The 71,219-nt window shown below is 45.2% G+C and overlaps 2 protein-coding genes and 1 long non-coding RNA gene across 3 annotated transcripts in view; 2 read left to right on the forward strand and 1 right to left on the reverse strand.

The window, feature by feature from the left end:
- The window catches only part of LOC145712986 (uncharacterized), a 4,514-nt gene extending 3,008 nt beyond the window's left edge, over positions 1 to 1,506 (reverse strand). The window contains exon 1 of the long non-coding RNA XR_014135872.1: positions 1 to 1,506. This exon is cut by the window's left edge and continues 1,152 nt beyond it. This is a non-coding gene — a long non-coding RNA (uncharacterized LOC145712986).
- A 19,371-nt stretch (positions 1,507 to 20,877) lies between these two features.
- On the forward strand, positions 20,878 to 50,296 carry LOC132675676 (piezo-type mechanosensitive ion channel component 2-like). The gene is made up of 13 exons (XM_078435425.2): positions 20,878 to 21,181; positions 23,649 to 24,053; positions 24,620 to 24,878; positions 27,932 to 28,114; positions 30,747 to 30,999; positions 32,228 to 32,360; positions 34,530 to 34,677; positions 34,776 to 34,990; positions 40,619 to 40,777; positions 42,500 to 42,647; positions 47,936 to 48,124; positions 48,459 to 48,551; positions 50,120 to 50,296. Exons 1-13 carry the CDS (start codon positions 21,126 to 21,128, stop codon positions 50,294 to 50,296), a joined length of 2,418 nt encoding a protein of 805 aa, XP_078291551.2. The 5' UTR covers positions 20,878 to 21,125.
- A 2,177-nt stretch (positions 50,297 to 52,473) lies between these two features.
- On the forward strand, positions 52,474 to 57,725 carry LOC144613822 (piezo-type mechanosensitive ion channel component 2-like). The gene is made up of 4 exons (XM_078435311.2): positions 52,474 to 52,514; positions 53,726 to 53,805; positions 55,978 to 56,161; positions 57,261 to 57,725. Exons 1-4 carry the CDS (start codon positions 52,474 to 52,476, stop codon positions 57,511 to 57,513), a joined length of 558 nt encoding a protein of 185 aa, XP_078291437.2. The 3' UTR covers positions 57,514 to 57,725.
- Positions 57,726 to 71,219: the final 13,494 nt, after the last annotated feature.

A 71,219-nucleotide genomic window follows, 5' to 3' on the forward strand; every position in this document is an offset into this window, starting at 1 on the left:
TCCCCAGGACCCAGTGCAGCGCTGGTATTAGAAGACACTCAATAAATATTTGTGGAAATGAATGAATGAACCCTCAACTCACACTATCATGTGGATGAGAGTCACAGCAGAGCCTCTTAGGCACCTCTTCAGAGCCCCGAGACCTCATGAGTCCTGGAGCCTGCTCTTCATGGGCTCTGAGGAGGATGGGCATGCATCCCAGTTTGTCCAGAGCAATCCCAGTGTATGCCTGTTGTTCTGACATAATTATTGTGTCCCCTTTCACTCTCAAAGGGGTTCCTGGTCTGACCTTTAAAGCCACGATCAGCAGTACACCAACCATCTCGATGTAGGCACAACCTGACAGTGCTGCCCACATGCCTCTTGTCCCCAACCCTGGAGAGGTCACTGTTCTATACCACCACGCGTCCACACCAACACATGAGTGGCTGGCGCCCAGAGTGTAAGGGAGCTGTCCCCCCAGTAGGAGACCCAAACCAATGCGTGGATTCTCCCCCTTTCTCATTGCCAACGGAACATCCTAGGGCTTGGCCGGTGTAGCCCCTCAAAAGCATGGTCCTGTGGACTGGGACATCAGTCATGATCAAGAACAAGTTCCCGGCTATGGACTCCCTTGCCTCATTCCTCTTTATCCCCGGCCCCTCTTCCTTCTGCGTCCAGCTTTGATCTCTAGAGAACCCAGGCTATTTCCACGGTGCCCCAAAGGGAAGAATTAAATTCAAACAGCAGGGAGAGAGCCAAGTATGAGAAGATGCATTTGGGCTGAGTAAAAGACCTGCCTAACACCAAGCTTAAGCCTGTCTTTCTTCAGAGGTAATGAGTTCTCTGTCATCAGAAGTGTTCTCAGACAGAACACCAGAAGGGAATTTCAGCACCAGGTAGGGCTGGGCAAACGTCTAGCTGCCTTCCTCCCCGAGAGCCCCGTGGTTCTACATCGAGTAAAAAATTATCTCCCACATTTATGTGGTTCGAGACAGTGTGGATAAACAGCTCTTTGGTTTGCAAACCTTATCCACAGAGCTGGATGTTTTCCACAAATATTCGTGCTTACCGCGGGCCCATGTAAAAGTATAATGGCCGAAAGATCCAGACTTTAAGATAATGAAAAACACACATAATTTCCCAAACACTCCCAACTGGCATAAACATGCACAATCCATCTAAAAAACAGGATCCTGACCACCCCATTGGCTGATGGGGTGGTAACAATTCAACTTTTTTTTTTTTTTTTTCAATGTAACAATCCTAAAGTCGCCAATTCATTTCATTTTTAAGTTCGTTTGTCTCAGGCCTCGGACCGTCAAACGATAAACTTCAAGTCAACCTCCCCTACGACTAGTAAGGCGTTTAGGATCGCTTTCAAACGTGAGGTTAATTTCCTTTCCCGGGGAAGGTTCGCCCTGAAGCACGGTGTGGATGCGAGGACAGTTGCCACGTGGCCTCAGCGCCTTGAACTTGGGGGAAGGGAAAGGAAACGAGTCCTGAGAGTGCGCTGGCGGCCACGAAGCCTACCCCCCCCACCCTCTCCCACCCCCCTCCCCCACCCCCCCACCCCCCCTCCCTCACCCCCACCCCCCCCACCCCAGCCTCCGCCGGGGCAGACAGATTCATCCACCTAAGACGTGTACAAAAGGAAGCCCAAAGGTCGTGGGCCCTCGGGGTTGCCGACGCAGAAGTGGTTGGCTGCATCTGTCAGGAAAGGACCACTGCATTGGGGGGGGGGGGGGCGCGGTGGCAGCGCTGTTGTTTACACAAACGGCACTCGTGGCCGGACCCTGACCGCAACCAGAGGGAGGGGCCCGCACGGTCCTGCCAAGGGGACCAAGAAGTTAGGCCAGGGCGTCAGGATCCGGGGCCAGCCGCGTGTGCTAGACAGGGAATGGGAGGGAGAAACCTACTTGAACAAGACGCCGTGACTTGACCTGGGGGCGGGGAGCACCCAGCACCCTGGATAGAAGGCTCAACAGGACTGTTTCAGAGCCTCCAGCTGTGACCTGAGAGCACGCTCACTAGCTGGGCCCCCGGGGAAGATTCACCAGGAATGGAAGGAAGAGGAATGAGTAGGTGGGAACCAGCAGAGGCACGGTGGGAGCAGCTGAGGAAGGCACGCTGGCACTTTTTCCAACCCCAGGCACTTTGGGCATGTGCCCGCATCTTATTTTCTATCCATGTTCACAAGGAATACGCCTTAAAGCCATCCAGAAACACACACACACACCCCCTTAGGAAGCATACGATTCGTGCTTTTGAAGGGTATCGGCTGAAGCATTCGTTCAAACAATTTCGGGAATCAGCTTTTCCTTTCCCTCCACGGAGTCTGTGTTGAAATTGTGCACCACGATGTGGCCCGGAATTAAACTTTTACTTTTGTCTTTTTTTTTTTTTTTTTTTTTTTTTTTCAGAATTAAACTTTCTTTGCAGAATTAAACTTTTGCCCATCGGTTGCCCTCCTCACCTCCATCACCAGGTTGCTTTTCAAGGTCAGTTCTCACGAATGAACGATGCGGCACGTTGAGAGCATTCACTTGAGCAACCAGCAGGGAACAGCTGGGCAGGACCCAGCTGGGCACCTCTACTCGCCAGCTACGGGGTTCTTCTCTTGCCTACACCTCCGGACCCAACTTCTCAGTGACGTATCTATGCCTCTCGCCTTTGTACCCGTTCTCTGTCCTGGAAAGAACGATGCTTCCCACAGCATAGGATTAAGCTACCAATATCAGTGAATATTCAAAAAACCAAGGGGAAGAGACCTGATGAGGGGATGTGCTGGCCTCAAAGGACGCAGGTCAGAATGTAGAGTTGGGAGGGAGCCCAGATCCTCCCTCACCTAATTCCCATATTCAGAGGTATGAGAACTGAGGGCGTCAGGCTAGGAGGCTCACTCCCTTGCAGAATACATGAAAATACTTCCTCAAGAATGCACAGCTGGCTAGCGGTAGCAATGGAACTAGAAGCCAAGTCAAAGCTTGCCCCGTGTCACATGCTCCCAATCTGTATGTGTACGAGCAACTTCACAGCACCACCGGGAAACTTGTTACCCAGATGCCTTCCTCTCCACCAACCGGTGTCCACCAAACGAGAGCCAACCACGTTCGATAACCTATGAACGAATGCATGCTCACCGGGCACTGCCTGTGTGCCAGGCACTTTGGAGAAGGAATCAAAGCAAGGGCAAGCTGTTCCAGTGCTCAAGAGCTTACAATCTAGTTGGAGAAGCAAGACATTTGTCCCATAGGGTTTACTGAGTGCTTATGTGCCAGGCGCTGATGCAGGCACCGCTGGAGAGAACTAAACCAGACCTCTCTCTGCTTGCCACCCCACAACGGGGGAGACGGGGCAAAGGCGGACAAATAAGACGGGTCAAGGCGGAGATGATGAAGGCTGATGCGGTGGAGAGCATCTGCACCACTCTCAAAAGACTGGGGTGCTGAACACCATCTCTCCTCTGAGGTGTGATGCGTGAGTTGATGGAGCTCATTACCACAAGGGGAATGGCCTGAGGGGAGAGCTTTCCCAGGGACAAGGACGCACAGGTTGGCATGGCCCACATATAGGCCAAAGGCCAAAGGAGAAGGTAACCCAGGAGAAGAAGAGTCTGAGTTGACCTCAAAGAATCAGGCACAAACCAGACCATGCAGAGCCCTTAAGTCCAGGCAGGGAATTTGGATTTTGTGTAGGGGAAAGGGCATCATCTGACCCTACAGTCACAAAGTCAACCGAATAGAAACCAGCATATGTACCGTGACAAATGCACCTGCCACGTTCAGGGGAGGGACTGCGTGGAGGTGATGGACTGGCTGGCGACGGGGCACTGATTCCAGCCACAGGGAGCAAAGCCAAAGGCGTCGGAAGTAAAGCGCACGCCTGTCTGACTTTTGCAACGTACAACACACATTTATTACCGGTTTGGCAGGGAAGGGCAGCTTTTTATGATCCCCTGTCAACTCTACATACAGGACTTACATATACAGGTCGAATAATTATTTTCACTTTTTGTTAGAGGTGGTAGCACCCGGAAGAGGTTGCATTTGGGAAGAAGAGGTAAGCGGCCTTCTAAAATGTGAGGAGAGCGTGTGCAAAGGCACACTCAGCAGAGGGGCCGTGTGCGGGGCGGGGGGCGGAGGTGGTAGTGAACCGGAGAAGCGGGTGCACTGCCCAAAGTCCACAGCCAGGTTCCCACTGAAATATCTACCTGGGCGTAAGGGGTGAGGTACGTGTGTTCGGATATCATCGTGGCCGTCGCAGAGGCGACTGGGCCACCTGAGGCAGGATGGAGTCAGGGCCTCGAGGAGGCAGAGCTGTGATTCAGGATGGAGTCAAGGAGGTCTGAGCTCAGGCAGCTCACAGGTAGTCAGTTCATCGCACCCTCAACCACCGGAATATCCCACTGCTCGCTTCGCGCGGGTCCCCCAAATAACTAGTACGCTTTGCACAGCCACTTGGGACTCTTTTTAAAGCACCACCTGGCACTTATTGTCCCCTTTGCTGTTCACAACAACCCTGTGGGGTAGAGAGAGCCTGTCCTTACTCGTGGTTTGCAGGCAGAGAAGGAGGCCGGAGCAACAGCCCCCCCTCCGCCCCCCCGGCACCCCCGCCCCGGGGAAGAGCCAGGCCCCAGGCCTGTTTGACAGCTAAAGCACATTTGGACTGTCCTCAACAAAGACGACGACTGGCAGAATCTCAGTGGGTGAGACTGACATTAAACTCTACTTTTAAACGAGGGGAGGAGAAAGCCTCTACAATATGCTGGTGTTGCCACAGGGTTTCAGACAACAGGACATGGGTAGCGTGGACCCTGGACCACCTTTGACCCCCTTCCCCGGCTTCCTCGCCGACAACCACCCTGACTTCCTTATTCTTTCAAACCCCGAAAATCAAGAGCAAATGTGACAAGCAATAGCAGAAGGCGGCTTCGTACATCTGCAACGCCCTCTCTGAGATGACAACCTCACAAGACAGACCTGGAACCACATCCCGTCCCCCGCCATCCCTTCAAACCTACCACAGGTTGGAAACCTAAGCCTCCTAACGCTCGTCTGTGGAGACTCCCAGACAAGTCCCTACTTCGCGAGTGCTCATGCTGTCTGCCCCTGTGGTCCCCACGCCCCCAGGGTCACCCCACCTTCCCCCCACACCCCGCCAACCCAAGTCATGAACCTTAACGTTTTCCCCAAGCTGCCCTGAAAGAACCAACTTACACAAAAGCCTTGGTGAGCCATATGGATTCCATAAACTATTCCTCTGTAAACATGGGAGTACGATCTTGATAGGAAACCCAAGGCCTTTGTTCTAAGCCCCTTCTCATTCCCTCAGCACCCAGTCTGGTAGGCTCCAAAGTCTTCCCTTTCCAGCCCTAATGCAGAGCCCCCCAGCCTTCCCATTCCCTCAGCCCAGGGCCACACGTGAAAACCCCACCATCCATGCAAGACGCACCAGGGTCCCCTCCACACAAGGCAGTCGTGGTCTTACGTTACAAATAAAGCTTCTAACTTTTATTATCCTATTTTTGCCTCTGTTTATATGCAGAAATACAGGGTTCGCTTTATTTCTTGCCCAAAAAACAAGTCGGCACGTGGAGGTCCATGGCTACAGAAGAACACACAAAGGCTAACAGTCAGATCATCACTTGGCAAGTCGTATTTAACTGTCACTTCTCCTAACTAGGAGGAATTAAGGCCTTCCAACTCCAAACCCAAGGGGTCTGCTGAAGGGAACAGGCCTTCGGGGTTCAGGAAATTTTTCTATTGTTTCTCCTGACCAAAGGGCAAGTTGAGATTTCGAGAAGTCAGACAGGAAAGAAAAGTGAGTGGGCTTGAAGGGCCTTTGGAGAAAACATTTGGAGAGAAGACCCAGAAGAGGCGTGACAGGGATTTAAGAAAGAGCAAGACAGAGAAAGGGGTGTTAAAAGTGAGGGAGTCCCTTCATTTCTCCTCAGAACCTAAGTAAGAGCCAGATTGTTCATCTGGCTCAGTAAATGTTTGTTCTGCAGAAGCAAGAACACGCCAGATCTGCCCTGAAGGTGGGCAGCGGGTGCAGAGTGGAGGCAAGGAGGGTGAGGCCTTGCGCTTCCCTAACAGGAACTGTCCCTGAGCAAACAGGACCGGGCTACATGTGGGGTGGCGTTCGCCTGGGATGGGCACCGGTACCCATTAATTCACCCACACAAGCACTGAGCTAGGATTCAATAGCAGTCACTAAATGTCCATCCGGGGCTAAGCCAAATCTTGACCTATAAAATTATTTCAAGGTTCTTCCTGAACCGCGAAATTAAACCGTTACACCCTGAATAAGTGAGAAGTGAATTCCCAAGCCATATTATCACTCTCTTCTCTTCTAAAAAGTTTTAAATAAGCTTGGAGTGCTCCCACCACAGCACATACACCCCTCCCCGCTATGAAAACATCTCAAAATCTTCCTAAGAATATGAAAAAAGGAACTTCTTGCCTCCGTTCATCTGAGCTTCCATTTTCCCTTCGGGTTTTCTTTCTTTTATAGCCCTCTCTGCCCCAGTCTCCACCAACCAGCTTTTCTCTCTGACAAATGTGAATAAAGGAAAACTGACCAAAAAGAGAGGCTAAGAGGACCCTCACGTCTCCAGTGGCAGGGAGCAAGGAGGTCGTGTGTGGCGCCCCCTGGCGGCTCCCTGGATCCTTTCTGAACCAAGAGCGCGGAGCCTTGCAAGGCCACAGTGAAAGGGCAACTTTACTCCTCCCCTCCAACTCAGCACTTTTGGTCTTTTTTTTTTCCCCCCCACCCTCAGCCCATCTGTAAATGCTGGTAATTTTCTAAAGGACTTTAATAATATGAATACACTTGGAAAATCAACGAAAAAAGTCAAGTTTATAAAGTTTAGGTTTCCTGCCCTGAAATACCTAATTATTGCTTCTTGCTTGGATTGTTCACCATGAAAGCTTAGCTTTCAACATCTCTAATGACTTATGCTTAGTTTACCCCTCCCTTCCTCCCTCAAAGACCCTAGCAGCAAGAGTCACAAGTTCAAATCACTACGGGGCCAGGCAAGAGATGGAAAGGGGTCCAGCCATTACCCGTGGCAGCCATCACCCAGCAAAGAGGTCCATTTTTGGCCCGTGCACATACATGCCCCAGGCTTCCTGGTCTTTTGGATTTTTCAAGGGAAGCCAGAAACACAAATGTTTGTGTGGAATGTCCCAACGTTTAAATGTCTTTAGCCAGTTCACACTTTCTTAACATACTCTGTGGATCAACCAACTCATCTCTGCTGCTCCAGTGGACAGGTGGGGTGCCAGCTTACGAATTGCTACTGAGGCCCCTCACGTTGCCTGTGGTTTAGGTTGTTGGGCACTCACACACTTTCCCACCCCAACAGGGATGATTTTCCTACGGTAGGAACTGTGGGAGTCCATTCCCACAGAATCATGCAATTGAAATAGGGATCTATTCTGTCTCTCTTTTGAGACATTGAAGGATTGTCCTGAAATTGACTACTGATCTGATTTTCATTCAGACTAATGTTTTCGTTAATGTCTTCCTTAGAAAGTTAAGAACCCCACCTCCTTTGTTTTTTAGAAGGATGGGGAGCAAGGTGGCAGCAAAGGGGTAGATAAGTTTTAGTTCTAAATTACAGCTCCCAAAATACAGGTGTTTTAGGACCACAAAATTCTTCTAATACCATTGTAAGATGAAGGACGAAAGGTTGTCCTTTTCAGTTCAGTTCAAGGAATATTGATTCTGCTCTTACTACCACGGGCCTAAGTATGTGCCCCAGGACTGCCCCAATCTCAGGTAAGCTCACAGAATCACAGATGACTTCTGACCCACCCAGCCACCACGCGACCTCATGTCATACTGGTGCCGTGGGATCCTTTAGAGCTCCTAACCAAGATGACCTGTTAATCTTTTGCTTCTAGAAAACAACTTTTTTTATTTATTTATTTTTTAACGTTTATTTATTTTTGAGACAGAGAAGGACAGAGCATGAACCGGGGAGGGTCAGAGAGAGGGAGACACAGAATCTGAAATAGGCTCTAGGCTCCGAGCTGTCAGCACAGAGCCCGACGCGGGGCTCGAGCCCACGGACCGAACTCACGGACCGCGAGAGCATGACCTGAGCCGAAGTTGGCCGCCTAGCCGACTGAGCCACCCAGGCGCCCCGAAAACAACGTTTTTAAATAGTCCCTCCAAATGGAGAAATTGACTGAGGTTTCTGGAATTCACATGTCTCTTATAGAAGTGGTGTCCTCATCTCAGCCAGACCCCAGCCATGAGTGACTCCTTGGCCTGTCACACATCTGCTTTAGATCTGGTGGGGTGCCTAGACCCAAGATGAGAAGCTTTTGAGAGCCCCCAGTCATCCCTGTGGGCTCCCTCCCCTGCATGGGCTACTCTGCGCCTTGCTCAGAATCATGATGTGCTAACTTATTTAGGCAGCAAAAATAGGGTGTTATATCTTGACTGAACAGAGATGTGGGCTTTATAAAGTGGACAAAACATTTAAACCACTTAAGATAAGTTCATTCACTCACACAAACACTTGGGGGCATACCATTTATATATTAGTTTAAATTCTTAAATTTAAATTCTTAAATATATGACCTTTATCCATGTAACTATTTGATTTTATGAAAGCATTCTCCCATGCATAATCTCATTTGATCCCCACAAAACCCTCTCAGGTAGAGGAGACTGATGGGCCCACCGCCATCTTACCAGTCGGGACAGAGAGGTGAAATGCCCAAGCAGCAGTTACCCAGATGTGAAAACAGAGGCCTAAATGTGACCCCCAGGCTTCTGACTCGAGAACTCAGGCTTTCCCTGCTTCACTGGGCAGTGACACAAAATGGCACCAAGCTTGTTCTTAAACGTTTACGAGAAAATGCACTGACCCCGCTGGCAAAGAATGTCTGTCCCACGGTTTGTTGCTTCTCAACAAACACTTTGGGAGCTGAGAGAACAAAACACCTGAAGCAACACATGAGGGACACAGGATGTTAAGCCCGTCCTGGAACCTTGGGCACCTCTGCCTTCCTCCTCAAATATCAAAGCAACTATAACCTACGGTGCAAGAGCATCTCCCATTCCTGGGGGGTTTGAGAAGAGGCATCAGATTCATTAATTCTATAACTAGGGATGTAACCACTTTGCCCAACCCCCATTTGGGGACCCGTCCCCTTCCCATTTAATAGTCCTTGTGCCTTTGGAGTGGCTGAGCCCCCAGCTCGAGTGGATGCGTGGCCCCCCGGGCCCCACTCTACCCTACCCCCATGCTACGGTTATTATAAATGGCCTTAATCCCTCCTAGAATTGTTACTAGAAATGTTGTCTTGGTAAATTAGGGGAGCATGATTACAAAAATCATGCCTCAAGCTTGGCTGTGCAAAGAAAAAACAACATCTTTCATCTCACCAAAGGAAGGAAGGAACGGAGGCAAGATCTGGAGTCAGTCCTTCCGTGGAAAGGACAGATTTTATATGAGGACGCTTTTGGTTGTGCACGAAAGGGGGATTGGTGGCCAAGCAAGCTTGGGAACCTGTGGGGCATCATATCTGCCAGTATGTTCTATCAGTAACAGACAAGTACTCTGGATGCACAAAGATTTCTCTCCGAACTATCACCAATAAAGGAGGCCCTAGGCTGAGAGATGAGCCTTTCTGCCCAATAGCATTCATGCAACCATTAGCTCTGCAGCGCGGTGGCCCTCCACCCTCCGCTGAGCCTGCCACCAACAAAGAGTATCAAGTCGCCATCCCAAAGAGGGTAAGATCAGGTCAAAATGCATCTGCTACCTAGGATTTCAGGGATGCAAAATTAAATCACAGATCAGTAGAGCTGAAAGGGAGGTTGAGGACCAGCTATTCCAACTCCCTTACTCTATAGGAAACTAGGTCGAGAAGTGTCATGTCTGAGTGAATTGCACCAGTAATGACTCTAATTGCCATACACATAATCGTGAAACTGGGGCGCGGCCTGTCACAGGGTAAAGAATTAAATTTAAAACACTATATTCCTCTTTTTCCCTGCTGCCTTTCTTTTGTAGATTGTTTTAATTAACTATGTGCCATTCTGCACATGGCTCATCTCCCCGAAATCTTTGGAGGCCTCATCGTCGCTACCTCCTGGTGGAACCTCAAGGCCTAAGGTCTGGTCATCAGCTATATAGGCCCAGAAACTCAATTTTAAGGTTAGCAAGGGCTAACTTCATGTCTTATCTGTGCATTATGGACTTCTGTACTTCTAAGTCCCTGAGGTTAAGCTTAAGGTCCCGGTATGTCTTACTGTCACCCCATGGTCTCAAGGGTCCTGGATCTCAGTCCAGATATTTTTCCACTACCACAGGGTCACCTTCAGAAGCAGCTGATATGATCCAGAAATAAACCCCCCAATGTTAAAACTAGACAGAATCTAATATAACCCCCTCATCTTCATGAGGCAGGAGAGTGCCAGAGAAATTAAGTTCTTGGTCCAAAGTCACACAGCTGGTTCACCACAGAACTCAGTCTGGGACAGGTCTCCTGACTCAGACCACAGGGCTTTCTCACGAATCCCACTCCCCCTCTCCACCAGACTGTCTTGGCTATACACTACTTGCCCATCGGCTTAAAATGTTGGACTGTAATGCAAATTTCTATAACCAAAATGCTACTTTTTCATTGTCCTTTTTGACAGAAATGGCAAAGCAACGCTGTTAGCCGATTTGACATGATCGAGATGAGCTGGTACATTGAAGGGACATTCAAAATAACTCAAAACTGTGGAATGTTACTTCCATATTAATTTCTTATTATTACAAAATATGAACATTTTATGGGATAAAGATATTTTCCCCACCACATTTTAAAAGATTAATTCATTCAACCGATACTTATTAGTGTACCAGGCACGACTCAAGGTTCCAAAGATACAAGAGCGATCAAAACAGTTTTGAAAATCATTTTTTTTATGCAACCGCATGCTCTTATAGTCCAGTAGGAATCACATTTTTTTTTGTTTTCCTAAATTCAAGGTTTTATTGAGGTTTGATTTGCTTGCAAGGCACTGTGAAAAGTACAAAATTCATAGCCTTTGCCCTTTAAAAACTTAAAAGTACTGGAGGGAAGATAGACAAAGCACACAGTCACAGAAATAGTTATCAATGAGTGATATGTGACTGGGCCACCAAAGTTAATGGTGTCAAAACGAATCCTTAAAATAATTCAGAGGAGAGGACATCAGAGAGCAAATTTTAGAAGCAACTGGCTTGTCAAGGGAAGACAGAGAGGAGTTCAATATGGAAAAGGCACCGCCAGAAGACATGGTCTAGAAGAGCTAGCTCGTTCAGAGAGGGATGGGAAGATGTCACCCCTCTCCCCAGCCCAGCGGGCCAGAGTGAGAAGAAACGCCCCGACCCCTTGCAAGCCTGACTGAGACGCTGCAGATTCAGTCTGTAAAAATCAAGGCTGCCAACGCTTGTAAGCACTCGGCTAACACAGGAGTGGAGCCTTCCTCCTGGCAGAATGCATAGGTTGTAACGTCAACAGGAGACCCAAGAGTCCGGGTGCCCCCTCATCAGACACACACCGTGCACGCTGCGTGCCGAGTGCTGGCTGGGAAATCCCGTGTGACGGCCACCGCCTCTAGGGACACAGACTGAGCAAATACACGGCACACCTGGTGAGGGCTGAGAGCAAATTAACGGGACACCGAGACAGAGCCTCTCGGGGAGACGCTGCCAGCTCGGTCACAAAGCCTCTAAGGGAGTGGTGGTTTTGCCGCGACCCAGACGAAGGGTGAGGAGCCCCAGACAGAGGTAAGGAAGGTTTCCGGGACAAAGCAGCAGACTTGGAGGTCTGAGGCAGGAGCAGCAGGGTGGCTCCATCAGTGGCGGACAGCCCCAGACCATCGGGCAACGTACCAGAGCTGGGGCCAGGGGGCCATGTCAGACCTGGCCTACAGGCCCCATGGGCCTAAGAGGACATTACGGAGGTTTGATAGGAAATGCCAGGACTGCTTCTTGCGTTTTTTGGTTTGCTTTTTGATGTTTAATTTTTTTTTAAGTTTTGAAACTATTTTGTAGAGAGTAGATTGGAGTCAGGAAAAAAAAAACAAAACAAAACAAGAAAGAAAGGCAGTAGGTATATCCCCATAGAGAAGCGCGTAGAGCCCAGGGATGGCTGGGAGAATCAGGGAACGGTGGGTTTGAATCACCCCCGTGGCTCTGGCTCCCTTTCGGCCAGCCTCATGGGGAATAGAGGCCAATGCTAGAGTCCAACACACCCAACAGGTGCTGTTGTCCAAGCCGAGAATCTCTCTAGAAACGGCTCGTCTGCCTCTTCACTCCACTGGCCAGCGGCGCTGGGGGTGCAGAGAGCCGGCCTGATGGTGAGAGGTGAGAGAAGAGGGGAAACTTGTCTTCTGAGGCCTTCACCCCACCCGAGCCCTGCCGGCTGCGTGGCCAGGAGGAACTGCCTCCCAAGCCTGTGACAGTGGCAGGAGCGCTCTGCTCCCGGTTCCCCGCCGCCCCCGCCCCGGCCCCCAGCCCTGCTCTTTCTCAGGTCCTTGCAACACCAAACTGTGAGTCAAAGACTGTAAAGCGCAAAGAAGGAAGAGTCAACACTCTGCCCTCCGCCTCTGCCCAGCCCAGCTCCCCGCAGGCTGCTTCTGGCCTTGGAACCGCCTCTCTTAACTGCCTTGGGGTTCCAACGGCTGCCCCGCCCATCAACCGCTTGCAGGCAACTGCCACTGATTCAGAACCGCCTCCGCATCCTCGCGGCCCCACCCCGGACCAGCCCCGCCCTGGACTAGCTCACTTCCTGAGACGCTGTCAACCGTGCCCCGCGCTAGTGATTGTCTCCATCTGAGCCTCAAGCCTTTTTTTTCTTTTTTTAAATATATGAAATTTACTGACAAATTGTTTTCTGTACAACACCCAGTGCTCATCCCAACAGGTGTCCTCCTCAGTACCCATCACCCACCCTCCCCTCCATCCCACCCCCCTAACCCTCAGTTTGTTCTCAGTTCTTAAGAATCTCATATGCTTTGGCTCTCGCCCGATCTAACCTCTTTTTTTTTTTCCTTCCCCTCCCCCATGGGTTTCTGTTAAGTTTCTCAGGATCCACATAAGAGTGAAAACATATGGTATCTGTCTTTCTCTGTGTGGCTTATTTCACTTAGCATCACACTCTCCAGTTCCATCCACGTTGCTACAAAGGGCCATATTTCATTCTTTCTCATTGCCACGTAGTATTCCATTGTGTATATAAACCGTAATTTCTTTATCCATTCATCAGTTGATGGACATTTAGGCTCTTTCCATAATTTGGCTATTGTTGAGAGTGCTGCTATAAACATTGGGGTACAAGTGCCCCTATGCATCAGTACTCCTGTATCCCTTGGGTAAATTCCTGGCAGTGCTATTGCTGGGTCATAGGGTAGATCTATTTTCAATTATTTGAGGAAACTCCACACTGTTTTCCAGAGTGGCTGCACCAGTTTGCCTTCCCACCAACAGTGCAAGAGGGTTCCTGTTTCTCTAGCCTGGCTAGAGGATTATCAATTTTGTTTACTTTTTCAAAACACCAACTCTTGGTTTCATTGATCTGCTCTGCAGTGTTTTTAGATTCTATATTGTTTATTTCTGCTCTCATCTTTATTATTTCTCTTCTTCTGCTGGGTTTAGGCTGTCTTTGCTGTTCTGCTTCTATTTCCTTTAGGTGTGCTGTTAGATTTTGTATTTGGGATTTTTCTAGTTTCTTGAGATAGGCCTGGATTGCAATGTATTTTCCTCTCAGGACTGCCTTCGCTGCATCCCAAAGCATTTGGATTGTTGTATTTTCATTTTCGTTTGTTTCCATAGTATTTTTAATTTCTTCTCTAATTGCCTGGTTGACTCATTCATTCTTTAGTAGGATGTTCTTTAACCTCCATGCTTTTGGAGGTTTTCCAGACTTTTTCCTGTGGTTGGTTTCAAGCTTCATAGCATTGTGGTCCGAATGTATGCATGGTATGGTCTCAATTCTTGTATACTTATGAAGGGCTGTTTTGTGACCCAGTATGTGATCTATCTTGGATAATGTTCCATGTGCATTCGAGAAGAAAGTATATTCTGTTGCTTTGGGATGCAGAGTTCTAAATATATCTGTCAAGTCCATCTGGTCCGATGTATCATTCAGGGCCCTTGTTTCTTTATTGACCGTGTGTCTAGATGATCTATCCATTTCTGTAAGTGGAGTGTTAAAGTCCCCTGCAATTACCACATTCTTATCAATAAGGTTGCTTATGTTTGTGAGTAATTGTTTTATATATTTGGGGGCTTCTGTATTCGGCACATAGACATTTATAATTGTTAGCTCTTCCTGATGGATAGACCCTGTGATTATTATATAATGCCCTTCTTCATCTCTTGTTACAGCCTTTCATTTAAAGTCTAGTTTGTCTGATAGAAGTATGGCTACTCCAGCTCTCTTTTGACTTCCAGTAGTATGATAAATAGTTCTCCATCCCCTCAGTTTCAATCTGAAGGTGTCCTCAGGTCTAAAATGAGTCTCTTGTAGACAGCAAATAGATGGGTCTTGTTTTTTTATCCATTCTGATACCCTATGTCTTTTGGTTGGAGCATTTAGTCCATTTACATTCAGTGTTATTATAGAAAGATATGGGTTTAGAGTAATTTTGATGTCTGTAGGTTTCATGCTTGTAGTGATATCTCTGGTACTTTGTCTCACAAGATCCCCTTTAGGATCTCTTGTAGGGGTGGTTTAGTGGTGACGAATTCCTTCAGTTTTTGTTGGGAAGACCTTTATCTCTACTTCTATTCTAAATGACAGACTTGCTGGACAAAGGATTCTCGGCTGCATAATTTTTCCGTTTATCACATTGAAGATCTCCTGCCATTCCTTTCTGGCCTGCCAAGTTTCAGTAGAGAGATCCGTCACGAGTCTTATTGGTCTCCCTTTATATGTTAGAGCATGTTTATCCCTAGCTGCTTTCAGAATTTTCTCTTTATCCTTGTATTTTGCCAGTTTCACTATATGTCATGCAGAAGATCGATTCAAGTTCCATCTAAAGGGAGTTCTCTGTGCCTCTTGGATTTCAGTGCCTTTTTCCTTCCCCAGATCAGGGAAGTTCTCAGCTATGATTTCTTCAAGTACACCTTCAGCACCTTTCCCTCTCTCTTCCTCCTCTGGAAAACCAATTATATGTATATTACTTCTCTTTAGTGCATCACTTAGTTCTCTAATTTTCCCCTCATACTCCTGATTTTTTTTATCTCTCTTTTTCTCAGCTTCCTCTTTTTCCATAGTTTTATCTTCTAGTTCACCTAGTCTCTCCTCTGCCTCTTCAATCCGAGCTGTGGTCGTCTCCATTTTATTTTGCAGCTCATTTATAGCATTTTTTAGCTCCTCCTGTTGTTCATTAGTCCCTTGATCTCTGTACCAATAGGTTCTCTGCTGTCGTCTATACTGTTTTCAAGCCCAGTGATTAATTTTATGACTGTTATTCTAAATTCACTTTCTGTTATATTGTTTAAATCATTTTTGATTAGTTTGTTAGCTGTTGTTATTTCCTGGATGTTTTTCTGAGAGGAATTCTTCTGTTTCGTCATTTTGGATAGTCCCTGGAGTGGTGCGGGACTGTGGGGCACTTCCCCTGTGCTGCCTTGAATAACTTGCGTTGGTGGGCGGGGCTGCAGTCAGACCTGATTTCTGCCCCCAGCCCACCGCTGGGGCCACAGTCAGACTGGTGTGTGCCTTCTCTTCCCCTCTCCTAGGGGAGGGATTCACTGTGGGGTGGTGTGGCCTGTCTGGGCTACTTGCACACTCCAGGCTTCTGGTGCTGGGGATCTGGTGTATTAGCTGGGGTGGATTGGCAAGGTGCACAGGGGTGGGAGGGGCAGGCTCAGCTCGCTTTTCCTTCAGAGATCCGCTTCAGGAGGGGCCCTGCGGCACTGGGAGGGAGGCAGACCCGCCGGAGGGATGGATCCACAGAAGCACAGCGTTGGGTGTTTGCGCAGTGCAAGCAAGTTCCCTGGCAGGAACTGGTTTCTTTTGGGATTTTGGATTGCTTTGGATTCTGTGTCCCTCTCTTCCTCTGCCCCTCCCCCACTCATGCTCAGTCTCTCTCTCTCTCTCTCTGTCTCTCAAAAATAAATAAACATTAATTTTTAATTAAAAAAAAGTTTCAAGGTCAAAGCATTTATTTGCTAATTGAGATGCTGTTCAAGATGCTTTTAATTTCTAGAATAAAATATTTAATTGTTCGAAGAGTGGGTATGCTAATAAAATTTTCTCATTCTTTTTCCACCCAGGTGTACACACATTTCTCAATCAGTAGTTTTCGAAACCATTAGTAATAGCAAAGTTACAACGTGAAAATTTAGTTTTCATGTCCTTTGATTGGCAAGTGCTGACAGCGCCCCCTTGTGTGCCTTCACTTTCAGAAAAATAGCATTTTTGAAAGGGGAACTTCATTCTCTTTGGACAGACTCCACTGAGACAAAAAATCATTATGGTTTATATTTTATTTTCATTTTCTGAAAATCATAATAACTCGTCTATTTGGAAGCTTCCAACTTTCTTAAATTTGTTCTTGTTGCAACAGTTTTCTATCTACAAATCAGTCATTTAAACAGAATTATTTTCTCTCGATTCATTTTGATGTGAAAACTGAAAATCCATTTCTGTCTACCTTCTACCCAGGCTCTTACATATCCCACGTTTCTTCGTGGTAGCTATTCCCATAATAATAAATAAAGCCTGCATGAGCGTGGGTACAAAAGTATACAATGTGTCAACAGGGAGGCAGAGGGAGGCAAGATTTGTTTGAAGGTAGTGAATATTCAAGATGCTGACAGATGCTACGTTCTAGTGAGAGGGGTCAACGAAGGCCCCCGGGGGATCACACAGTTTCCAGATCCACACACTCTGTAACCTATTCATGACCAAACAACTGGTTTAAAAAAAAAAAAAAAAAAGGAGAATGGTAAGATGTATACTTCTCAAGATACAGCTTCCGACAGCACTGCTGTGTGTTGCACACTGGGTCTGACCCAAACCGTTTTCCCTTATCTGCATTCCAGAATAAAAGGCTTCAGTCAGCTCTGGTTAACTTAACAGAAAGTCATGTTCATATTCAACTGGGATGATTTCCTCCCACACAGCGAAGAATACACTTAACATCCACCCAGGGTATATAATGTGGTTATTGCATATTTATTTGCATCTGTTCTTAAAAAATAATGATAATAATAATAATAATGGCCATAATAAGACTTATTTTTTTCTAATGAACGTTTTTTTAACCTCTTCCCTTGCCTAGTTTCATAATACAGAGGGTGTTGTTGTTGCTGTTGTTACCTGGGTCCCTAAGCTTGGTAAATAAAAAGGAGAATGGATGGAATAACTTTCCCTCAATAATTTGCAATGACACTGCTAGTAATTGGCAACATTATTTTTCATAAACTGCTTTTCTTTTGAAGTTTCATGAAGTTATGTCCTATCTCCCAAAGGGGAAAACTACCCAGAAATATAATTTTTTTTTTCCATAAATTTTCGAGGGTTTTACAGGCTTTCTGGCCTGGCTGGAAAATAGCTGCTCAGGAACCAAACTGAATCAAATAAATCAAAGAGAATTAGAGAGTAGACTGACAACGAGTTGTCCATAAAATAAACATGTGATGCCTATATTAGTGACTTGTAACTGCATAATAATTGACAACAAGCCCAGTTAAGAAATCAACTTAATATTATAAATCACAACAGAAGAGGGATTTAAAAAAGGAAGAAGAAGATTGATCAAAATGAAATCAAGTAAACTACCTTTAAGTTGGACCCAAGATTACAAGTGTAAAACCTTTCCCGTGATTAAAAACCGTGAGGTAGGAATTATTTAAATCCATTGATTGCTTTTTAACAAAGACTGGCAAAATATCCTCCAAACTTAAAACCAGTCAATCAGTCAATAAATTTATTAGTAGCAAACGAGTACCTTTGAAATTAGTTCCTGGGGTGCCAGGGTGGCTCAGTTGCTTAAGCGTCCGACTCTTGACTTTGGTTCAGGTCGTGATGCCAGGATCGTGGGATTGAGCCCCGTGTTGGGCTCCGCACTGAGTGTGCAGCCTGCCTAAGATTCTCTCTCTCTCTCTCTCTTTCTCGCTGTCCCTCTGTCCCTCTCCCCACTCGCTCTCTCTCTAAAATAAAAACATAAAAAAAAAGAATTACAATTCGTTCCTAATGTATTTTTTACTTTTTATTTCAACCTAAAGAAAGGGGAGGTGCAGTAGAGGTCATTATGTTGTTAATAAATGAGTTAACATACCTGCCCTTTTCTTAGAGGCTGACCTCCCCTTCTGGTTTTTTTGCTTTAGGAAACTATCCAATCTGCAGACAAAATTTGTCTACACTGAAGTCTGCTGGAAGCCATGCTGATTACTAGAAAGGCAGGAATCTTGCCTAGAAGGGATTCCGAATGGAAGGTCACTCTGAGACACCTGTGTCATTAGACAGGGTCTAGCATCGTCCCCCAGTGGGGCTGTGCATGGCCCCCCCTCCCCGTGCAGAGGACCCAGCCTGGATGGGGCTGTCACACCTGCCACACATGCTCTGGCTTCCACGTCACCCGTTTTCACCTTTGGGCGTACTGCAGATGGAATGGGGATAAAAGCCTAACAAATGACTTTTTATTCCCTTGACTTACTGCAAAAGTCATGATTTCCTTCAAATCCGGCTGTAAAACGGCACTTATGTTAATGGTTGTTTCCTGAAATCAGATATCGTCTACATTCCTCGAAAATAAAGTATTGTAAATAGCTGCAAGAAGCATTAGATGGCATTCCAAAGAGCTTTCCTAGATACCAAAGGAGTGGTCATCACTTGAAATGTGTCACCAAAAAGGCGTGGGCTGATCAGGGAGGTGACAGCAACTGTCCCTTTCACCTTTCTCATCCGGGCCTCTTATCAGAAAGCACCTAATCTTCCCTTTCACTTTTAAAATGCCCTGGATTGGACAACAGATTGGTCACACTCCAAATAACCAAACTGGGTGGGATGGTGTGGGCTCTGAGGGTCAGCCAGTGTGACAGCGGACCCAGGAATTAACAAAATGAAGCCAACGTTGGGATTAGAACAGTGGTTCCCACGCAGAAAATCTGAGCAGGGCCACAGGAGAGGGCACACGGTGTCTTTTTGCCTGCATGCTAACCCCTAAATGGCGGTAAGGGTGCACCCCTAAAACTAGAAAATTAAATACAGAAGTCCAAAGATCCATTTCCCTCATCTTATAAATGAGAGAGAACAGGTTATATGTTATCAATTCTATAAACTTAAAGTCAAAAATTTCTACTGAACAACTTTATCAAATAAGCAATATCTGTAGTTATTTTCATCACAATGAAACCCCTTCTGATTCTTAGAGAGAGAGAGAGGGAGACCTCAGAGAGGAGAATGAATTTCTCTAAACCCCCAGAGCCAGTTCATGTCAGCGTGGGGACTTGAGCCCAGCCCTCACTGCACTTGACCAGTGCGTTTCTACTCGATCTTGTCCTCCTCTCCTCATTGTATAAAGGATTTGGTGATATCTAGAGGAGTTGGGGCCTTTTTTAAAAAAAAAAAAAAAAAAAAAAACAGTCGCTATGGCCTTATTAGAGACCATCTGGTTGTTCCCCAACTCTCCTCTGTCACTGCCCTGCATCTTGACCACACGCACAGCATGTTACCTGCACTGCAGGGGGGCCCCACCGAGCACTCATGGGCTTGGTGCCACAGCTCTCGGAACCTGAAAAGCCCGTTAACTGGTCCCGCGAGTGAGTGACTCAGATATCCCTACACTCCCTGAGCCCTGGACGTTGTCACTTCCTGAATGGTTTCCATTGCTGCCTCACAATGTCTGACTGTGCACATCTGGCTGTGTGGGCTGGGCACACAGTAGGCCTCAGTCACTCACATGATAATGGTGTTCGGCCAGGGGATCAGCCATCCTGTGTCACAAAGTCCTGTCCCGCTGGGTCAGCCAGGTCATTAGTGCTCAGGTTAGAAGATTCTTCATTCCAGTAGTCTCCTGCAGAGGTTCTTCGGGTGCCTGTACCCCTTTGGGTTAAACTATATGTCAGCACTGAAATTCTGCCCACGTCATAACTCTGTCTGCTTCTTCCTCAGTTGCTCATGCAGTCCCCAGTCCTGAATCAGCCAGCCTTCTCTCCCCCAGTGTCGCTCCGTGGGGTAACAAGAAGTGAGGATTTTAGCCCATGGGTTCTCGCCCTAAATAACATCTGCCAAGACCTAAAACGTGATCCAGAAGAAAAAATTCATTAGGCAAAATGAGAAGTTAACAGACAAAATGACCCTGCCATTGCTAGACTTCCTCTGTTGTTTTCTTTGTACCATTTTCTTTCTTTCTTTCTTTTTCTTTTTCTTTTTTTCCGATGTTGGTTTATATCTGGTTGCAGATCAAACCAGCATCTCTTTCACACGCAAGGCATCTAGTTTGGCTTCACTGAATACCACTCAGAAAATGGGGTGGATAATTCAGTTTGTCATGGTCATTTCTGAGCCTCGCTCCCTCTCTCGTCTTGGAGACTGTTACGTTTTTTCTAAAAATGAAATGTTCTATATAAATATTACCCAAGCAGGTATTTCTGCTTAAGCCATTTGGTTACCAAATGGTTTCAATGAACTCAGGATTGGGAGCTCCAAATAAAACATATCGTCTCTAATTTAAAACAAAACAAAACCAAACTCAGCTACAAAGTCATGAAGTACGAATTCTGCTCTGCGAAAGAAATATTGGGACTTGTAATTCTTCTATTTCCCTGTCCCACCCAGAGAGTGACGTTTCCTGATTTATTGCCAGCCGGGATACTTTTATAAAAAGTACTGCTGTGTTTTCTCGTCCGGCCAAACAGGTCCTTCCCCATCCTTGAGCCCCGCTGTGGCGCTCGTTGTCCGTAGTATTGGTGTCGTGTGTGATTGGCTGCATGACCGTGTGTTGGTCAGTTGAGCCGTGCGTAAACTGATGTACCGCTGGTGTTTTAACACCGTGTCTCTGTAACTGTTTGCGCTGCTAGCTGCTACACTGAAGCAACCGTGCTGTTCTCAAGGCAGTCTACCCTTGACGATTTAGATGGGCCAGAAACTGTTCCTAAAACAAGTGAGCGTGCTCGACCTAGGCTTCGTAAAATGTTCAGCATGGATATGTCCTCCTCATCAGCTGACAGTGGCAGTTTAGCATCAAGGTGCTTAACTCGTGCATGCTTTGTTTTTTCCCTCACGTTACCACTTTTCCCCCTTCGTGTCATTGCAAACATAACCTCTCGTGATGTGCATTTGGTTTTGGTTTTGGTTTCTTAATTTTCATTTTAAGAGTTTGCATGACTAACCAAAAGCATAACCGCCGCTCATTCTGGGACATGACTTGTCACTCCCAGGACAGCGTTCTCTTACACTAACCGCTCTTTGGTTTTTGTCTGTTAGGAGTTTCTTAAAAATCCTTATTACAAACGTTGTCCTCCATTTTGTAAGTATCTTCCACTCCCTAGACGTAAAGAGATAAGCATGCTCCCTCCTTGATGGAGAGCTCGTGTAGGCAGTCCTCACAGAGGAAAAGGGGCCAGGAAATATAGAAGACTTTTTCTCATGATTTCATAAAAAGAGACATGCAATAGAAGAAAAAAAAAATTAAAATCTGCCACATGGAGTCATTTTTAGTGGATAAGACCAAATCTACAGAACTTAGAATATACTTTACCATTGGCTTTTGTAAAGAATATTATCGTGCGGTAGAATATAGAGCCTTTGCCGACTGGAACTTATTGCTTTGGGCTTGAGTTTTCTCATTAAGTCCTACCGTAAGACAATACTCATTTAGAAATGAAACGATTTACATACAGTCCCAAAGCTCTTTGTGGAATTGCCTTTTTGAATGGTCCACGGGGGCACAGAAACATCAGCTGCATTGCGCTTCTCGTGACACCAGAAAAATCACCCGAACCAAGACAAATTTCAGTTTTGACCGTGCACAGTGGTAAATCAGAGGGGTGTTAACTTATTCTCTTCCATTGCACTCGGTTGAGTCCTGAAGGTACCAGGACTTGTTGACTCCCTTCAGGGCCAGACCTGACCCAAAACCATAAAGAACGTGCTTATAATTGGTTAGAGTCCAGCTGGAAGTTAGACTTGATGTGGGGTTGGCTCCACTGTTCTGAAAATTGCCTGGGGTGATCAATTTCATGGCCTTCCTAGGAGGTAAGTCCTAGAAAAATACCCAGTTTGCCTTGGCATTCCAAGAGCTTTCTATGCGATGTCCCGTACTGAAGTCCAAGGTCCTGGGAACATAAACACATGAGTGGGCACCAAGGGTTCACATAAATGTTCTTCGGTCTCAGGATGCCATGAAGGGCTCTGCCAAGGCCTGTTCATCTGTCCTTCCATCCATCCATCCATCCACTTACTTATTGACATGTCTACTGTCGTCCATGACAAGAAAAGTGGGTACGACCTGTATATTTAAGAATCTCTGTGTTTATGGGCCCAAGCTGCTCACCGTATGCCATTCAGATAACAGTACAATTTTAGAGTCTAACATAGTATGGTCCTCTATCTACCAGATTCCACATCTCCAAAACATTTTTGCCTTTCTGCCCTTCATGGGCAGGCAATAAAGACAGGCAGGCCATGAATTTCACTGTTACAGCTGCTGTATTTTCATTTCCAAAGTCGCCTACACAGACATGGCAGGGAAAGTTAGGAGATAAAGGACAGAGAAGGAGAGGTACAAGAGAGATGGTCAGGTTGCCAAAACTAGAGGGTGGAGATAAGTAGGGAAGCTTAGGGAGAATGAATACTCCATGGGGAACAAGTAGAAAAGATAAGGTGCAGTCACTGGGGACAGAGATAGCAGGGGTACACCCTGAGGGTGCAGCCTGCAGGATCCATAGCCCTGGGGAGAGTCCATAGCACTGGGGAGGACAAAATGGCAGGCCTTCCCATGTGCAACACAAAGAACCCAGCGGGGGATGGTTGGGAGCCAGAGAGATGGTGAAAATTCAGTCATATGTAATAAGCACCAGTAAGAAAGAGGTAAAGGATGGAAAAATAGGGAGGAGGAACAGATATCCAAGAAATGAGGCATTTTTTCCATAAAGCATGCAGGTTGTTTAATTCAGCCAATATTTTCTCATTCCTATCCTCCCCTTATGGGTAGGAGTGGGTCCATTATGTAGAATTGGGAGTAGAGTACCTCCTGGCCAACACCCACAGACCCAAACTGGCAAAGTTTCGTCTCCATAGGCACCATCCTTTAATATAGTGGTAGGTATGCTATGCTGTCTCCACTTGAAAAGAAACACTGGAAACCATGGCTGCAAATCTTGATACGATTTAGACAACCTCTGTGCATAGGTGGCTTTAGCAACGTCTGAGCCATGTCGTGTGACTTGTTCAGGGTCTCAACCGTGCGCGTGCACTGTGGGCTTTTGCATTTGGAGGCTGCTGTTTGCAGTCTCTGCAGACCAGACATGAATACTCTGAAGGAACAAAGCAGGTGGATGGAATGTCGGGGGCGGGGTGGTGGGGGCAGGGGAGGGAACGGGGTGGTAATTTTCTCGCCCGCCTTGACGTTTGTATTGGGGAGTGTCGGGAAGGTGTCTCGAGAATCGGGAGGATGCTAAGTGCGGGGTGTGTGCCCTCCCTCTCTCCCGACAGCGAGCCCACGCAGTGCACCATGCTGTACTCGCGCCAGGGGACCACGGAAACCATAGCGGAGGTGGAGGCCGAGCAGGATGACGAGGCGGTGGCCAAAGACGCCGACCAGGGAGGGGAGGAGGCCGCGGACTTGGGGCCGGAGGAGGCCTCGGAGGCCTCGGAGGCCGGCCTCACCCCAGATGCCGAGCTGCCGCACTACTCCACCGAGGATGGGGACGTGGAGGCGCCTCCCTCCTACAGCAAGGCGGTCAGCTTCGAGCGCCTGTCCTTCGGCTCGCGGGACGACTCTGCAGGCCAGAGCCACATGGCCGTGAGCCCTGACGAGAGCCGCTCAGACAGGCTCGAGTCCAGCATCTTACCGCCCCTGACTCACGAGCTGACGGCCAGTGAGCTGCTGCTGAACAAGTAAGAGTGCTGGGCGGGTGGGGGGGGGGGGGGGGGGGTGTTCCGCAGGTTGTGGGTAGACAAACTCCCATGGACAACCGTCCACCTGGACATTCAGAGCAAACATACCCAATGTTCAGTGCTCCCATCGTGAAGAACTAGCCAAAGCCGTCCGTGATAGACACTTGTGCACACGTTTCTTCCTCCAGTAGGCTATTAGGTTGACTCCGCCAGAACTCTGGCCACATGGGAAGGAGGGGAGGGACAAGAGGGATCATGCAAAGCAGAAATCAGTGATTTGGAGAAATGAAGACGAGTTTATTCTCATGTTGTTTATTTGGGTTTTTTTTTATTTTTTTTTTTAACGTTTATTTATTTTTGAGACAGAGAGAGACTGAGCATGAACGGGGGAGGGTCAGAGAAAGGGAGACACAGAATCTGAAACAGGCTCCAGGCTCTGAGCTGTCAGCACAGAGCCCAACGCGGGGCTCGAACTCACGGACCGTGAGATCGTGACCTGAGCCGAAGTCGGCCGCTTAACCGACTGAGCCACCCAGGCGCCCCTCTCATGTTGTTTATTTGAACAGGATGTTCCATGATGACGAGCTGGAAGAGTCCGAAAAATTCTACGTTGGCCAACCCCGGTTCTTGCTGTTGTTCTATGCCATGTACAACACTCTGGTGGCCCGCTCAGAAATGGTGTGTTATTTTGTGATCATCCTCAACCACATGGTCTCTGCCTCCATGATCACCCTTGTGCTTCCCATTCTGATCTTCCTCTGGGCCATGCTGTCTGTGCCCAGGCCCAGTAGACGATTCTGGATGATGGCCATTGTCTACACAGAGGTAAGCCTTGAGTGGGAATTGCTAATAAATCGCTTCCGGCATTCACTCGAGGCAGGCCAGCCCTGTCTCCCAGACAGTTTCGCGCAGGACATTCAAGTAAATGGATGTTCTTAGATAGGCAAATGACTATTAACTAACAGTTATTTAGTGCTGGCGATTGTACATGTCTTTTCACAGGTCACACCACACCAAGATAGGCACCAACATCGTTTGGTTTAACATATAAGGAAACAGCTTTAGCCAGATGAAATAACTGACCCAGGCTGCCCAACTGGCAAGTGATGGGGGAGGCTTTTGAAATCTGGTCATCTGTCCTATGATAGGAACTACTGAAATAATGTGTTATTTATGCAGAAATTAGTGTCTCGTGCCAGTGGATGTCCAGTGAATGGAGGCTGAATTAAACAACACAGTAAGCAATTTGAATGTAGTTTGATACAACATGCATATTTCCCATTTTTAAGCTTAAAGCCAGTTTCAACACACAAAAACACAAAGTCACATAAGCACCTACCTAAAAATCTGAAGAGCACGAGGGTAAATTACCATTTCATTTTCATCACGTGTGAGGGGACAGGAGACACTCTTCCCAATTATATGAACCTGTTTTTCTATCCTTCCCCATCAAATATATGCAATGTCACAAACTCCCATGACAACCATAAAATTGGGAATTAAAAGGGAGGCTCAATAGCCTTTTTTTCCTTGGGTTATTGTAGTTCTTTGTGTTCTGAGGTCTTTGAAGAAGGCGAATTTTCTTATCTGGCTCATAAAGGAAAGTTTTCACTAACATTGGTACTGTAGTTGCTTCTTAAAGGATAGAATTCATGATGGATGTACATTGAGATTCCAGGAATTTTGTAGGTTTATAGGTAATTCGCCAGTAAAATAAAGCAAAGCTTTTATCAAAGCATCTCGAAAGTATCAGTGTAAAGTATGTATCTTATTTCCATAGTAATTATTTAAATACTTATAAAAGGTGGAAAGCCAACTACCTAGCTATCACTTTAAGTAGACTGTCACGATCTTGCCAAAATAATCATTTTTAAGTCTTACTTCCATCACATAAACTTTGTGATCCGGGACATAAATGACCCCCTATTTGGGGAATGGGTCCATTCTCTGTACCACCTCTGTACAGAGGTGAGGGAGTTTCTAACCTAGAAGTGAAGGAAGGGAGTTTCTAATGTAGAAGTGAAGGAAGAAGGAAATTATCTAAAAATTTAGAGAAGGGAACAAGAGCTACTTACGTTATTTCATCATAAAATGAAATCTTCCTAGTTAAGTTAAATTGGGGTTCCCCATTTTCTCTTTCACACCAAGAAGGGAGGAAGTAGAAGATTAAGGTGATGTTAATTCACTCTACAAGTTAGACTATGCACCAAAACCCAGGAACTATGCCAAGCATAAGAAGAGGACAATAAATTTAATAAAAAACTTTTTAAAAAAAAAAGTTGTTTCTGTTTCTCAATGGCTCACAAACCAATATGGTGGACACATAGGATGTAAACAAAGAATTGCCCTACAGTACAACACAAAACCGCATTAGAGAGCATACAAGAAATACGGATATGATCTGTGCCTCATGCAGCCTGGGTGGTGTGGAGAGAGGCCATCATAGCATCTTCTCAGTAGAAGACAAGTGAGTCTTAACGGATGAGTGTAAGGTCATCAAAGGACAAAAAGCAAAGGGTCAAACAAAGGTATAGACACTCTGACATGTGCCCAGAATGACACATGGCTTGTGATGGCTGGGAGGCAGGCCGTGAGTGGACGGCACGGTAGTAGGCTCTTGGGAATGTCAACAGGGTGTATGCTCAGGACTCTCTCCCCTTGGTATGAAAGTTTTTGAAAAGACGGTGAGAGGTCATGGGATGTGAACTGACCCAACGGCCACGAGGCTGAAGATGAATGGGGTAAGTGAGAAGTTTTAGTAAGTGACCCAAACGGGTTGGGGGTGCGAGTGAGAAGGAAAGAGGCAAAGATAGTCTTCAGGTATCTGCTCTGGCATCCATTTGTGGCAGTGCTGCTCAGCATGGTAAGAAACACAGGACTGTTCTTTGCGGAAGCTTGGCTATAAGAAGGAGAGAGACGGGAGGAGGGTAAAGTGACTCTAGGTCGAAAGAGGACTTCGAAAAATATTTTTTATGGATGAATTGCGTGAATTGCAATTGATTCCCGGTGACCCAGCTGTCAGAGGGATGTTTAGATGAGGCCTGTCAATTTTCTCATGTGTCTTTGTCACAGACCGCTTCTCCCCAACATTTGTACCCTTAACTAGTCACCACAACCGGCAAGTTTTTATTTCTTTTTATTTCTTCTTGAGGAGAACTTCCAGGGAGCAACGAAATGGTGAGAACAGGGGCACCTGGGTGGCTCAGTCGGTTAAGTATCTGACTTCGGCACAGGTCATGAGCTCGCGGTTCGTGGGTTCGAGCCCTGCATCGGACTTTGCTGACAGTGCAGAGCCTGGAGCCTGCTTCAGAATCTGCATCTCCCTCTGTCTCTGCCCCTCCCCCACTCACGCTCTACCCCCTCTGCCTCTCAAAAATAAAACATTAAAAAAAATTTGTTTTAATGGTGAGAACAAAGAGGTCAGAGGAAAATGAAAATAGGCATCAAAACTGCCTGAGATGCTCAGGAAGATTACAAATGAATATGCAATATGCAATATGCAATAAAGCAATATGTAAAATATAGAATTCTTTTTGTTCAAGTTTGTCCTCTTTACCATATCTTAATAGCTGAGTAGTTAAACCTTATTAAATCAGTATAAACTAGCCAAGTCCTGAAAAATAGAAAAAATCATAAGTAGGTGCCGTGAGTAACCTGGCCAGCACTGATGTATCTGCAGTCCTGCCCTGGCAGCAGTAAGATATTGTTCTTGGTCTAAAGTCCATGTACGAATGATAATGTTATTTTTCCACATCATTGTGTGTGATCTTATCACCAAAACTGTGAAATGATCTTTTTCTTAGCTTTTATATCACTATTTTTCATATAGAACCATTCTTAAAAGGAGTGATTTTTTTTTTTCCATCATCTGCATGTAGGTGGCAATTGTGGTCAAGTATTTCTTCCAATTTGGCTTCTTTCCCTGGAACAAGAACGTGGAATTGAACAAAGATAAACCTTTCCACCCACCGAATATCATAGGAGTGGAGAAGAAAGAAGGCTATGTCCTTTATGATCTCATTCAGCTCTTGGCTCTTTTCTTCCATCGGTCCATTTTGAAGGTACTGCACGTTAACACTTAACCGGGTCATGTTGATCATTGCAGCCCCCGTGATACTCCTGGAGAACCTGAACATTACGATTGGCGATGAGGCCAAGGCATATGGGGCTCAATAAGGGAAACTGTAATAAACTTGGAAGAGAATTCCCCCATATTTCTACTTCTATTATGAACATACCATAATTAATCCATATTTGTGGGAATTATGTTAGAGAAAATGCATAACCTTGCAGAGGTATGTTATCCAAGGAAACCACTTAGCCAAAACTGAGTTTGCCTGAATTTTCTAGTTCTTCTGATAAATTACCTGAATTCATGCAGTTTACTAATTCTTGTTATGAATATATTAACAAATGTGTTAACATTATGTTTTCAGTTCTAGAAATTGAAGTTTAAATTTCTGCATTTAAGACATGGTGGTATTATGTTGTATGTGAACTACACCTCCGTTTAAAAAAAAAAGACATGATTGTACAAATTTGGTCACTTCACAACTCTCTTGCAACTTGTATCCTTTTTCACATCATTTAAAAAATGTATATAAACCTTTAGGCATTTTTCTGCCTTCTCATTAATACTTCAGTGGTTTAGCAGCTACAGTTGAATATTTAAAGCATAGAATAAACAAAATTTTGGCATTTCCTATTGATATACTTACTCTGGTTTCTTAGAAAATTTCATATCTATGGTGAATGTATTTGAGGTACTCTTATGCTGAAATTTTGGCTAATGATATGAAAAATCATTTTTAGAATGACAAATCTTTTCATAAGGAGACAAAACTACCCTACAGCTTTGGAAATCTAGGAAACCAAACAGTTCAAACTACGTGGAAATTTCAAATGTGGTTAAAACTATCCTATTTGGTATGAATTGCTATAGATCTTATAAATAATTGGAAGAATTCACTAACAAATACACTACTATGAAAGTAGTGAAAGAATCTAAACATGTTCCAATGTTGGCCAAAGAGAAAACAACTTTTAAAACGATTTAAAAGAAAAAAAATGATTTAAAAGAAATCAATATAAGTTGGAAAATCCCATTAGGAAAATCTAGAATGTTTGTTATGTTTTCAAGAATGCATCCACTGACTTTTCTTCTTGAAATAATATACCTATTAATATTTAAGAATAGGGACGCCTGGGTGGCTCAGTCAGTTAAGTGTCAGACTCTTGATTTTGGTGCAGATCATGATCTCATGGTTTATGGGATCATGCCCCACGTCAGGTTCCACACTGGGCATGAAGCCTGCTTCAGATTTTCTCTCTCCCCTTCTCTCTGCCCCTCCCCACCTCAAAATAAATAAATAAACTTTACAAAATTAAAAATAAAAGAATAATCTGTGTATTAGGTGACATTGTCTTTTAGTGAATTGATCATGCTCCAAGTTATTTTTTGACCAACTGAATTTTGGCAAATTGGACTGGAGCTCTTATCCTCTACAGCATGTGTCAGAGGGAGGACTGGGTGAGCTCCTGGGGAATAAATGCATAGCCTGGCAGTCTGGGCACTCAGGAGGCAGTGGGCTCACTGGGGAGCTTCAAGAAATGGCAGCAAGGTCATTGTAAGGTGGGTTTGCTGTCCAGGTAACCTCTTGCACCAGCAAGACCCCTGGTTTTTCTCAGCCTCTCCTGCTATCCTTCCTCCTGCTGTCCTACCAGCCCCTTTTGCCCATTTCTTTGAAGCAAAATGCAGGCTCTACAGAGTGCATCACAATCTCTGTCTCATATGTGGGCCAACATTTTTTGAGTAGACTATTTGCAGCTCTGTTCCTGACCCAGCCGTGGGTGATGCAGGGGTTCACAGCTTACCGTGGCTGTTCAGGGAGACACAGCATTTGTATTCAAGTGTAGGTATTTGGTGAACATGGACGGTGGGGCTAAATTCACCCACTGATATTTAAAATGCTACTTGTAAGCACAGAGAAATATGTTCTAGAAAGTGCTTTCCCTCAGGAACGAGTTAAGTGATTATAACTTCGCCTTTACTCCATCTGCCAGACATGATCTGCATCCATGTCAATTAGTTAGCCAAACTCATGATCTGCACCAGCCCATCCCCGCTCTCTGGGACTATCATAAACACCTAGATAATAAGCTATTCTAGAGTCCCTTCATTTTCCAATCCTTTTTCTACTTTATTGCAGTATGAGTGACAAAAATAATTGTAATATATTTAAAGTGTATACATTGTGGTGATGTGTTTCACGTAGACACAGTGAAAGGATCACCTCCATAGGGTTCATTAGTTCCCATCGCCTCCCGTATATATCTGTTTTCTTTTTCATTATTTTTTTCTCCCTTCCTCCCATCCCGCACCCTGCTTCCTTCCTTCCTTTCCTTCTCTCCTTCCTTCTCTCCTTCCTTCCTCCCTCCCTCCCTCCCTCCCTTCCTCTTTCTTTCTTCTTTCTTTCTTTCTTCCTTTCTTTCTTTCTTCTTTCTTTCTTTCTTCTTTTTCTTTCTTTCTTTTTTGTGAGAACATTTAAATTCTAACTATCTAGCAAATGTCAGTTTTATGATGCAATATCACAGCCACAGTCACCGTATTTCACATTTGGCTTTCTAATCGTGGGGGATGCGATGCTACCTCACCGGGAATGGCCGTCTGAGTTGTCCCTTATGCTTTCTCAGTGCCACGGCTTATGGGATGAAGGTGACATCACCGACAGTGGCACAGACAAGGAAGAGTCGGATGATGAGCTGTCCCTCAGTCATGGCAGGAGAGCCTCCTCTGATTCTCTGAAATCCATCAACCTGGCCGCGTCAGCGGAGTCGGTGCACGTGTCCTTCCCGGAGCAGCCCACGGCCATCCGGAGGAAGCGATCGGGCAGTAGCTCCCAGATATCCCCCAGATCCAGCTTTTCTTCCAATAGGTCCAAAAGAGGTATCTGTCGCATGATTTCCTTAGGCTGGAAAAACTCTGAGTTTTCTGGTTGTTCCAGTGCCAGTGGGTCTGGGTCTTGGGCAGGGGCGTTTACGGGTGCTCTCAAGGAGACAGATGTGGTGATGTGAGAAGAAAGTGCTTTGACATCACAGACTCAAGTTCAGTTCGTAGCTCAACTGTGTGACCTGGGGCAGTCATATCATTCTTTAAAACATCTGATTCCTTCCCAGGACGAGGATTTGGGGTCGTTGTGAAAAGTGGCCAGCACACTGCCTCGTATAGTAAGTGCTGGGCACATGCTAGTTTTTAAATCATATCCAGAGATATGAGATATTTCAGGGTGTGTCCAGAATGCTATACATCACAATTTATTTTGAAAATATGTTTAGATTTTATCAGTGGAAACTTTTAGCAAAACCACCTATTTATTCCCTAAGCTAGTTAATTTCTAACTAAATAGTTGGGTATTATCAGCAGATAGACAAGCTCTCCAGTTTCCACTCTTGGAGAAATTGGGTTTTTGTATTTATAGTGCTCCTGCCTGAAGCTTTCCAAACACCCGTGTATTCATCTTCAGAATACACTTTTCAGGCAGGCACCAGCAGTCATCCATATTCGTTTTACAGTTAGAGAAATCTGGACATGAAAAAGGCATGGGGCATGGACCCAATCTGGAAAACCCACAACCTGGGACCCTGTTTAGCACGATAAAAACTATTCTTCCAATCTATTTCTTCCTGGAATAAAGATCATATAACAGGGGCGCCTGGGTGGCTCAGTCTGTTAAGCATCCAACTCTTGGTTTCGGCTCAGGTCTTGATCTCTGGGTTCATGGGTTTGAGCCCCATGTCAGGCTCTGCACTGGTAGAATGGAGCCTGCTCAGGATTCTCTCTTGTGCCCTTTCTCTGCCCCACCCCTGCTTGAGCTCCCTCTCTCTCTCTCTCCCTCAAAATAAATAAATAAACTTAAAAAAAAAAAAAAAGATGGCATAACAACCCCAGAAGGAGCCAGTGTTGGGTGTAGAAACCCAAATACATTTCACTGTGGAGGCAGAGTTGAAACTGAAGATTGCAAATCCCCAGTCACTATTCTTACAGTCCATAGTATATAGTCACCCTCTCAATCTGCTTCAAGCCATCCTCTGCTCTGTGGGTTCCAGGGGCTTCTGTGGTGTTTATGTCAACAAACCTGTAACTCAGCACATCTTGGTTTTTTTTCTGTCTCCAGGCAGCACAAGCACCCGAAACAGCAGTCAAAAAGGAAGCAGTGTTTTGAGTATCAAGCAGAAAAGTAAAAGGGAACTTTATATGGAAAAGCTTCAAGAACATTTAATCAAAGCAAAAGCATTTACCATAAAGAAGTGAGTCCATGAAGACACTTGGTGTGGGGTGTTTTATTTTAGGGTCAGGGAGCTGATATCAATTATTTCATATAAACCAGGGGTGCAGAGCAGAGAAGTTACCTCTCATATCACAAACATAAGGAAATGACTTGTTATTGTATTGTTCTTAATGGAGATGTAATTGACGTATAAATTAAGTTCAGGCATACAGTATAATGATTTGATAGATGTATACGTTGTGGGATGATCACAATAGTCAACATTCATCACCACCTGTAGTTACAGAGTTTTTCTTATGATGAGACCTTTTAAGATTTACTCTCCTAGCAGCTTTGCAATGTGAAGTACACGGGGCACCTGGGTGGCTCAGTTGGTTAAGCGTCTGACTCTTGGTTTTGGCTCAGGTCATGATCTCACGGCTCATGAGTTCAGGCCCCACATCGGGCTCCTCGCTGACAGCATTGAGCCTGCTTGGGTTTCTCTCTCTCCCTCTCTCTCTCTGCCCCTCCTCTGCTCTCTCTGTCTCTCAAAATAAACAAACTTAAAAAAATTTATTTAATGAAATGTAAAGTGCAGGATTATTAACTGCAGTCACCATGCTGTGCACCCAGGACTAACTTTATAACTGGAACTCTGTATGCTTTGACCCCCTTCACCCTTTTGCCCAACCCTCCCTCATGGCAATCACCTGTTTGTTCTCTGTATCTCTGAGTGTGGGTTCTTCTTTTTTTTTTCTTTAGATTCCACGTATTAGTGATATCATATGTTATTTGACTTTCTCAGACTTGTTCCATGTGTGTGTGTGTGTGTGTGTGTGTGTATGTATTCATCCCAATAATATATATACTTCATTATATACCACTGTGCAAACACACACACACACACACACACACACACTTTTTTTTTTATCCATTCATCCATTGAGGGACACTTGGGGGCCATGAGTTGGCTATGATAAATAATGCTGCACTGAACCTGGTGTGCAGAGATCTTTTTGAGTTAGTGTTTTCATTTCCTTCAGATAAATACCCAGAAGTAGAATTGCTGTATCATATTGTAGTTCTGTTTTTTAATTTTGGAGGGGAGCCTTCATACTGTTTTCCACAGCGACTGCACCAATTTGCATTCCCACCAACGGTGCACAAGGGTTCCCTTCTCTCCACTTTCTCACCAACATGTTATTTTTCTGTCTTTTTGTGTGAGGTAATGTATTGTTTTTAAAAATCACTTTTCAGTGTGATTCATTTTTATATCCATTACATTTATAAACATAGTTTTCCTATTTGAATAGAATAAATAATTTCAAGGATTCACAGTATGTATTTCCAAGCATCATCATGCTAAATCCCACCTAGACAGAGAGGTGTATGATGTCAAAGTTGGAAGGTTAGAGAAACACTCTCATCCTGGAGAGGGGAAACTGAGGTTCACTGGCACACAGCTGGTCTCCAGCAAAATGCATGAACCCCTCCTCCAGTGCCAGGGACCTTGACAGGCAGCAGACAAGCAATGGGAATGGAGGAGGTTCGGCAAGGCTGGCCTTGAATGTGGCCTCTGAGACCAGGAGGGCCATCTGACATGAACATGGCCTTGAATTGAAGGCAGAACCCAGAAAACAAGGAAGACAGAGCAGAGGCTGGACAGAACAAGTCAAAAGCCCAGGGCACTATGTAGGAATCAGAAGGGGCACAGGACCCATAAAGGGGAGGAGCAGGGGCTACCTCATGTGTTCAGCGTGCTCAGGTCAGACTCCAGGTCTAAGCACCGTTATGTAGTCCCATCTAATTCTCACCCCAGCCCTGTGGGGTTTTACAACAGAGGAAACAAAAACACAGAGAAGTAAGTAGCATGCTCAGGGGCTCACAGGCAGGGAGTAATTGAATCAGGTGACAAACCCAACACCTCATTTCTGGGGCTTTCGACCATTCTCTTGTGCTTCGAACAACAGAGGAGGCCTGTGGTCTCATCAGCACAAGGAAGCAGAGTGCCAAGGAAGGCACTTGAATGTGTCTGCACTTGCCATTAGAGCAGAAGCCTCCCCACCCCACACCGGGCTCTGCTGAGGCTGAAAAGGGAGGTGTGACCTGCTGGGAGAGAGGGATACGGAGGAATGGAATGATGGAAATACCCGGTCATCCCTCCCATCCTGCCCTCCTGAAGCAAGTGCTGGGGGTCTCTGTTTTGCAGGACTTTGCAAATATATGTGCCCATCAGACAGTTCTTCTACAACCTCATCCATCCAGACTACAGTGCTGTGACCGATGTGTATGTGCTCATGTTCCTGGCTGACACTGTTGACTTTGTCATCATCGTCTTTGGCTTCTGGGCCTTTGGGGTAGGTTGGGGGGTGAAGGCCACCACACTTCTAACGAGTAAGAGCGATGCTGTCCTGTGAAGTGCCACTCGTGCCTAAACCTGTTGTTTCCTTCCCAGAAACACTCAGCAGCAGCAGACATCACCTCTTCGCTGTCAGAGGACCAGGTCCCTGGGCCTTTTTTGGTGATGGTCCTAATTCAGTTTGGAACCATGGTCGTGGACCGAGCACTATACCTCAGGAAGACCGTCCTGGGAAAGGTCATTTTCCAGGTCATTCTTGTGTTTGGAATTCACTTCTGGATGTTCTTCATCTTGCCGGGTGTGACTGAGAGGTAAGGTGGAAGCCGGAGGCACGCTCCCACTTTAATACAAATATGTTCCAGGAGGTTATCATGCCATACGCATCACCACAACAAAATCACCAGGTACAGGCAGAGGCACGGCCGAACAGCACCATGGGTTGGAAAAGTCAGAGATCTTCATCACTATCAAATTCAGTGTGGCTCAAAACGTGAACTGATTCCTCAAACACATTTTCATTGTGTGTTCATACGCATTCATAGAAATGGGGTTTTTCAGGGTGGGAGAAGTGATGACCTTGGCGATCTGAGAAAACCAGAGGCCTTCCATTGTGATTGTCTCTACCCCTTAGTAGACAGAGATGAACCAGAGATGGTCTTACAGGCACTGCTAAGAGAATGAGAGGCTCTCAGACTATGTCCTATGAGAAAGTGGGACATAAAAAGAGCAGCCTAAAGTTCAATGGGGAAAGGGCCAGTGAGATCCTTGGAGGTGGCTGTCTGCTGCCTTTCCCTGTCTCCTTGAGCTCTAAGGTCCAGTCATATTGAGGGCGCCATGTCCTCCTACACCTCATGGGACCTTGTTCACTGCCCTTCTCTCCTGCCTCCAACCCATTTAGATTTCCCAGGTTGCTTCCACCAGAAACACTACTTGGGACCGAGTCGGTGCCAAACGCGTGAACAAATGGATGCGCCAATGAATGAAAGAGAAACAAGGGAGACTGCTATAAATAGGAGATTATGGGAACAAAGGGTGAACAGAAGGGGACATGGAAGCACCCATATAATGTAACAGGAATGATCTTTTTAATCAACATATCATTAAAAGTCTTCATGTTTTACAAGAAGCTGATCTTTTTATCATACCTCAAGGGTCATTCCTGGCCAAGCCTTGTGAATAACATGGCAATCTGGCTGGCCAGTGCCATTTTCCAAAGAGTGACTAGAAAGTAATGAAAACTGCTCTCACTTTTATGTGGTTCATAACTTGACTCAAATGGCATTCTTAACGAGGAAATTCAACTCTCTCCTGACAATCCTTCAGCTACCTGTCTACTCTCACCTGGATGGTTAGGCTGTGACCTTTTGATTTTGGTGGCAATGCAAATATTGTAAAAGCAAAAATGGAGTTAGGATATTTCCCATGAGTCTGAAGTAAAACTAAGTAAATAAAGAATTGTTACCCAGAAAAATACCAACAGCCAAATAAGTCCTTCACACTATACTGCGTATGAGGAGAGTAAACATATCTCAGCTGATAAAAATAATTCAGATTAAGGCAAGCTTTTTGTTAAAATACTAGTATTTTGTTAAAATACTTTGTAAGGACATTGTGGATCTTATTTGTTAGTCTTTAAAGTGAAATAAATGCGCTTTTCTCTATAAATAATTCTATATGCATATCAACTCAGAGAAGTAAACCACATTCAAAAGCCATGGTAGTTAGATGATGAATGTTATTTCTGTGACATTTAAGAGCATCAATGGGCATTCTCCACCAGCCTTCCTAGAAACTCTTAATTTCAGAGATGAAAGGGACCTTAAAAAGCTTTCTAGACCTGCTAACTTCACAGATGAAGATAGGTAAAACCCATACAGAAGAGTGGTGTCCCCAAAGTCACTCAGTTGGCTAGTGGTGAGACCAGATCCCAATCACAGACCTCTTGACCCTACTGTATGCTACACCCCACCTCCCATGGGGGGGGGGGGGGATGCTCACTACCAACCAGATTTCTTGAAATAATACAACCTACAATTCGTTGTGCAGTGGTGAAAAGGATTTGATTTTTCCATCCCCAGAACAGAGTTCCAGAGCATGGATGTTGCCGTGTCCTGATAGAAAAGTTCATAGAGACTGGTGTTTCCAGAAATAGGGCAATGGAGAAGCCATGGAGAATCCTTCAGCAGGATCAAATTACCAAAGAGTTGGGTTATTCCTGCTGGTATGAGTTTCCAATTGATGCTGTAACAAATTGCCACAAACTTAGGGCTTAAAACAGAATGAATTTATCATCTTATGCTGGACTAAAATCAAGGGGTAGGCAGGGCTGCATTCCTTTCTAAAGGCTCTAGGGGAGAATCCCTTTCCTCGCCTTTTCTAGCTTCTTGAGGTGCTAGCCTTCCTTGGCTCATGGCCCGGCCTCAGTCTTCAAAGCCAACATCAGTGAGTGGAGTCCTCTTCTCATTACTTCAGTCTTTCCCTTCCTCCACCATCATGGTTCCCTCTGACCGCAGCTGAGAAAGATTTCTTCCATTAAGAGCTCATTGATTAGATTCAGCCCACCTGGATAACCTAGGCGCTCTCCCTACTTCAAGGTCCTTAATCTAATCTCAACTATAAAGCCTTCATTTTCTTTGAAAGTTAACAGGGGCACCTGGGTGGCTCAGTTGGTTAAGTGTCCTACTTCAGCTCAGGTCATCATCTCACAGTTGGTGAGCTTGAGCCCCACATCGGGCTCTGTGCTGACAGCTCAGAGCCTGGAGCCTGCCTCAGATTCTGTGTCTCCTTGTCTCTCTGCCCCTCCCCTACTCATGTTCTGTCTCTCAAAAATGAATCAATGTTAAATAAACAAAATTTTTTTTAAAAAAATGAAAGGTAGTATATTCACAGGTTCTGGGGATTAAGCAACAATACCTTGCAAACCGAATAGAGCTGGAATGTTTGTTATAATACCTGAATTAATGAAAACTTCATCTCGGTTTCTCATTTATTGAGTACCTGCTATGTCCAGGGCAGTAGACCAGGTGAAAAGGGGCATAACACTAACGTGAATAAAGCAGAGACCTATCCCCATCTGGGAAGGACCACATGATGGGATTCCAGAGATTGAGGCACTATGATAAATACTAACACTATGCCCATAGCTGCACACCTAAGACTAATATAATGTTATATTATATTAGTATAATTAGTATAATTATATTATATATATTATGTAATGTTATATATAAAATCTCCTATGCCCTTTGTAGACAGAGGCTTACCCTCACCTCTAGCTTCTGGTACATCCATTTTCTGTCCCTACAATTTTGCCTTTCTCAGAATGTCATTTAAATGGATCACACATCCTATGGCTTTTAAGGCTGGCTTTTTTCACTTGGCATAATATATTTGACATTCATCCATGTTGTTGCATGTATCAGTACTTAATTATTTTTTGTTGGTCAGTAGTATTCTATCATGTAAATGTACCAAAGAGTGTTTAAATATACAAAAGTTGAAGGACATTGGGGTTGTTTATAGTTCTTTGGCAATTACAAATAAAGCTGCTATAAATATTACCAAAAAGAAAAAAAAAATGGCCACAGAGATCATTTCTGTCTCATTGGATCTCACTTTTGAGCCTCACCTAATGGTAATTCCTAGTGCAATGGATTACCCTATCTTTATTTTTGGACATTTGATTCAAGATATATTAGGACTGGTGAGCCTTGAGTCTACATTGTCAGCATGTCAGTGACAATATAATTTCATGTCATTTCAAGCCATGCTGCCATCACTTGTTAACATCCCAGATTCATTTTTCCTCCTCCAGATATTGTTGCTAAAAATTTTACTCATTACTGTGCAAAAGAAAGCAGTCATTAATAGTTATGTTATCTAAATCCTTTTCAAAACAGGAAAAGAATAAGAGAAGGAACAGATTAGGAGTTGAAACTATACAGAAAAAAAAAAATGATGGCTACCAGTTATAATATTCAGCATCAGGAAGCTCCAATATTTTAAATAATTCATCTGATAAGTGATGTTTTCTGTGCGTGGGCACGTGATTTATTTAGTCCACAAACTTTCAGTGGTTGCCTATAGTCTACAAAGTGCTGTGTGGCTGGTGCCATGGGGGACAGATTGGTGAGTAAGGCATAACTCCAGCTGCTAGTAATAAAGCATGGAGAGACCACCAAAAGAAAAAGTCCTTCACTGTGGGACAACCTTAATGTTCCTATTAGATTTAACAGGATTACTTACTGATTAACTTATTCCAAGTTGATTCACTTTAAGGTTGAAGGAAGGGAAATGCTCATTTATTTTTTCAAGTTTTTATTTAAATTCCAGTTAGTTAACATAACATACAGTGTAATATTAGTTTCAAATGTATGATTTAGTGATTTTGAAATTTACATACAACACCCGGTACTCATCACAACATGGGTTGGTCCTTTTATAAGGGATGGAAGACAACACAGTTTTATAACCTTTTTTTTTTTAATGTTTATTTATTTTTAAGAGAGACAGAGACAGGATGAGAGTGGGTTAGAGGCAGAGAGAGAGGGAGACACAGAATCCGAAGCAGGCTCCAGGCTCTGAGCTGTCAGCACAGAGCCCGATGTGGGGCTTGAACTCACAAGCTGTGAGATCATGACCAAAGCCGAAGTCGGACGCTCAACCAACTCAACCACCTAGGCGCCCCACAGTTTTGTAATTTTGATTATAATTTTGATAGATAACAATTTTTCCTCATGCAGTTTTCATATAAATTATTTGTAAAATCCAAGGACATTTCCCTGGAAAGCTGAAAGAATGTTCTTTCTTACTATTACACCAATAGAGACAGTCCCTAGAAAGGGAAAGGGAAGGAATAGTTGATATTGGCTCTCTGTAAAGTTCTGATATGTTTATTAATAACTTGTCAAGTGCTAGATCATGGTCAAGTGTATTTAACACATTAGGACCTGAAATACCAAAGCTGGTTTCTCTACAGGGGAAGACACTTCTAAGAACTACTTTTAAGATTTCCAGTTGTTGAGATCCACGTAGAGGTTCCTAGGTCCCTGAGATACATAGGCCAGTGCATCCCCGGCTGGTTCTTAGATCTGGTCAACTAAATAGTATTTTCAGTAAAAAAAAAAAAAATAACACATGTCTTCTTCTAATGTCAGAATTAAAAGTTAAGACGACGAATCTGAAACATAAAATAAAGAGGAATAAAGAGGAAGCTTTAAGTGTTGCTCTTAACTTGAAACCCAGGGAAGATGGTACAGAAGTCTTGGCAAAAGGGACTACCATTTCGACTGCTGAAGATGTCATTGGAGAAAAGAATGTTAGATCATGGAATCATAGATTTTCAGAGCTAGGGAAAGTCTTCAAATGAAGACAGATGTCTTGAGCATGATGGCTGGAGGAACAAACGCAATAGGTTATAAACACAATTGGAACCAAGGGTGTTGAAACTTTGTTAATCCACGACCTGCCTTTATAGATGGATAGCAAAAAAGGGGGGATTCATTCCTCAGGATACCTCCTCCTACACCTTCCAAATGACAGGTCCTTTGAAGTAAAAAAAAAAAATACATCTTTTTGATGAACTTTAATTTAGATCACGGTAGCAGCATCTTTCACATTGTGAGAAAATGCTCATTAGTAAATTCGCTTAAAAAGAAATTAGTTTATTCATGACCTAAACAACTGAATTATGCACTAACACATTGGAGGCACCATTTGTAGAATTTTTTTTAATTATTAAACTTTCTTACCCTACTGTTTGCCTTCGAAGTGATCTACTACTAGGTGCAGAGAATTCCTTACAATTGACTGAACTGGCTCTACCTACCAGAGGGGCAATTCGACTTTTTTTTTTTTTTTTTTTTTTTGAATCCTAAACTGGTATGCTCTTATACTAGAAGAATATTCCATTATTTCACTTTTATGTTTTTGCGCTTTAGGAAATTCAGCCAGAACCTGGTTTTTCAGCTTTGGTACTTTGTGAAATGTGTTTACTTTGGGTTGTCTGCCTACCGAATCCGTTGTGGCTACCCAACGCGAGTCCTTGGAAACTTCCTCACCAAGAGCTACAATTATGTCAACCTCTTCTTGTTTCAAGGGTAAGGAAGGACACTCTGTGTTGTCACAGTCACTCACAGAGGGGAGGCTGGCAATAGAAAGGCACTTGTTTCCTTGGGAAGAAACAGGAAGGTGAAAAAAGGCTGATGTGGCAATTTAGATCATCACAGAACTCTTACGACTTTTGGCAAAAGACAGATACGCCTCTTGAAATAGCCTTTCTAGGTGTAGTTGCCACACACCTGGTCAGCATAGAGTTCTAGAATTATCCACATGGGTTAATTTTCTATTACTGGATCCTGCATAATTACTGTGGTAACATTTCAGGATGAAAACCAGGGATACACGATCCTTAGGTATTAATGTATTTCTGGGCACAATGGAACAGAAATTCGGCATTTGTACTATTTGAAGATCCCCTTGGAATTTTGCGTATACAATGATTTCCTCCGTTGAAGAGGGCCATTTATTCCACCTAACGTCAACCTGAATGCCACATGACTTGCTTGTCCCTGGTAGTAAGTTAGCTACTAGACAAGGCCTATCGGCTCTTCCGTGTAAGAATTTCGTTGGTAGTATCTCCTCTCTGTTCCAATGAAGATCATACCACAGCCCGGAAGGTGAGGCTGCTCATGGCACCGCTGGCTCCTTGGTTGTACCAGACCTGGCGACAGGTGACTTAGTCACAGAAGAGGTGTTGACTGTGCTCGGTCAGTCACTTAGTGGTGTTCTCTGTGTATGGCCTGATATTTCTTCAATGGGCTGGATTAGTGTTCACTTGGCAGAGCTGAGTGGCTTAGGGGAGAATTTCCGAGTATAACCCAAGCTGCTCTGAAGAGCCTAGGGTGAACCTAGGTCTCCAGCTGGGAGAAGCTCTGTGTTAGTCAAGAAGCAGGGAATAGTTCCTAGGCCAGAGAGGAGCCCACACCAACCCATTCCCAAATATGAGAACGTAAGGCCAGAATCTTATTAACCTGAGGCAGCTACTCAGTCCACCGTCTACTAAGTCTACTGTGTGCCCCCAACCCCATGTCCTGCTCCCTCTGACATCTCTCATCTCCCCTCAGCTTTCACGTATCAGGTGTACAACTTTTCCTAGCTCATTCAACAACAAAACCCCAGTACTCAATAATCCCGCGACCGACAGATTCTCATAACATAAACACATACACGTTTTAAAATGTAAAATGATGGGTCTTTTTGCAGAAGATATTACCTTAAATGTAGAAAATCCTAAAGAATCAACCTAAACACGGTTGTAAGTAATCAATGAATTCATCGTAAAGTTGCAGGATATAAAACCCAACATGCAGAAATCAATGGTGTTTCCATACACTAAAAACAAAACATCAGAAAAAAAAATAAAGAAAACTATCCCATTCATAATAGCACCAAAAACAATGAAATACTTAGAAATAAATTTAACCGAAGAAATGAAAAGATCTGGGCAATGAAAACCACAAGACTTTGATGAGAGACATGGGAGAGGACACCTTCAAACTTATTTAAAAGGCAATCCTAATTTGTTAAGACCATCAGCAAAAAGAAAAAATAGAAAAAAGAATGGAAAATACTAATTCATACATTGACTTAAGATGAGAAGCAGTTGTATTCCAAGTTAATTTTACCATAAGGGTCACCTTGAGAATTTTTCCCAAGTCATAGGGGCTAAAACGATAAGGAACTACATGAGCTCCCGGGGTTGGGAGGATGACGGGGGCCACCCCACAACTGCCTCTCTAGCAAGATGTGGTTTCTGGCAGGTTCCGCCTCGTTCCCTTTCTGACTGAGCTGAGGGCTGTGATGGACTGGGTGTGGACAGACACGACCTTGAGCCTCTCCAGCTGGTTCTGTGTGGAGGACATCTACACTCACATATTCATCCTGAAGTGTTGGCGGGAGTCTGAAAAAGTAAGCCAATAAAAATGCCTTACCCCTTTTCGTTTCCCTTCCATCCAGGCTGGGTATAAGATTCATGCGAATCTCTGCAAGCTTTGTGGCCAAATACATGGAGGCAGGGGACAAAGATGGTGAGGACCTGTGACTGTCCCATTGGTTTCCACCCCAGTGGACTTGGGAATTTTGGACTCACTGCTGCCTTAGTCAGCAATGGCATCCAGATGTGTTCTTCTTTGGCCAGCCTATATTGTAGTTATTTTTAAAAGAAGAAATGATATATTGCTCTGTGACCCCATAATTCTTAAATGGCTCATTTGGGAGCAGAAGGGAATGTGGTAGGATGGAGAAAAGTGGGGTCAGGTGGCTTGGACTCAGGCTCACCCTCTGATTCACTCTTTGATGAGCGACGGGACAATATAACTTCGTTGTGCAAAGGAAATCGAAGTGCAAATATTTGCTTATTCTGTTAAGTTGAATATTAAAGTTTGAATACGGTTACAATTACTGTTATTTATTGGATTTTTTGCAAAAGCTTAACGTCGGAAACAGGAGTCATAACAGCAATGGAAATGCTCAACAAGCATTGGCTGAGGTGGTAGAAAGTATCCCGTTTTTTTCTCTCTTCTTGATAATACCCTCCTTGAAAAAGTTCCCTCCAGTGTATATAATTTCTAGTATGTTCTGCTGCTGCTTCTTGGAGTTCCAGTTTCATAATCATGGGTCCCACTGACCTGCGGCTCCTGTATTTGTGGGGTTTGTGAGAGTAAAGGAGACAGGGCTGGCAGTAAACTTAAAATCTGCTAGCTTGTCCTCATTTGTAAGGAGCAGAGAAGCTGATAAAATGACAGAATATGGCAGATATTCTACCAAAGGGACTTTGAAGGTAACAGTCATGGCGATAAAGCATCCAGAAATCGTGACCAATGAAGAAAAGCGGGAAGAACCAAGCATTGTTCTGTCGGAAGTAGAAAAACAAATGGAAGGAAGCAAAGATAATAGCCGCTTTTAACTACTTGAAATAGTGGGAAACAGGGGGAAAGTTTGAATTTGTCTAGAAGATGCAAGATAACAGAGTTGAGACAGGTTGGCAAAAGCTCTAGTAAGCTTCAGTGGCATCTGAAGAACTTCCTAACAGTCGAAGCTACCCCATCACAGACTGGCTGCCTCAGGAGGTGGCCGCTGCCCAGAGGTGTCCACATACACACCGTCACACAGAGGAGAACTTACATCCCGAAACCTCTGTGCTGGGAAGCGTAGGTCCTAGATCTATTCATTCAGCAGTTTATCATATCAGTTGTCTATTGTTGCTTATCAAACTACATCAAACTTAGTGGTTTAAAAATAACCACCGTTTTGGGGGCACTTGGGTGGCTCAGTTGGTTGAGCCTCTGACTTCGGCTCAGGTCATGTGGGTTCAAGCCCCACACTGGGCTCCCTGCTGTCAGCACAGAGCCCACTTCAGGTCCTCTGTCCCCTGCTCTCTCTGCTCCTCCCCTGCTCGTGCTCTGTCTCTCAAAATAAATAAACTTTAAAAAATCACAACCATTTTCTTTGCTCACAATTCTGCGGGTCGGCAGTTTGGGCTGCATGTCGCTGGACAGACTTGCCCAGGGTCATCCTGTGGCTGCTGTTCCAGAGGGAGCAGGCACAGGCCAGAGAAAGGCCCGAGAGAGAAGCGGTTCAAGAGAGAGGCAAGTGGAGAGGGTAATTTCGGAATAGAGAGGATCTGAACCTCTGTAGATGGGAAGGAAAAGAACAGTAGAGAAAAAGAAAAAGAGAAATTCTTAGCATCGAAGCCAAAGGATAAAGGTCTGGGTGGGGGCCTCGGGAAGCGTGGGACCAGAGACGTGGGTGAATAAGTTAGTAGTGGCAAAGAGGAGTGGCCATCCTACGGGAAGCTGGGGAAAGATGTGGTGAGCCGACTGCACACCACATAGCCTGGCTTCCGCATGAAGTAGACGAACTTATCTGTTGACAGCAGGAGGGAAGGACGGCATCCTAAAACCCAGAGCCTGTCCACTGAGCACTGGAAACCGTGAGATACTACTTCCTCTGGATGAATGGGAGGGGAGTCCTCAGGTGGGGGTTTCTGAATCAGAGCTCACTTACTGTCCCACATCGATACAGGGCCACCTTTCATGGGAGCAGCTGTGTCTGCCCCATTTGTTAGCTCTTACAAGCTTTTCACTGCCTTTGAGCCAACAGGTGACAACCATCTTTTTTTTTTTTTCAAGTTTTTTTTTTTTAATGTTTATTCATTTTTCAGAGAGAGAAAGAGCCAGAGCGTGAGCAGGGGAGGGGCAGAGAGAGAGAGAGAGAGAGAGAGACACAGAATCTGAAGCAGGCTCCAGGCTCCGAGCTGTCAGCACAGAGCCCGACGCAGGGCTCGAACCCACAAACCGTGAGATCGTGACCTGAGCTGAAGTCAGATGCTTAACTGACTCAGCCACCCAGGAGCCCCAACAACCTTCTTAATACTATAGTGAGGAAGTCACAGCCATTGCCCGTCGTCCTTTTGAAGGACAGGGTTTGCAGTGCCCTAGAACACGAAGCATTTCTCCCCACAAAGGGTTTACGAATATTGTTGTCATTTTATCTTCAAGAAATAAAAAGCCTCATTTCAATGTATCACCTTTGGTGATACATGCATCACCTCTACTTAAATATATACTTCTATCTTATGCTCAGTCGCTGGCTATTTCAGAATAAGAGCCTTTTATTTATTTTATTTTATTTTATTTTTTTTAAATTTTTTTTTCAACGTTTTTTATTTATTTTTTTTGGGACAGAGACAGAGCATGAACGGGGGAGGGGCAGAGAGAGAGGGAGACACAGAATCGGAAACAGGCTCCAGGCTCCGAGCCATCAGCCCAGAGCCTGACGCGGGGCTCGAACTCACGGACCGCGAGATCGTGACCTGGCTGAAGTCGGACGCTTAACCGACTGCGCCACCCAGGCGCCCCAATAAGAGCCTTTTAAATCACACGTAGTAGAATTTGCTAAGGAACTTAGGTGTGTGGGAGGTCAGTGTCAGGGGAGTCCAGGCAAATCTGGCACGCGTTTTTACTCCGTCCCATCAGAGACAGAAACGTTACCAGTGACCGTCTCTTGTCCAGTATAAAGCAGAAGAGTAAGCTGCTTTTAAAAGTAAATTTTCATGGGGCACCTGGGTGGCTCATTCGGTTAAGTGTCCGACTTCGGCTCAGGTCATGATCTGGCGGTTTGTGAGTTCGGGCCCCGTGTCGGGCTCTGTGCCGATGGCTCAGAGCCTGCAGCCTGCTTCAAATTCTGTGTCTCCCTCTCTCTCTTCCCCTCCCCTGCTCGTACTCTGTCTCTCAAAAGTAAATAAATGTTAAAAGAAAAAATTTAAGTAACTTTTCTTAGGGATTCTTCCAAGTCGAATGTGCTGTGCTCCAGGGCCTTTATGAACACACTTTATGAAGCCAGAACAATTTCCTAAAAGGCAGAGTGTTGGCACAGGAGCACACACAAATGCAGGCCACTGGGTCCCAGTCCTCGTTTCCAATGATTTCCAGGCAGCCACGTCCCAAAACACTTTAGGAAGCTGATTGGAAATGTAGCCTGGAAGGTTATGCAGACTGGGAGACCCAGAAGAACATTGACTTACCCAGGAAAAGGGTGACAGGCAGTGCAGGACAGGAAGGGGACGGTCCCTTTGAAAGGTGAAGGGGGAAGTAGCCTCAGAGTTAGAGAGAGGTCCAAAGGTCCTGGCCGTGTCCTGCCCCGGGGCTGAGCAGGAGAAGGGGGAGAACGGAGGGGGAGGTTCTGGGGATTTTAGCAGTGAGCCTCAAAGGGTGGCCTCCAGGAGAGGAACGGATATGGCACCACTACAGTCAGAAGAGACCCAGGCTGTTCTTAGCAGAGAAAAGTCTTGAACCAACAAAACACTTCACCCCCTTATGCCTGAGCGCTCCTGCGTGAGGATGAGAGGCCGCTTGTCTAAACTTGCCTCCCGGAGAAAAAGATGAAAAAGCAAGCCTGTGTGTGTGTGAATATATATCTGAAATTCTCCAATACTGCAGTTTTTCTTCCACAATAGAAAATTATAATCAGTGGCCTCAAATTCCAGCGCAAAGATACCGAAATACAGTGCTGGATCTGAACATCATGCCCTAACTCGGAGCACAGCCACTGAGAGGCACTATCTCCTGAGCACAGAATCCATAATGCTGCCCATACTGGCTCCCGTGCCCCCACCCCCGTCCAGCCCCCGCCCTATACTTCCAGGCCTGACTTCAGCAATCACGGACGGCCAGGGCCCATAGAGCCATTGTAGCAGTGCTGGCTCCCAGACCTCTGTCCTTGTTTGTCGCTTGTCACATGAGCTCAGCGCCTGCAGGCAGAATGTGGATGAGTTTTCCTTACCTCACCTCTAGTGAAATGAATGGCTGCCTCCTGAGGGATTGTGCCCCCCAGGATAAATCTCACAGCCAGGCTGGGGAGTGGGGGTAACCCCCATATTGTGTGTGCAGCCCAGCTTCAGGGGGTGACCCTGGAAGGCAAAAAGGTCACGGAGAAGCAACATTTAAGCCAGGATTACACATGCATATCTGAAGCCCTTTTGATTCCGGACAGCAAAGCTGGCTCCTTGTGCCTTGCTTAGGAGCAGTGCTTGGTGGGTCCCTAACAAAGCTGATGGAAGTGATCCCATCCCTACCAAACGCACTGCTTTTGTAGGAGAGAGCAGGTCCCTCACGTGACGCACACTTCTGCCACCACCCCCAGTTCCTGCTGTTCAGCACAGCCCCCGCTGAGGACCCGCGTGGAGTCCTGGCGGCCGAGAGAGAGGGCTCTTCTGATCGTACAGATCTTATTGCAGGGCTTGAACCACACTGCCTTCTGACAACGTGTGTCATGAATGAAGTGAGAAACTTTTTTCCACCCACCAAGAGCAGGTGGTTGATAGGCACAGCTTTGGAATATTCAGGAATTTGCAGTGAAATGTCTTTCTCCCACATGATCCCTTGAAAGCAGAGGCTTTGTTCAGCGGTATTTGATCCATCGGTCCATAGGTTCATCACCAGCCAAAACCAACACAGTTTTAAGGAGAAAGTCCCTCGGGTCCCATTGGTCCCTCGTGGCACCACCGTGGGGACGTGTTGGGTGCTCATTAGAGCTTCACATCACTACTTAATTTCGTAGAGTGACCCGAGCGAACTGAGCAGAATCAGGACTCAGTCGGGTCCCGCGGCAAGAGCGCGCACCCCTCCTCCCCGACCCAGACCCCGCCTGCTTCTCGGGGCCAGAAGCCTGAGCCCGGTGTGACCCCTCTGTTGCAGAGATACCCGCAGCCCCGGGGGCAGAAGAAGAAGAAAGTGGTGAAGTATGGCATGGGAGGCATGATCATCGTTCTGCTCATCTGCATTGTCTGGTTTCCCCTTCTCTTCATGTCCTTGATCAAATCTGTGGCGGGGGTCATCAACCAGCCCCTGGACGTCTCGGTCACAATCACCCTGGGAGGGTACCAGGTAACCGCTGTGCACCTCCCCCAGGGCTCACTCACCTGCCGGCGCCTTTCCCAATAAACAGCCACAGGATGTGGAGTTAGCTTTGGTGCTCCACATTCCTCCCTACATTTCGGCTGGTCAGCAAATACGTGATGTATGAGATAAGTAAAGCACAGAAGACAGTGAAAGAATCGTTTTGTTCTGGTTGGGTAATCACTTCAAAAAGAGATCTCTGAGGCCAGCTGCCCTCGGGTGCCCGGGGGGGCGATAACGCGGCGGAAATATTGTTCTTTTAACCCAGGACGCAGAGACGGGCCTTGGAGGGCTAACGGCACCTTGTTTCTTTGTTTTCCAGCCTATTTTCACAATGAGTGCACAGCAAAGCCAGTTGAAAGTTATGGATCAGCCCAAGTTTAATAAATTTATGAAAGCTTTTTCTAGGGACACTGTAAGTAAATGCATGTAGTAGATCTCTGTGAAGACCTTTCTAGACGAAAGGTGAGCTTACTGCTTGTCATTTTGTTCACTCCTCTGTCGTGGCCTGTGGTGGTGGCAGGGACTTGTCAGGGGTTACCAGGGGTTCGCAGCGCATTTCTGGCCACTGGCCCCTTCGATACTCTGAGCCATTATGTCCGTATCGTTGGATATGTGTTAATAAACATAATTGTAATTCAGGACATTTTAATGTAAGCTTAACAGATGTAGGTCCTCTTTCATATTTTTAATTTTTTTTTTAATCGTAGTAGATACTGACCCCTTCGATGGGTAGGTCTAATCTGAGAATCTATAGTAAGGGAGTCATTCAAAATGTTGGAAAAGCTCTATGCAGGCCCTTGCTTGTGCTGGCATTCTCTGCATTAGTAAAAGCTGGAAGCCACTGAGGGCTTCATAACTAGGGACCGGTTAAATAAGTTATGGCAAATGTATCAAGTGAATTTGATAGGCACTGGCTTCCCTAGGGCGGTCGGCGTGGGAGAAGGGGACCACCGCTTTGCATTTTATTTACGTGCTATGTCGTCTGAATATTTTCCGAGCAGCGTCTTTCATAATACAAAATAGTCATTGCAGAGACTCTGCATGGCGTGAACATTTCTCAAGATAAAACCTAAGTGAAAAAGGACACACATTCCTATTTTTTAAATTAAAACAAATGAAATCTACATGTCCTACCATATATCACAGCGGTGATGCCCTGGTGGTAAAGTTGTGGCTCATGTATTCTCTTCCTTATCTTACAAACTTTTAATCACATGATAAATCGAGCTTTCAGAATTAAAATTTGCTTTACAAATAATACTTTGTATTTAAAGAAAATGATTAGGCACACAGATGCTTATCTCCTTTATAAAATTATCAGCCTCTAATGCACACTGCCAAAACTAATCTTGAGGGATGTGCAGCTGTGAGACAGGACCAGGATATTGTGGGTGGATTAAATTTGACTGGGTGGTGAGAGGGAACACCCCAATAGTTGATACATTTCCTTCTTAATGGGGAGGAAAATGACACCAAGTCATTTGTCTTTTCTTTATTGATGAGTTGGGATGATCCCATAGCTGTATCGGTGCGGCAACATCACCAAGATTGCTCCACGGCACTCGGGCTGCCCATCCCTGTGGGGAGGGGAACAGAATAGTGCGATAGAGCATGAAGACCGTGCACTGTAAAAATTGCCCTTCCTTACTAAGAATTCCCCTTCATGTAGCCAGTTACAAAGAAGAGTAATCACTGTATTTGTACATCACCACAGGGGGCACATGGGTGGCTCAGTCGGTTGGGCCTCTGACTTCGGCTCAGGTTATGATCTCAAGGTTGGTGGGTTCGAGCCCCACGTCGGGCTCTGTGCTGACAGCTCGGAGCCTGGAGCCTGCTTCAGATTCTGTCTTCCTCTCTCTCCGCCCCTCCCCTGCTCACGCTGTGTCTCTCTCTCAAAATAAACAAACATTTTTTTTAAATTTTATTTGTACATCACCATATATATGATCTATTTATGCATGTGTATTTGTGCGCATACAGGGTGCTATGCAATTTCTGGAAAATTATGAAAAAGAAGACATAACTGTAGCAGAACTGGAAGGAAACTCAAATTCTTTGTGGACCATCAGCCCTCCCAGTAAGCAGAAAATGATAAGCGAACTCATGGACCCCAATAGTAGCTTCTCTGTTGTTTTTTCATGGAGCATTCAGAGGTAGTTACTGTATTTCCATGCATAATTTCCCCTTTCCCCCCAATCTAAACTCGGGGTGGGGGTGGGTAGATAGAAGTAAGGAAAAGTCGATGATGTGGTTTATAGCTGACATTACACTTTGGGAACATTCACTCGATGCTACAGCTAACATCTGTGTTTACTAAATAACAGTTTGCCTAGGAATCTCTGACAAAAATAAGAACTTCTTAGTTTTCCTTTTTTCTACTCCAGTTTTTAAAGAGAGGCTGGCAGTGAGTTTTGTGAATGAGAGAGAGAGAGAGGTAAAGCAAAAAGAAAAAGTGTCATGACTTATAAAATGAAATGGTCTGGATGATTGTAAGATTTCCCTGATCTAAGATTTGGTCTGAGCAATAAAGAATTGGCAGTCTCGGGAACCCGAATTCTCACTCGAATCCCTCCAACGTAGGGCGGTCCTGTCAGATCTTTTCTCTAAGCAGGAGATGTGAGAGCAGCCTGGGAGTCCCAAGATGGGGAGAGCTGAGAGAGATTCCTTCTCACCTAACCTGGGCCCATGGCCAGCACGTGGCCACTACTGCACTTGTTGATCTGTGTTAAGTTTGTATTTAAATTCAGTTAGTTAACACGCAGCGTAATATTAGTTTCAGCTGTACAGCATAGGGATTCTTCACTTCCATCCAACACCCGGTGCACCTCACAAGTGCCCTCCTTAATCCCCATCACCTATTTCACCCATCCCCCCACCCACCTCCCCTCTGGTAACCGTCGGTTTGTTCTCTGTGGTTAAGAGTCCCTTTCCCGGTTTGCCTCTCTCTCTTTTTCCCCTTTGCTCACTTGTTTTGTTTCTTAAATCCTGCACATGAGCGAAATCATATGGCATTTTTCTTTCTCTGACAGACTTATTTTGCTTAACATAATACTCTCTAGCTCCATCCGTGTCTGTGCAAATGACAAGATTTCATTCCTTTTCACCGCTGAGTAATATTCCACACACACACACACCCCCCCCCACATCTTCCTTATCCATTCATGAGCGTGTCTTAAGAAAAGTTCTTGCATTCAGAAGCCCAATGTGCTAGTGAAGCAATCGGGGAACCTCAACACAATACACTAGTTGGTTGGCTTAGTGTTTGTTTGTTTGTATTTGTCATAGTCTTGTGATTCAGGATTCTATGCCAGCAGTCAAGTGATAGGTTCATCGGGTTCATGGTTCCTGGCTTCTAGGATAAAATTAAGAAAGAATTATGATAGGTACAGAAGAAGGCTTCTCCAATCTAAAGTGAATTTACAAAGAAACAGTAAAGAAATATCTGAAAGGGGGCTGTTCAGAATTGAAAGAACTCTTTCTTTCATCTTATTTTCTCCTTTAGAACATCCCAAATTCCTCACATGAAATTCTGTACTGCCAAAATTCACTTTCTAGCCTTTTCTTTGAAGAGCTACCAAAATAATAATAATAATAAATAATAACAACATTAAAGATCAACTCTTGATGGAACATTCTTTTAAAAGCATGGATTCTATTAGTCACCATGGAGACTAACCTCACTAGATTAATAAAAAAAAGTGTTTCAGGGGCGCCTGGGTGGCGCAGTCGGTTAAGCGTCCGACTTCAGCCAGGTCACGATCTCGCGGTCTGTGAGTTCGAGCCCCGCGTCAGGCTCTGGGCTGATGGCTCGGAGCCTGGAGCCTGTTTCCGATTCTGTGTCTCCCTCTCTCTCTGCCCCTCCCCCGTTCATGCTCTGTCTCTCTCTGTCCCAAAAATAAATAAAAAACGTTGAAAAAAAAAAATTAAAAAAAAAAAAAAAAAAAAAAAGTGTTTCAGAAACTCATTATCAGAGCATCAAGACGGTTTCTCTTCTAGTCAACAGACTCTGCCCTCTCACCTGCCATCTGTTTTAAAGGTGTTTGTGGCCTCCCCGGGCTTTACTAACTTGGTTGTATAAGAAGCTGGACGTAAAGGTGAGGTGGACAGAAAAGGTTGGGGGTGACAGTTGTGGATCCAAGGAAGACTTGGTGAGATTAATAAAATGAAGAGTCAAGTGAATTTTTGAACGTCTCTTCTAGACTTCCAAGTAATCACTGACATTGAGCCTTTTTATTTCTCTTCACAGAAACATGAGTTTGGGTGCAAAGGCAGAAATTGCAACTGATAAGCTTTCTTTTCCTCTTAAAAATACCACACGAGAGCATATAGCTAAAATGATAGCCGGCAACAACACAGAAAGTTCAAGAACACCGGTGTAAGTGATTGCTCCTGTTAATTAGCTTTAATAGATGGATATATCTGGTACAAAATCTGCATCTGCAAACTCACGTATACCAGAAATGCAACTTTCTTCAGTAACTCAAGTGAATCTCTACTTGGAGGCCTCATTGTGTTACGTTAAGGCAGCTCTGTTTTCCTCCCTCGGTACTCTGTCCACCTAGCCCTGGGAGTACTGACCTTGTTCCTGGGCAGCAAACTTTGCTCTTATCTGACCATAATCACCAAAAGCCAGATTAAGCCCCTGGGATACCCCTCTTCTACTATTGCTCCTGGCCTGGGGTCATTGAATGGATGGGAGATGAGGGGAAGATAAGGGGTAAAAGGAAATTTGGGGGGGGGGGGGATCTACATCTTAATATATTCTCCTGCCATGTAAGTACTCCACTTCAAACAGATATAAGCTGTGATGTCTAGATTCTAAGCAGGAGGGGGAAAAAATGCTATTGGTGCAAAACCACTAAATGAAGTATTCCAGACGTCCACCAGCCAATGCCTAGTTCTGACCTCCAGTCTGCCTTGGCCCCACTTTAATGCAGTGAATATAAGCCGCCATGATGCAGTCCTCAGACGTGCTCCCTACGACAGCCTTTGTCAATCACTAAAGTTGAAGGAACCTCAAAGACTGTCAGTTCCTCCCCCATTATTTCATGAGAGAACAGGCAGGCCTAGAAAGACACAGTGACCTGCTCAGGTCACTTAGCTTGTCCTTGGCAGAGGGAGGGTTAGGTCCAGGCCTCTAGTTGGACTAGAGTTCTCCCTGCCTGAGTTCTCCCCTCAAGCCTCAGTCTTGTCACTAGATAGATTCATGCTGTCCACTTGATTATAGATATATCTAGAGAGAGAGAGTACAGACCTAGATCCTAGCAAGAAAGACAGTCCCTTGCTTCAGAAACAGTCACAGACATGGAAAATCTCTGTAGCAGTTTTCAAGTCATAAACTGCTCATGTACAGAGTTTACTTGAGTATTCGAATAGAAACAGGTAAAATTTTTTTGGCTTCAGAGAATTCTAGTTATAATGGAACCCATAAATTGCGATGACATCACATTGTATACATATACAAAGATTCACCATTATCGTTTGATATGAGGTCAAAGTAGCAACAAAAAAATCAATTTTATGTGGGTAAAACAACTAAAACTTAATTACGCTTCCCCTCCTTTTTTTTTTTTTTTTAACATACAGGACTATAGCAAAGATCTACCCATATTACGTGAAAGCACCTAGTGTTTCGAATTCAAAACCTATAAAGCAACTTTTGTCTGGTAAGGCTGAGAAGGAATTATTTCAGAACTTTTTTTTTAACCTTCTTTTATTCAACTTCTACAGTTTGCATTTTCAACCTTTCTTGAGCTTCTTTCCAGTTTTCTGTCTCTGTGACACAGAGCTTATAGGAAGCATGAGACTCCCAGCTGCGTTCCACAGCCAGAAGGAATCAGTCAGTCACCAGAAGCCATATTCTTCATTGTTTTCATTGATATAGAACTTGATGGGCTTAAATCCACATTTAGTGCCTTAGTCTGTTTACTTGTTTCTATTAACATCCATATCTTGGGCAGAAAATGGCCTCATGCAGTATTAAATATGAAGGCCCCACAATAAGAGCAATAAAAAGGTAGCAGGAAATGTGCGTGATTCAGCCCAAGGGTCGTTAAGTATCAACAGTAGTCTCTAGGGACTGTATTTACCCCAAATAACAGAGATGGTAGTAAGATGATGCTTTGGAATTCTTAAGCATTAATTATGAAGCATTGTTTGACTTCATCAGTTGCCTGGACAAGAACAGATGGGTATGGATGGTAAAAGTAGAAGGACAGTGCAGTATATATCCAAGTCACATTCATTCGTTTGCCAACATGGGTTGCTCATTGTCACCAGGCAGTATGCCAGGCACTGGAGACGAGGTTCTACATGGTTCATGTTTAGCTGGAAAGATGGGGATTGCGTAGGTAAACAGGTAGACACCCCCATGGAGATCTCAAGAAGTAGAGGCAGCATAGAGGTTCCGAAGACAAGTGTGGGCGGGCCCCCACATCTCTATGCATTTCTTCCTCATGAGGTTCAGCCTGTGAAGTCCCCTTTCCCACACCACAGGTCTTGGTGTTCTCAGGTCCTGCCAACACAACAACTTCTCTGATTAGCTTTACTGAGTTCTCTCTGATCTTTACCATAAGGCCTATTTAGCATACGTTGGTGGTTATCACCAGTTTACAAAGGGGGAACCAAGGCCCAGTGTGTGAATTACTCAGCAAAGGTTATACAACCAGTACGTGGACAAACTAGATCCAAACATGGGCCAGATGTCCCCCTTCAGAACTCTCTAGACTTCAGAACCAAGGTTCTTTTTCTTCCTGAGCATTCTCAGTGGTTCACATTCTTCTTGAGGAGGGGTTTCTTTATCTTTATGAGTCTCCTGCCTCACTCTCCGTCCATCCATCCATCCATCCATCCATCCATCCAATAGACTTACATTGCCACACACTGTCCTAGATTCCTTTGATCTAGGAATTTAGCAGAAAATAATTCAGCCATGGCCCCCACCCTCACGGTTTATAGTCCACCACCATGATTCTCAGTGGAGGCCGTATTATCATTGGCAGTGGTGGTATTTTCTTAGAAAGGCCTACACAGAGAACTCCAAGCTTTCTGTTGGCCCTTTTACTGTTTTATATTCACCCTAAGCTCCAACACAAGCAATCATTAACCACACATCATGGGTTTTCAGAACTTTCCTGAGCTTCATGCCATCAATCCTTCCTGCAATAACCTCCTCTCCCTCTCCATCTCCACTTTACTGATGTTCTCAGCAAAATTCAACTCAGAAGTCGTCTCATCTGGGAAGCCCTCATGGATCCTACCAACCAGAATTGTTCTCTCCTTGTCAGCACAGGTCTAATAGTGGTTGCCACATGCCCATAAGTTGTGCTCATGTACATGGCCTGTTCCCATTGAAATATGGAATTGTGCTGTATTCAATTCTGTAACCCCTGATCACCTAACGGAGGGCCTTCCTCCCAGAAGACACTCAATAAATGCTAGTAATATGATTGGATTAGTCAAGTCAATAAAAAGTCAGTGATTTGGGTTTTTAAATGTCTAACTAGTTGCTTGGAATTATTAGCAAAGAAATATACTCACGTATATTAACATGTGTGATACTCAGGTATATATCACGTGGGTCTTCACTCTCTCCCTGTGATATGGCTGCCGTGCTCACTTAGCAACAGTGAGCGTCCTCTTTAGCAACAAGGAGAAACCTTATGCACACCTGCGGCCCACTTTCCTTTCTCCACTCACGCTGTTAACATGTGCCCTACTCATCCTGGCATCACATGCTACGAATAGTGGTAATCAGGTTCTGCCATCTGACAATTGTTTGCGTGCATTGAATCTTAATATGCTTATGCTAACTTGGTTTCATTTCTCTCGTCTTGCAGAAAATAACTTCATGAATATCACCATCATTTTGTCCAGAGACAATACAACTAAATCTAACAGTGAGTGGTGGGTTCTCAACCTGACTGGAAACAGAATATACAATCAGCACGCTCAGGCCTTGGAACTGGTGGTCTTCAATGACAAAGTCAGCCCGCCCAGTCTGGGGTTCCTGGCTGGCTATGGGTAAGGACGCATTTCAGTTAGCAGTCACAAGAGCCTACTTCTGTGTCATAATAAAGTTGATGGGAAGCTTTGTACCTTCCTAAAATTCTTGAACTTAACAGCTGCAGTGTTAAAATTCATAGATCATTGGCCCTTCAAGAACCAGAGTCCCAAAGATGTCAAAATGCCTGGGGTGAATAACACCATTAAGGACAGGACTAGAAGTCATGTTTCTGGTTTCTTGACTCCACGTCTTCCTGTTACTTTTGATGTAATTCAATGTTTAAACTTAGAAATTGGTGTAGGGTTATCTCTTTTCTGTATAGATTGCCTTCTGACCTGAGCAGATGCTCAGTCAAGCATCGCAATTTTGGACATGGTCCAATGTCCAAAATGGTCTGATGCTATCATTTCACCGTGTTCTGATGCTTACATTCTAAGACACATGCATCCCCTACAAGACATGAAAGTCTGTTAAGAAGTCAATGTCTATGCAGAATTATAGTATTAACATAAATAGCTGGTGCAGAAAAGTATATATAGTACAATTGCATTTCTATCAAGTATATTATGTGGTTTCTTTATATAATATTTGCAGTAAAACCCCCTGAAGTTCATGCATGAGACTACTAGCATTGGTTGTTTCCAGAATTGAGATTTTTTTGACACTTTTATTTTTCAAGTCTTACAGCACTGTAATGTATAAAGTGTGTTTACACAAGGAATATGAATTACCTTTTTAAAAAAAATTTTTTTTAATGTTTATTGTTTTTGAGAGAGAGAGAGAGAGCCAGAGAGCAAACAGGGAAGGGGCAGAGAGAGAGAGATGGAAACACAGAATCGGAAGCAGGCTCCAGGCTCTGAGCTGTCAGCACAGAGCCCTATGCGGGGCTTGAACTCACAGACCGCGAGATCATGACCTGAGCTGAAGTTGGCTGCTTACCCAACTGAGCCACCCAGGTGCCCCTGAATTACCTTTTTAATAAACAGAGTAAATGTTTTCACCAAAGGGAAAAACTAGAGAAATTTTGTTATTTTTTTCTTTTAGACGTGTTCTATTAACTGTGTTTAACTGGTAGATACAATTTCTAGCTACCTTTTTTTTTTTTTTTTCCCCCAGTATCATGGGATTGTATGCTTCGGTTGTCCTTGTGATTGGGAAGTTTGTCCGTGAATTCTTCAGTGGGATTTCTCACTCCATCATGTTTGAAGAGCTTCCAAATGTGGACCGAATTCTGAAGTTGTGCACAGATATTTTTTTAGTTCGAGAGACAGGGGAACTGGAACTCGAGGAAGATCTCTATGCCAAATTAATATTCCTGTACCGCTCACCAGAAACCATGATCAAATGGACTAGAGAAAAAACAAATTGATGCTTTAAGACACAGACTGCAATTCAAATTAACATTTGAATTTAAAAAAAGCATAATATCCTCATAAGAGCTAAGCATTTCTAGTTGGATGGAAATGGCTTCTTTTCTGACAGGTGGTAAAAAGGAGCTGACTTCCTTCTACAGTCTAAGCTACCTTGTAAATGAAGGTGCTGTTGAAAACGTTATTTGTGGGGCGCCTGGGTGGCTCAGTCTGTTAAGTGTCCAACTTCGGCTCAGGTCACGATCTCGCGGTCTGTGAGTTCGAGCCCCGCGTGGGGCTCTGGGCTGATGGCTCAGAGCCTGGAGCCTGCTTCCGATTCTGTGTCTCCCTCTCTCTCTGCCCCTCCCCCGTTCATGCTCTGTCTCTCTCTGTCTCAAAAATAAATAAAAACATTTAAAAAAAAATCATGGTAAGGGAATATGGAGCTTTAAAAAAAAAAAACAGAGATCAGACGGTGTTCGGTGTCTTCTAGAGAACTGGTGCATATTTTTCTTCAGGCGGGAAAGCCAGCGTACTTCCCACCCTGTGGCAATCAGCTCCTCCAGTCGTTGTAGCAGTAAACTCAGACCACAAACTGTGGCCCACACTCTGATTTCCCAACAACACGAAGAATCATTGTGCGTATTCCGGGTTGTGAACTCTTTCTTTGAAAACAGGGCAGCTCAAGGGAATTTCCAGAGAGCAAGTTATGACACATTTAGGAAAGAAGAGAAGTAGGAAATCCTCCCGAGAAGAAAGTGGAAAAGTCAAACTATACCAGAATGGTAATGCTCTTCAAGAGAGCAATTTCCAGGGTTCAAGAAGAAGCTTCCTGTGTGTGTGTGGGGGGGGGGGGGGGTATAGAAGGAAATATAAAAGATAGAAATAAAGGATTGTAGAAAGGAGGCGCTTCCTCCGGGGAGGCATGTGCTAGAGTGGAAATGGCAGACACCGAGGAGGTCCGCAGGCCTGGCCAGGCCACCGTTGGGCAGGGAACCCCCGGGCCAGCAGGCCCTGTCCCCTCTCAGCCCCACGTATCTGACAACAGGAAGGGATCGTCGTACTGTAGCCAGCCACGTTCCAAGCCCCGGCCCAGCGGACGCTCCTTGTGAAAGTGGCCTGCCACCTTAGATTGGGTTCCCTGGAGACGGCCTCCGAAATGAACGGCCTGGACCAAGGACGTTTGGGGCAGTGGTCCCGGGAGTTACACTGGTCAGCAAGGAAGGCAGGATTGAGCAGAGGGACGTGCTGCCCCATCACGCAGCTGCAGCTGAACGTCACCCAACCCTTCAGGGCACTTGAGATCTGGGGTGGTTCTGCCTCGTCCCGGGCAAGGGCATGGCACCTGGATGCTGGAACAGCAAGTTGTTGCCACCGCCACTCCCTGTGCGGGTTTCACCTCTGATGAGGCGGGAGCCTACTCCCTGGAAGGAGGGGCACAGCCTTGACCCATGAGCACGGGCGTGTGGGCGTGCAGAGGGCATTCGTGGAGACTGCAGTATCCATCACTGTCTATCCTTGGGCCACTCAGACCCGCTGGCTTCTTGTAAGAAGATTGTGAGGACTTAGTTCCCTTATGAGGGAAGAGTAAGACGCAGGAGATCCGGCCCCTGCTGCCGCAGCTGGTTTTGAAGCCAGACATAATACTCAGCATCTATCGTCCACCACCTGTTCTAGGTTCCCCTCACCCTCATCTGGTCCCTGTCCCAATGAGGCAGGGAGCCGGGCAGGGTGAGCCAGACCCTCGGCCATAGGGGCCCAGCGTCCTCGTTACCAGCCTTGCTCTGGTCCCAGCTGCTGCATTTACCTCTTTTACTGTTCAGTCTGGTCCCCCCGGGACCCCTGAGCACAGCGTCTGCCTCCCTCCCCCACTGTATGGCCGCAGCCTTCCTCTCTCAGCCTACCCTTTCCGTAAGGTGACCCTGTGCATAAGGCGACCCCATCTGTAATGTGTAAGGTGACCCTGTCCCTTGCCAGAACTGTCATATTGTCCTTCTAGTTTAGCGATCCTTTCTAAAATGATTATTTTCCTTTTTCACTAGCTTTCAAATCCTGACTTCTATTGTTCTTTGGTGTCTTGTATTAATTGCTAATTTATTTTCGTCTATTTGAAATACTGGGTTATAGCTTTCACCCGTGTTGTTGCGGCCATGCCTTTCTGGTAAACTTGTATTGTCTCTAGGGACCTGATTCTGCTCTTTATTCTTTTTTACTGATACGAATTTGATATTGTATTTAAGTACAGCCCTTTTCTGTGGCTCCTTGGGGTGTGGCACTAGGTTTCCCAACTTTTGGGTCAGGGGATGGCTCTTCTGGCTCTGCGACTCTGGAGACCCCTCCCACAGTCCCGGAGTGTCCACAAATGTGTCTTCCATTCTGAAGCCCCCAGCTCTGCTCACCTCTCCATGAGGCCCACCCAGCCTCTACATGGTTCTCTCTTCTCATCGGCACCTGTTCTGCCCCCTCTATTCCTAGCAGTGTCCCCGAGGCACGGGGCCTGGTCCTGAGAAGCAGTTTCTATCTGTTAGTTTTGTTGTTGTTGTTGTTTTGAGAAAGGGAGAGGGAGCAAGCAGGAGCAGGAGAGAGGGGCAGACAGAGAATCACAGTATTCAACAAGGAAGAATACATTTAATGTCACAGTTAGGGATAACAGCCTTACATTTCCCTGGCCTGCTTAAATGAATTACTTGCGATAAAGCTGCTTCAGGACAGTGTGCACAAGTGGTCAGTTCTTGGAAGCCTACATTGTTTGGAGGAAGAAGAATTTTTTGTAAAAAAATAAGCTATTTTTCATTAGCTTAGAGCATCATTTCAAGTTACAAATATCTGTGGTATTTAATGTGGGTGCACCCACATTAATGAGGCCATCCTTCAACACCAGCCACACTGCTTCTTGGGACGTCTTCATGGGACCTCCAATGGTTAGTCTAGATTTTGTCCCCGGAAGGTTCTGAAGTAGCTCAGAACACTCTATTCGTTAAGTAATTTCCATTACTCTATACCTAAGACCAAAATTTCAATCTCTAAATAATTTTCCACTACAAACTATGTCCCAGTACTTTGGCTGACATCACCTAGGTGAGGTTCTGCAGTGAAATAAGGTGGCAATATTAAGACACTTGACAAGTAAAATGCTAATGTGGAATTGTTCCAAATTGAAATATAAGCCTCCTGTCCTTTTTCAGTGAGAAACGGAAGTTAAAATATTAACTATTCATTTATTAATTAACTATTGATTAACTATTAATCAAGTCAATGTCCAAGAACCCAAGAACACTAATAGCTTTCTTATCTTCACGAATTAAAAGTCAAAGAGATTAAAGCCCTCCATTTCTGATTCTGATCAGTCTCAGGCAGAGATGTTCTCAGCCCCTTAGAGAAATTGAGGTCACTTCAGGAAAGCAGCTTGTGTTGTCTTCACAGATTCTTTTGGTCCTTACGATGGCAATTCAATTCGGGGCACCTGGGTGGCTCAGTTGGTTAAGCATCTGTTGACCTCAGCTCAGGTCATGACCTCACGGTTTCATGAGTTCCAGCCCCGCATCGGGCTCTTCACTGGCAGCATGGAGCCTGCTTAGGATCCTCTCTGTCTCCCTCTATCTCTGCTCCTCCCATGCTCACGCTGCCTCTGTCGCTCTCAAAAATAAATAAATTCAAAAAACTGTTTAAAAGACAACGATTCAATTCAACACCAGGTTTCTGATTGTGCTTCATTTTCTAAAGAGCCCCCAAATCAAAAAGGACCCACAGAACTCACCCATCATGATCAAAGGTCCTGCCTCCCCAGTTATCTAAGGCAAAAGCATGTTCTCGGAACCACCAAGAGTACTGCAAACCCAGAGCAGAAACTCAGGGGAGCTTGAGTGAAACCGATGGGGAAAATTATGCTGATCCAAGACTGGCTGAGAAGGCAGTCAGTCCGCACCAGGGAAGCAAAATCCACAGCCATGATCTTAACTCAACAGAGAGAGATCTATCCCAACGAGCGGTTACCTTTGGCTCTGTGCATTTGCCATATTGGGGAGGAATCCACATTTGCACCTCGTCCCCTCTCTCAGAGAGACACGGCTGGGAGGGAGCCGGGGTTGCCCTCTTTACAGAGTGTGGAGATTGGCAGCGTTGACGGCTCCAGCCATAAAATGCATTAGAGATGCTCCTCTTTCCCTCCCAGTCAATTAGTAACTTCTCGGTTCCCATTTGTTCTTCACGCCCATATTACTACTGGCTGGAATGTTATTGGGTCTACTTTCTATTTAGTTACAAAGAGGCGGTATCAGTCCTGAGCTGTGGTAACAGCATCAGGGTGGGGGACACAGCTCCCCAGCCCTTGAGTGCCACAGCCCCCAGCCAAGCACCTGCTGTGCCCTCCTTCCACCCTGGCTGTAGCACCCATGTACCCCAGAGCTTAGGACTCAGGACAAGTTCTCATCGTCTCGGGGGATGGTAGGAAAAGATTTAGAGCTACAGCAAAACGTTAGTTTGAAACCTTTTGCCAAAGGAAGGAACTGAAGCTAAATGTCTCAGGTAAGGATGCCACGGGAAGAATGGAAACTGCAGATGTCATTTAGGTAGTTCTGGGCCCCCTATTTTCCTGCCCTCTGTCCTGCACTGAGGTCTGGGAAAGTGCTTCTGAAAGGCTACCTTCACCCAGGAGGCTGTCAGATGCCTAGGTGTTTCCATCTGCCCACGGAAGAGTGGCATGGCCAGGGACCGCTGGCAACGTGGGTGAGGCCCAGGCCAGGTGACCAGAGCTGAGACACCAGAGTAGGAATTCTGGAAAGAGCCCGAGGATTAGTTATGAGAAAGTGCTCTAGAACAGCCTGGCAGCTTCATTTCAGTGAGCTCGTCGGGCTTGGGGGTCAGAGCCCAGCCTCATGTCAGCAAACACATGGATGCTGGAAGGGCATTTAGTCGTTGAATTACATCAAGCAATGAAATGTATAGAGAAACGTGGAGGGGTTGGACTGGGAAGAAGCCACCTAGTATATTTCCCATATCCTCGGGCTTGGCGCAGGGGTGTGGTCTCAAACACCTCTAAGCACCCGGGTCAGCCCTCCACACGCCTCGCCCCCTCCCGCAGCCTCTCATCCTTTCTAGTTTGCTCACGCCTACCTCACCATGGCCCCGTCTCAGTTCTTCCCGGCTTTCCGTGTACGTGGCCATCACCCTCTGCTAGGTCGGGCTTCAGGTGCCACTTGGGAGAGAGAGGAGACGGATTGGCCAAAGGCTGAGGAAGTGAGCTTAGGTTTTCCAGAATGGAGGAGAAGAGGGAGAAGAGACCCTCACATGATCTGCCCTCCAGGCAGTTCCCTGACAGAGGACGGACCCTCCCCATGTGAGGATTCACACTCACTGGCACATCTGTGCTGTCTTACAAAGAATTCCCACCTCATTCCTGGCTGATGAGACACATATTTTTTAATAGACACATAGTCCACAGACAATGTCACATTAATGTCAGGTGTACGGCAAGGTGATGACAAGTTATGCCGTGTTCACTACAAGTGTGGCTCCCATCTGTCACCACACAACACTATTACAATACCATTGACTATATTCTCTATGTTGTGCCATTTATTCCCGTGACTTACTCATTCCATAACTGGAAGCCTGTGTCTCCTACACCCCTTCACCCACTTTGCCCATCCCCTCCCCCCCTCCTCTCTGGCTACCATCAGTTTGGTCTCCGTCTTTATGGATTTGTTCCCGCTTTTGGTTTGTTTTGTTTTTTAGATTCCACATATAAGTGAAATCATACGGTATTTGTCTTCCTCTGTCCGACTTATTTCACTTAGCATAAGACCCTCTAGGTCCTACCTGGTTGTCACAAATGGCAAGATCTCTGTAGTTTTTATGGCTGAGTAATATTCCGTTGTATATCTATACCGTGTCCTCCTTATCCATCCGTCCGTGGATGGACATTTGCACTGCATCCACATGTTGGCTATTGTAAATGATGCCACAGCAAACATAATATTCTCCAATTAGTGTTTCTGTTTTCATTTTCATTGAGTCAATATCCAGTACTGGATCACTTGGTATTATTGTTTTTCATTTTTTTGAAGAACCTCCACACTGTTTTCCACCGGGGCCACATCAATTTACGGTCCCACCAACAGGGCATAGGGGTTTCTGTTTCTCCACATCCTCGCCAACACTTGTTATTTCTTGGCTTTTTGATTCTAGCCATCCTCATGGGGGAGAGGTGATATCTCATCATGGGTTTGATTTGCATTTCTTTGATGATGAGTGATTTTTGAGCATCTTTTTATGCGTCTGTTGGCTATCTGTAGATTGTCTTTGGAAAAATGTCTGTGCAGGTGTTCTGACCATTTTTATTTTTTTTCTTAATGTTTATTTATTTTTGAGACAGAGAGAGACAGAGCATGAGCAGGGGAGGGGCAGAGAGAGAGGGAGACACAGAAGCTGAAGCAGGCTCCAGGCTCTGAGCTGTCAGCACGGAGTCCGACGCGGGGCTCGAACTCACGAACTGTGAGATCATGACCTGAGCCGAAGTCGGACGCTTAACCGACTGAGCCACCCAGGCGCCCCTGTTCTGACCATTTTTAAATCAGATTATTTCTTGGGTTGTGTAAGGAGTGTGTGTGTGTGTGTATAGAGTTGTATAAGTTATTTATATATAGTTGGGTTATATTTTTAAAAGATGTGTTTCCATTACTTAGGAGGTATCAGGCTGGAGGCTGATTAATGGCATTGTTGCCTTGGGTAAGAGGTCAGTCTCCAAACCTAACTGACAGGTGACCACTGAAGTTCAGAACAGCCCATGAGTTTCATTCAGTGTCACAGAAGGAATGTAAAGAGCCTGGCTCTTAGTGGAGGATCAACTATATGAGCTCTTCCTCATAAGTAACCCAAGTCCCAGGTCATAGACAAGACAAGCCATCATCTAACAGGGACAGAACTTCTTCTGCAGATCCCCATGCACCGAAGATATAAAGTCACCCTTTTACTTATGGGAAGTAATGCCAAGTTTACTTCCCTATGGTCCCTTTTTCTTCTGAAGATTCTCTCTTCCAAGTTGGCTTCGTGGATGATGCATGTCACCATCAATGATGAATGTCACCCTTGTCCACATTCAATGTCCTCACCATGAAGGCAGTTTTAGACGTATAGTCTTAATTCTTTTCTATCCATTTTTTCTTTTACTAACCACAGAGGGATTTCTTAACCACTCAGAGGGATTCTACGTAGAGGGATTCTACGTTAATAATCCATTGGCATCTCAAATGCAATATGTCCCCAACCAAAATCATGATTTTCACCTCAGCTCTCTTTAACTTTCCTGCCTTAGATTTGTTACTAATACTGTCTCAGGCTGAGGACCTCAGACAGTCTGACATTCACTCAAGCCACCGAGTCGAGCAGACACCTGTCTGGTCCAGTCCCCTAAGCCTCTGCTATGCCGGTATTGTGGCTCTGCCCCCACACTTCTTCTTGCTGACCGCAGCGACCCCTTTTTGGGCATCCAGGCTTCTACTCTCCATCCGTTCTCTCTGTTCCAGCAGCTTCCAGATCTTTCTGATGATCAGAATCGACAGAGAGCTTTGAAAAGCCACAGAGTTCAGAAGCCTACAAGACTAAACCATCAGATCATAGAGATCTAGGGCCCAGAAATACCTTTTTTTTTTTTACCTGCACCCAGCTGATTCTGAAGTATTGGTCATGAATCTGTGTTTAAGGACGGTACATCTAACCCAAAGGCTCTTAAAACTCCTTAGCTCCTAAACTGCTTAGAATCATCTCCAGCTCTTGTTTAAAAAATACAGACTTCTGGGGATGCCTGGGTGGCTCAGTTGGTTAGGCATCCAACTTCAGCTCAGGTCACAATCTCTCAGCTTGTGAGTTCCAGCCCCACACTGGGCTCTGTACTGATAGCTCAGAGCCTGGAGACTGCTTCAGATTCTGTGTCTCCCTCTCTCTGTCTCTCCCTGACCCTCCCTCTCTCTCTCTCTCTCAAAAATAGGTAAGCATTAAAAAATTAATTTTAAAAAATACAGACTTCTGGACTCCATAGGACTCTGACTTAGAAGGCCAGGGTCTAAACCTTTTCAGATGATTTCAACCTCAGCCAGGTCAGAAGATACTCCCTTTCCTTTCTGCCCTTGAGTTGAGCCTTGCCAGATACGTCTATATCTAAGGCATCATGGTAATGTATAGAAGATGCTCGATAAAGGCTGGTTCTGCCATCCTTCCAGCCACGGTGGCTCCAGAGTTTTGTCCCCACCACTCCCCATGAAAAGGATGTCTGAAGCAATTGGGGAACTAGAGCTCCAGAGACAGAAGGTAGGGGTCCATTCCCTTTCATTCACTTCCTAATCAGTTATACTTGCTCCGGTGTTGGTCAAATGCCTATTGGGAAAACTAGGTCAAGTTTACTGAGAAGAGTGAAGAATGTTTGCAGCCTTCTAAAAACGATGGCTGACAAGGGAAGTCTCTAGGCTCAGAACCAAGTAGCCAATAATTGGAAATGTCTGGCTGGACTCATCAATAAATGATAATCCAGGAGGCATAATTGGTGGCCCTAAGCGTGGCCTCAAAGATAACTAGAAAAGGCCATGAGTCTCCCACTTGGAGTAGATTCAGTAATACTAAGCAGGCTCTCACACCTCACATGAAATCAGCCTCCTCCCCCTTGGATTACAGGAGAGATGATTTTGAAAAGAAAGCATAAATTCTTCTATCTTCAGCTAGGGAGAATTCATATACGCAAGTCCCACCAGGAAAGGTGACATATTGTCTTGAAGTTATGCCAAGGGGTGGATCATCTCCAGGCATCCATTTTGTTATATGGAGGGCAGATGAATAGGAAATATGAGAGGGTGAGAGTAAAAAAAGGCTTAGAGTCACCAGGGAAGGACATCACCCGGAGTGATGTCCAGAGTACCTGGACCAGGGCAGAACACAGTCCCGCCCTGACTTGTCTACAAGATGGAGTATTCAACCAAATACACAAAACTTAGGGACCATGATGGCTTTTTGCAAGCCTAAAGCCAAGCCAAATCATAAATGTCTATACTTCCAAGTGTGGAAATATCACTGCTTAAAATCTTCCTAAATAAAATCAGTGTTCATCTATTAGCTGTTTTCATAACGCATTCATCTTTTTATGTTTTTGGTACGAATTCAATCACAGCGAAGTCCTTTCTGAAAACATTTTACGTCCATGAATGTTGTTCCGTCTCCGTGTAGGAAGGCTTCGTGCAAACACCAAGGTGGATTGAGCTATGGAAAGTTCTGAGGTAACCTCCCTGAGCTCCCAGTGCCTTTGGCTAGCGGACAGCTCAGCTGGGCTGCTCTGTGCAGCATGTTCTCCCCTCCCCTGGTGCGGAAGGGCTGCCCAGAGCCTGACCTCTGAGGTTGCCAGCACATATGGAACGTAGGCTCCATGGGCCAGACCATCCTAAAACACTAATGATGCATTAGGGAACTGCACACCAGCAATATTCAGTTATGAGTTATGCTGCTTCGTGGCACCCAGACTGATGCAAGGCAGTGAGATATTCATGAACCTTGCAGATGGCTGTGCCTCACATTGTTCAGCCCTGCCCTGAGCCCGCAGCAGTTAATAACCAGCTTTTGTCCTGCATTGCACTTGGGACAAGAAACCCAGGAAACATTTTTTTTTTTTTAAATAGGGGAAAAAACAAAAACAAAAAACATAATAATGCCAGAAAACAGAGAAAAAACGTCTGATGTAAGTTGATATACTAAAAGTAAAGCCTGTCTGTAGAACAGACAGAACAAAGACGCTTGCAGACAGCAGTCGGCTTGGGAGCCTAACCGTGCCACCAGGCTGCCTCCCCACGCTGGGGTCTGGCAGAGAGAACGCACCGGAGTCAGGCAGGCTCCACAGAAACACCAACACAGGATCGGGCCAAAAGCTTCACGAGGCAGAGGTATAAACATGAATCAACAGACTCAGGGCTGATGTATGGGACCCCTCGTGAGAATAACCTGGGAAATGTGCTCCAGCAAAGGGAATGCATATTTCAGGGAAGGAACTAGAAGGAGGAAGGTTTACAAGCTAGGAAAACATCTCCACTACAAAGCTCGTATTCCTTTCTCCCTCATCACGACGGTGTGGCTGAGGGCCACTGTGTGCTCCCAGGTGCTAACGGGGTCCAGGTAAATGAAAGAGCAGGCAGGTGCTGTGCAATCTGGCAAGACACAGCCGGAACAGCTAATTGCTAGTACAAGTTTTTGCCCCACAGAGATCCGTCAAAACAGCTTCCGAGGGGAACAGATTTTGCCCGATTGGTTTGGCCTCAGATGTCGGCATGCCTTTTTTGAGACAGCATGGGCCTAGGAAAGAGCCCAGACTTTGAGGTTCCGGTGCGGGATCCATGTATGCTGGAGTAAATCAGGAATACCAATATGTCTATGGCCTTACAACGATAGCGTTAGGGTAAAATGAAAGCATGTACATCAGCAACAAATAGCTAACTAGTGCCAAGTCCTGTCAGTTAGGGACGATCGCCAGATGGAGGAAATTTATGTACCCTTTTGATCAGTAATTTTATCATTTTTGGTAGAGATAAACATACAGAGCCAAACGACATAGTAATAAGTTGGACCTAATCATATCCCCTTCAAAATATAGAAACATGATTGCAAGGAGAAATTGATAAAACCAAAGTCCCAGCCATAGTGGGAGATGATCCTACAGCTCTTTTAGAAACCTACAGACCAAGTGCAATAAGAATAAGATTTGAACAAGGCAGCTCAGAAGTTTGATGTGTCCGTTATTTATGGAACAAAACCATCTACAGATAGAGAATATATAAACTCTCCAAGGACCCATGGAACAGTTACAAACCAAGAGCGCGGAGCCTTGCAAGGCCACAGTGAAAGGGCAACTTTCCTCCTCCCCTCCAACTCAGCACTTTCGGTCTTTTTCTTTTTTTCCCACCCTCAGCCCATCTGTAAACACTGGCAATTTTCTAAAGGACTTTAATAATATGAATACACTCGGAAAATCAACGAAGAAAAGTCAAGTTTATAAAGTTTAGGTTTCCTGCCCTGAAATACCTAATTATTGCTTCTTGCTTGGATTGTTCACCATGAAAGCTTAGCTTTCAACATCTCTAATGACTTATCCTTAGTTTACCCCTCCCTTTCTCCATCAAAGACCCTAGCAGCAAGAGTCACAAGTTCAAATCACTGTGGGGCCAGGCAGGAGATGGAAAGGGGTCCAGCCATTACCCGTGGCAGCCATCACCCAGCAAAGAGGTCCATTTTTGGCCTGTGCACATACATGCCCCAGGCTTCCTGGTCTTTTGGATTTTTCAAGGGAAGCCAGAAACACAAATGTTTGTGTGGAATGCCCCAACGTTTAAATGTCTTTAGCCAATTCACACTTTCTTAACATACTCTGTGAATCAACCAACTCATCTCTGCTGCTCGGGTGGACAGGTGGGGTGCCAGCTTACGAATTGCTACTGAGGCCCCTCACGTTGCCTGTGGTTTAGGTTGTTGGGCACCCACACACTTCCCCACCCCAAGGGGGATGATTTTCCTACGGTAGGAACTGTGGGAGTCCATTCCCACAGAATCATGCAATTGAAATAGGGATCTATTCTGTCTCTCTTTTAAGAGACATTGAAGGCTTGTCCTGAAATTTATTGATCTTATTTTCATTCAGACTAATGTTTTCGTTAATGTCTTCCTTAGAAAGTTAAGAATCCCACCCCCTTTGTTTTTTAGAAGGATGGGGAGCAAGGTAGCAGCAAAGGGGTAGATAAGTTTTAGTTCTAAATTACAGCTCCCAAAATACAGGTGTTTTAGGACCACAAAATTCCTCTAATACAATTGTAAGGTGAAGGACGAAAGGTTGTCCTTTTCAGTTCAGTTCAAGGAATATTGATTCTGCTCTTACTACCACGGGCCTAAGTATGTGCCCCAGGACTGCCCCAATCTCAGGGAAGCTCACAGAGTCACAGATGACTTCTGACCCATCCAGCCACCACTGGATGGGTAAAGAATTAAATTTAAAACACTATATTCCTCTTTTTCCCTGCTGCCTTTCTTTTGTGGATTGTTTTAATTAACTATGTGCCATTCTGCACATGGCTCATCTCCCCGAAATCTTTGGAGGCCTCATTGTCGCTACCTCCTGGTTGAACCTCAGAAACTCAATTTTAAGGTTAGCAAGGGCTCACTTCATGTCTTATCTGTGCATTATGGACTTCTGTACTTCTATGTCCCGAGGTTAATAAGCTGAATGTCCCGGTAGGTCTTACTGTCACCCCACGGTCTCAAGGGTCCTGGATCTCAGTCCAGATATTTTTCCATTACCACAGGGTCACCTTCAGAAGCAGCTGATATGATCCAGAAATAAACCCCCCTCAATGTTAAAACTAGACAGAATCTAACATAACACCCTCGTCTTCATGAGGCAGGAGAGTGCCAGAGAAATTAAGTTCTTGGTCCAAAGTCACACAGCTGGTTCACCACAGAACTCAGTCTAGGACAGGTCTCCTGACTCAGACCACAGCACTTTCTCACGAATCCCACTCCCCCTGTCTACCAGATTGTGTTAGCTATACACTACTTGCCCATCGGCTTATAATGGTGGACTGTAAAGCAAATTTCTATAACCAAAATGCTACTTTTTCATTGTCCTTTTTGACAGAAATGGCAAAGCAACGCTGTTAGCCGATTCGACATGATCGAGATGAGCTGGTACATTGAAGGGACATTCAAAATAAATCAAAACTGTGGAATGTTACTTCCATATTAATTTCTTATTATTACAAAATATGAACATTTTATGGGATAAGGATATTTTCCCCACCACATTTTAAAAGATTAATTCATTCAACCGATACTTATTAGTGTACCAGGCACGACTCGAGGTTCCAAAGATACAAGAGTGATCAAAACAGTTTTGAAAATCATTTTTTTCATGCAACCGCATGCTCTTATAGTCCAGTAGGAATCACATTTTTTTTTGTTTTCCTAAATTCAAGGTTTTATTGAGGTTTGAATCGCTTGCAAGTCACTGTGAAAAGTACAAAATTCATAGCCTTTGCCCTTTAAAAACTTAAAAGTACTGGAGGGAAGATAGACAAAGCACACAGTCACAGAAATAGTTATCAATGAGTGATATGTGACTGGGCCACCAAAGTTAATGGTGTCAAAACGAATCCTTAAAATAATTCAGAGGAGAGGACATCAGAGAGCAAATTTTAGAAGCAACTGGCTTGTCAAGGGAAGACAGAGAGGAGTTCAATATGGAAAAGGCACCGCCAGAAGACATGGTCTAGAAGAGCTAGCTCGTTCAGAGAGGGATGGGAAGATGTCACCCCTCTCCCCAGCCCAGCGGGCCAGAGTGGGAAGAAACGCCCGGACCCCTTGCAAGCCTGACTTGCAAGACGCTGCAGATTCAGTCTGTAAAAATCAAGGCTGCCAACGCTTGTAAGCACTCGGCTAACACGGGAGTGGAGCCTTCCTCCTGGCAGAATGCATAGGTTGTAACGTCAACAGGAGACCCAAGAGTCCGGGTGCCCCCTCATCAGACACACACCGTGCACGCTGCGTGCCGAGTGCTGGCTGGGAAATCCCGTGTGACGGCCACCGCCTCTAGGGACACAGACTGAGCAAATACACGGCACACCTGGTGAGGGCTGAGAGCAAATTAACGGGACACCGAGACAGAGCCTCTCGGGGAGACGCTGCCAGCTCGGTCACAAAGCCTCTAAGGGAG

This window comes from Panthera onca, chromosome D3 (assembly GCF_046562875.1).
Source record: "Panthera onca isolate mPanOnc1 chromosome D3, mPanOnc1 haplotype 2, whole genome shotgun sequence".
Classification (NCBI taxonomy): Eukaryota; Metazoa; Chordata; class Mammalia; order Carnivora; family Felidae; genus Panthera; species Panthera onca.

What these genes read in the sequence shown, in the direction of transcription:
- LOC132675676 (XM_078435425.2), top strand. Translation starts at nt 21,126, where the DNA reads ATGTTCAGCATGGATATGTCCTCCTCATCAGCTGACAGTGGCAGTTTA. An exon ending in TTCCAATAGGTCCAAAAGAG is followed by an intron (nt 31,000 to 32,227) that starts GTATCTGTCGCA and finishes TTCTGTCTCCAG; the next exon opens with GCAGCACAAGCACCCGAAAC. An exon ending in AACCTCTTCTTGTTTCAAGG is followed by an intron (nt 40,778 to 42,499) that starts GTAAGGAAGGAC and finishes GGTTTCTGGCAG; the next exon opens with GTTCCGCCTCGTTCCCTTTC.
- LOC144613822 (XM_078435311.2), top strand. Translation starts at nt 52,474, where the DNA reads ATGATAGCCGGCAACAACACAGAAAGTTCAAGAACACCGGT. An exon ending in GAAAGTTCAAGAACACCGGT is followed by an intron (nt 52,515 to 53,725) that starts GTAAGTGATTGC and finishes TTTAACATACAG; the next exon opens with GACTATAGCAAAGATCTACC. An exon ending in TATAAAGCAACTTTTGTCTG is followed by an intron (nt 53,806 to 55,977) that starts GTAAGGCTGAGA and finishes CTCGTCTTGCAG; the next exon opens with AAAATAACTTCATGAATATC.